The 72,089-nt window shown below is 34.0% G+C and overlaps 3 protein-coding genes across 3 annotated transcripts in view; 2 read left to right on the top strand and 1 right to left on the bottom strand.

The window, feature by feature from the left end:
* The window catches only part of TNFAIP6 (TNF alpha induced protein 6), a 24,715-nt gene extending 21,764 nt beyond the window's left edge, over positions 1 to 2,951 (top strand). The window contains exon 6 of the mRNA XM_044666588.1: positions 2,782 to 2,951. Within this exon, the coding sequence (XP_044522523.1) occupies positions 2,782 to 2,951 (170 nt within the window). The remainder of the gene's footprint in view (positions 1 to 2,781) is intronic.
* An 11,405-nt stretch (positions 2,952 to 14,356) lies between these two features.
* RIF1 (replication timing regulatory factor 1) lies at positions 14,357 to 65,115 on the top strand. The gene is made up of 35 exons (XM_044669879.1): positions 14,357 to 14,460; positions 15,180 to 15,258; positions 18,269 to 18,365; positions 18,891 to 19,021; positions 19,115 to 19,209; positions 22,021 to 22,210; positions 24,227 to 24,319; positions 29,384 to 29,522; positions 30,366 to 30,517; positions 31,254 to 31,374; positions 37,240 to 37,413; positions 37,625 to 37,735; positions 38,538 to 38,600; positions 38,845 to 38,945; positions 40,153 to 40,239; positions 40,997 to 41,070; positions 41,590 to 41,770; positions 43,703 to 43,810; positions 44,096 to 44,245; positions 44,727 to 44,826; positions 46,018 to 46,282; positions 47,482 to 47,524; positions 47,800 to 48,002; positions 49,740 to 49,836; positions 51,517 to 51,639; positions 53,027 to 53,178; positions 53,458 to 53,535; positions 53,644 to 53,698; positions 54,170 to 57,196; positions 59,669 to 59,824; positions 60,009 to 60,086; positions 60,171 to 60,286; positions 62,322 to 62,475; positions 64,112 to 64,220; positions 64,836 to 65,115. The coding sequence occupies exons 1-35, from the start codon at positions 14,357 to 14,359 to the stop codon at positions 65,048 to 65,050; spliced, it is 7,221 nt and encodes a 2,406-aa protein (XP_044525814.1). The 3' UTR covers positions 65,051 to 65,115.
* LOC123242265 (NADH dehydrogenase [ubiquinone] 1 beta subcomplex subunit 9-like) lies at positions 26,879 to 27,501 on the bottom strand. The gene has a single exon (XM_044669880.1). The coding sequence runs from the start codon at positions 27,499 to 27,501 to the stop codon at positions 26,959 to 26,961; it is 543 nt and encodes a 180-aa protein (XP_044525815.1). The 3' UTR covers positions 26,879 to 26,958.
* Positions 65,116 to 72,089: the final 6,974 nt, after the last annotated feature.

The following is a 72,089-nucleotide window of genomic DNA, read 5'->3' as shown; positions in this document are numbered from 1 at the left end:
ATCATAGTTTTAGGACATGGTTCTTTCTGTGGTATCTGTCTCAGTCTCTTAAATTTATCCCATGCATTGGGTCTCCTAGAATGATTTTCCATTACTTTTAGGACTGATTTTCTAGCCTGCTTTAAGAGTCTATAGTTTGGTACTGAATTCAAGTCCATTTCTTGCCAGTCTAGGTGTCATTATTCCCTGTGTTGTTCTTGTTTCTTCCATAGATGATCTTGTACAGACTTCCCAAAGCACAGGGATAACCCCAAATCCACAGGCTCTTCAGTCAGTTGCTAAACTCCAACTCCCCAAAAGCCAACTGCCATTAGAGAGAGTCACTGAGAAAAGCCCTTCTCCAGCATTCCAGGTTTGGAATGTTCGGCTCTACAAGCTTTTGCCTGGTCTGCTTTTGCACTAACTATAATAAATCCTAATCTATAATTTTCCTATAACAGAGTAGAAACTGTGGAAGCTCCCCCCCCCCCCCCCCCCAGCATTTAAAGCCAAAAGACTACCTTAGGATCAATCTCTCAGTTTCTGGCCATCATCCTCAACCTTTCTTGGCTCTTTATGGTGTACCAGGAAATGGGACAAAATCGAATTGTCTTTCTTCTCAGTAGCTCTGAAATTAGAAGAAAAAAAAATTAACGATTTAGCATCTACTTAGGCAAAGCTGAAAGTCTCCAACTGATGTGGAGGTGAGATCCTTAGTCTTCAAAGACTATGCAATTGAACTATGACAATTCAATTGACAAAGCAAGGACCATCACCAAAACAACTCTTAATGACCATATACTGAGTTATAAAGGGCTTGCAAGGGCTTCATTATTGAAGAAAGTGCTATTTAGAGTTTCTTGAGGTATTTGTTCAAGGATTTATGGTATATGAACCAATAAGGCCTGATCACCCTTCCTCAAAGATAGATGAGGTAAAATGATATCCCTATTCATAAGGGTTAAATGTAGGAGTTTGACAAAGTGAGAAGAGCAGTTTAATAAAAACTTTGTTTAATTTAGAAAGAAGTACAGATGGAAAGATAGAAAAGGGAAAAAGAGAGATTAATGATCTTATACCCTATAAATCTACCTAAACTAAGTCTCACTAATAAATAATTCCTAATAACTACCTATAATTTCCTAATACTACCTCTTCTTCTGTCTTCTCAGGACAGGTTCTTCTGCCTGGCACACTAGGTCTACTTTACTCTATATCTATAAAATATTCTCTAACTAACTCCCTAAAACAATAGACAGCCAACTGCCAGCAGCCCCTTGCCTGAGAGCCAGACCTCCTGCTCTCTAGAGATCCCAGAGGCAACCTCCCCTTCCCCCCATCCCTCAGTGGCTGCTTCCTTTATCTGCTCACTGACCAACTGCCATTTTACAACCTTCCTGCCAGAAAGGGGTTCCTACTTCCTCTCCTCAGTGTCCTGGTCTCCTTGGTAACAGGAATCTTCAGCTCTGGCTCACTGCTCACTGAACCTGTCAGTTCTCTGATCCAGTGAGAAACCTTCCTCTCTCCCCTCTTAAGCTAGACAGAGGGAGAGATTAAGAAAAACCCTCTAAGAATTTTGTATAGATGACAGAAGATCACAGAAAGCCTGGCACATGAAAATCAAAAACTTGAAGGATCTGGGAGGTATTTAGCCGAGACTAAAAAAGATTTAGGGGAGACTAATAGTTTTTCGTTAAGTATGTGAAAAATGGCCTCACTGAAGACGAATTAGATTCGTTCTGCTTGAATCCAGAGACCAAAACTTGGAACAAATGTGTGGAAGCCCCTGTAAGGGAGATTTCATCTTTATTTGAGGAAAGAAACAATCAAACAGCCACTCAAGTAGCATGGTTCTCTCTAAGTAGGGCCTTGAAAACTTGTCTGGTAAATTATAGTTGTTGTTCAAGTCTTTTCAGTTGTGTCCTCTTTCTTCTTGACCACATTTGAGGTTTTCTTGGCAAAGATACTGGAATTGTTTGCCATTTTTTTTTTTTAGCTTATTTTACAGATGAGGAAACAGGCAAACAAAGTTAAATGACAGGGTGACACAGCTAGTGTTGGAGGCCAAATCTGAACTCGGGAAGATGGATCTTTCTGACTCCATTCTATCTACTGGGCTACCTAGTTGTCCTAAATTATAAAGGAAAACTTCATTTAAATTTTAATTGAATTTTAAGGTCTCTTCCAACTCCAGTACTCTATGACAGTTATAGGAATTGTCTACAATTTTAAGGCTTTGCTGAAACAAAATTATATCTACCCTACCATGTGCAAGGCACTATGTCAAGTGCTGGAGGCACAGAGGTTAAAAACAAAACAAAATAAAAACCCATCCTTAATCTCAAGGAGTTTAGAACCTGCTGCTGCCCCCAGATCAAGAAGACCTACACAATTAAAACTGAAAAAAAAAATGCACTAAGACTTTTGGGACACCTTGCATTTATTAACTCTTGCTGCAGACAAATAGCAACCTAGTGTTGATTGGAAGAATGACTGCTCAAGCCAACTTGTGCCCTGTCCTCTGAATGCTACTTCCAGCCTAAATCCTTTGTTTGTTTTTGTTTTAACTACTTAGAACAAAAGCTGGACAAGTATAACAGAATAAGGTTTCACTGGAGAGAATTTCCCTGTTTCTCTTAGTAAGGTAGAGAGCCTCTACAACTAAAGAACTGATAGATAAAACACTGATAGATACAGTAGTTTAAACCTCATTTATTAATACTCCTGTTCTTGAAGAAATGTTAAAGCTGAGGAATTTTCAACAGATAATGAGGAAGTAATCTTTGTGATTTCTTGCCATAGGAAATGTCATGACCTTAAAGTTTTTATCTGATGCTTCAGTGACAGCAGGAGGTTTTCAACTCAAGTATGTTACAGTGGATACCACACCCAAAACTGGTGAAGGAAAAAATGCTAGCACAAGTTCTCATGGAAATAAAAACTTTTTAGCTGGAAGATTCAGCCATTTGTAAACCAACACAGCATCATCAAAATAGGATATTGGTGTTTGCATTTTTTACAACTTTCTTTGTATCTTACTTTTAAAAAGAAGTCATTGCTGTCATCCAGAGGGACAGGGGCCAAATGTCTTGTTGATGCTAACCTTTGCACCACTTGGGTGAACAGTGAACTTAGTGGGTGAAGATTAAAATCCAACTAACAAAATAAAAGTGAGAAGAAACACTAAAGAGAAGATAACTTTATCTTTCTGAACCTAATAAAATCAAGATATTTCTTGAATGAACATTATTTGACACCAATTAACTTTTCTGTTTTTCTTCCTCCTCTTCCACATATAATGTGAACTATTATGACTAGCATTACATGTTACTTAGACTCAACATTTTGTAATTTTCTCATTCACTATGTATCCACCCCCTTGGATTCTGATTTATAGCTTTCTCTTTTTTTTTTAACCTTCAATTTCAAAATGTGATTTTACAACCTCAAAGTTTCAATACTTAGGATTCTTTAGAAATCTTAACTAATGTCAAAGAAGTATAATTATTAAATAAGATAATGTATATGAATAAGTATATTCACATATAATGAATAAACTTTGAAAATAAAAGGACTATACAAAGGTAAAGTATCATCATCAGTAAATGTGCACCAACCATAGTTTTCAAATCAGCTACATCCAGGTATATGAAAGCATTAACAAACTATTAAGTATATTTCTATAAATTTTATACATACTATGGATTTGTGTGCAACTTTGAGGTTAGATTTAGATTTTGTTTCCTGATATCCTTTAAGGAAATAATGCTACTTACTGCCTTTTCTACTCCTTCCCATTTAACCAGTAAAACTGATCTAATTTTCTATCACTATAAATATGGAATATGAATGATGAGAATAGAGGAAGGAGCACAGAAATCTTCTAAAAGTGTTTGTAGACCTTGAGAACAATAAGATAACAAGGTTAGTTTTAGATTTTTTGGTCATCAATGATCATTATTATTTTTTAAGTTGCTGAAAAATTATAACAATATTTAATCACATTTGTAACACTTTTTCTAGCATCCTAAATCCTAAGGACACTACTGTCATTAAATATTCATTTAAAGTCTATGTGCTTGGCACTGTATGTACTGTAATCATTTAATTATGAGATGCTTTCTCCCTCTTTACTTTCTGGAACTCATACCTCCTTTTCAAGGTTCAGTCCATGTGCCACTTTCTTCAAGAAACCTTTTTTGATTCCTTCAGTTGTTACTGCCTAGCCCCCAACACCTTGTATTTATTATGTATTTATCTTGTATGTATTTATCTGTGTACATATTTCTCCTCCTAATAGAATGTTGCCTGAAGGGCTCAGACTCTCACTATTTGTATTTTCAGTGCCTGGCACATAATAGGTGCTTAATAAATATTTAGATGAATTTCATTGACTTTAAATTGTTTAATATGTTGTATGTCAATAGTTATGATGCTACAATTATGTGATTAATTTAGCAAAAATTTATTATTTACATTTAATATCAGATTTATGGTTTCGCCCCCCAGATCTCTTCTTTGTTGATAAGCCACTGCCCAATCTATTAAAATTGGTTTGTTTCTCTCTCCATTCAAATTGCAACTCAGGTGCCACTTCTTCCCTGAAGCTTAAACAACTTCCACTTCTCCTCCCATGTGAAAATGAGCTCTCATGGTACTCTGCTTAGACCTCCCTTTTGCATTTTATCTCTTTTAGATCACCATCATTTATGTACATACCCCTGTCCTTCATTAGACTGTAAAATCCTTAAGAGCAGAATTTGTAATATATTTTTGTATCCTAGAACCAAGCACAGTGACTTGCACTAAGTATATATTTGTATATACATATATATATATATATATATTTTTTTTTTTTTTTAACTCTTACCTTCCACCTTAGAATCAATACTATGTATTAGTTCCAAAGTAGAAGAGTGGTAAGAGGTAAGCAATGAGGGTTAAGTGACTTGCCCAGGGTCACACAGCTAGGAAGTATCTGAGATCAGATTTGAACCTAGGACCTCCTGTCTCTAGGCTTGGCTCTCAATCCACTGAGCCACCCAACTGTCCCCTATGTATTCTTAATAAATGTGAACTATGTTTATTCATTCTACTGAAATCTACCCAATAAGTATTTGATTCTCTAGAGTTAATACCTATAATAAGAAAATTGTTTTTAAAAAATTCTTCGGAGAAAAGCACAATCCAAGATAGTGGTCTCATTATCTCTAGTTGTTCCTACCTTTTCTTATTTTGTCTTATAAAACCTTGTGCCCTATTTCTGTTTTCTGGTTTTTCAAATATATAGCCTGAGAGGATTTTTAGAACTATAAACATTTTTTTTGAAAGTCTATATGTAACCCCTGTTCCAAAGTCTATTGATATGGGACTCTATCCTTATTGTTAGAGAGGAAGTCCCTATACTCTGTGAGGGGTGAGAACCAGAGAGCTCCAGCCTTTGCTATTCTCCTTTGAGAATCTTCAAGAGTTAGTCCCCTTTAGGGACTTTACAGGGTCAATCCCCTTTGTGGAACTCTTCAAGAGGGAATCCCATGCTTTTTAGGGCCAGTACCCTTTAAAACTGGTCAGGTTTCAAGTCTTGAACTTTAAGTCACTTGGGTTCTCCTGGCTTACAGCTTCAAGAAGACTGCATATACTCTCTGGGTTCCATTGGCTAGATTCTCATTACAGTAAATTACATTGTAAAGTCCCCTTGCTGGAATAAAGAAAATGAAATTTTCATTCTTCAATTCAAACATCAAATCTTCCCATTTTGCTTTTTTCAAGACTATTCATTCTCCTTAATTTGAATTTTAGATTTTTCCAAAGGAAGCTTTTTGGCTAATCCCAAGTGACTTCTTTGTAATATATCTTTCAGGTGTTTCACTTTAATTTAAAAAAAAAAGGTTCAATCATGTGAAAAATGTTCAAAATCACTCTTGATAAGAGAAATACCACAAATACCACAATTTGTTCAGCCATTCCCCAGTCGAAGGACATTCATTTTCCAATTTTTTGCCACCACAAAGAGCAGGGCTATAAATATTTTTGTACAGGTCTTTTTCCTTATTATCTCTTTGGGATATAATCCAAGCAGTGCTATGGCTGGATCAAAAGGCAGATAGTTTTTTAAAGCCCTTTGCACATAGATCCAAATTGCTATCTAGAATGGTTGGATCAGTTCACAACTCCACCACCAATGCATTAATGTCCCAATTTTGCCACATCCCCTCTAACATTCGTTACTCTCCCTTGACATCATTTTAGCCAATCTGCTAGGTGTGAGGTGATACCTCAGAGTTGTGTTGATTTCTGCAGGGCAGTTTGGACCTGTATCCAAAGGAATACTGTGCATACCCTTTGATCCAGTAACACCGCTACTGAGTCTATCCCAAAGAGATAATAAAAAAGGGGAAAGGATGTAGTTGTTCAAAAATATTTATAGCAGCTCTTTTTTGCAGTAGCAAAGAATTGGAAATTGGGGGGATGTCCATCAGTTGGGGAATGGCTGAACAAATTGTGATATATTTGGTGATGGAATATTATTGTAAGAAATGATAAGCAAGATGATTTCAGAAAAAGCTGTAAAGATCTGCAGGAACGGATGCAAAGTGAAATAGGCAGAACTGGGAAAACATTGTACATAATAACAGCAATATTGTATTATGATTATCTGTGAAAACTTGGTTACTCTCAGCAATGGAATGGTCTGGGACAATCCTGAAAGATTTATGATAGGAAAAGCTCTCCAATTCCAGAGAAAGAACTGCTGGAGTTGTCTTTCACATCAGTGTATTTATCATTTTATTTTGGGGTTTTGGTGATCTATGAATGTGCTCTTACAACAATGATCAACATGGAACTGTGTTTTGCATGACAATAAAAAATTAAAAAAAGAGAAAACATTTCTTGGGGCAGCTATGTGGCTGAGAGTGGATTGAGAGCCAGGCCTAGAAATGGGATGTCTTGAGTTCAAATTTGACCTTAGACACTTTCTAGTTGTGTCACTTAACTGCCATTTCCTAATCTTTACTGCTCTTCTGCCTTGGAATCAAAACACACTATCCCAAGATAGAAAATAAGGGTTAAAAATGAAATAAATTTTTTATGCCTATTTTGCAGAGGTTAGTCCCTTTTGCATCTCATTTTTTTTTTAAGTTTCTAAAATATGTTTGCAGATTTTTTTATTACTGTAAAAATGTGAATGAGTGCCAACCTACAAGAAACCACTGGAAGAGATTCCCAAGGGTCTAAACAACAACAAAAAATTCCTATAGATCCCCTCTAAAAATAAATGTTTATGACGCTATTTGTTAAATTTTTATATAAAATAGGAATTTTCTTATTTATTTTATTTGGTGGAAAACTAATTCTAAATAACTTCACAACAAATCTCATAATACTAGTAGGAAAGTAGTTTTATGTAACAGAATTTAATTGATTCAAGATGTCTTCATGAAAATTTTAAAAAATTGTACTGTATATGTTGACTAATTTCATTGTTTTCTGAAATTCTGACCCCTGCTGTATCAAATGAGTATTATTTCTATTTGGAGTTCTGAAATGAAATTCCTTTTTCTTTCTTCGAAAAACTTCATTTGTTTTAATTACTGATTTTTTTCAAAACACAAATCAAGGGCTGTTTAAAGAGATTGAGGGCCCTGGATTTAACAAAGACACTAGTGAAATATATAATTAACTGGCAGTCATAAAAAAGGAGGTGGTTAGAATTATAGGCTAACAAAAATATTACTACTTGCTAGCATCTGCCAAATAATAATGGCAGAGAAGCCACCAAACAACTATACATCAGAAATCTTCCTTGAAAATATTAAATTTTAGACTCTTGAGAAATAGAGGACAATACTGACCTATTTCATTTAATACAGAAGCTAAATTCTTAGAGTTGTCCCTTCTGTTTTCTGTTGTATATAAAATATAGGAATGGTTTTAAGAATCTAAGCACTGGTTTTACTTGTAGACTTTGTTTTTTCTACTTTGTGGATGGGAATGTTCAATTATTTTTATGTTTGTGAAGTTCAGAATCTAAAAAAAAAGTGAAAAAAAGAAAAAAATCTCAATACAGTATATTGTCAAAGAAGGGAGGTGCTAGGATAGAAAGTAAAGACAAATGCAGTCACTGTAACAAATGTTTTATTTAATTGTTACTCTGTCACAAGGGAAAGCTCAAGAATGGAGAGTGGGTAGAAGTTTTCAGAAATGATTAATATAAAGTCAATGAATCAATAAAATATATTTTTTTAGAGTATTAGAGAACTATAGAGACATTTGGACTTACTAAAAATGGAAATAGCTTTTATTTTTTATTTTTTTTTAAACTTGTAAATGGATCTGTGATCTCAAAAGTCTGGGATTATAAACTCCTCCACCAGCATAAATTGCAATACCTCTGTAACATGTTCATTTTGTGTAATTTTTATTATTCATAGCTTCTCAGATACGTATTTTCATTAGAGGTTGTCTATTTAAAAAAATATATCTATGGAGTACAAATGCACCCTTCAGATTCTCTATTGTCTTTTAGTCACTACCAAATCTCAAATTTTCTTTTCTATTTCTGCACAGCCTCAATAAAGTTTTGTATAATAAGGACAGCTAATATTTATATAATACTTTATAAATATTATCTCATTTTTATCCTTATAACTCTGGGAAGTAGGTGCTATTATTATCTCTATTTTATAGTTGACAAACCTGAGGCAAACATACCTGTCTATTCTATTCTTGTGTTCTTTGCTGTTTGATCATCCAAATCATGTTCCCTAACTGTGGATGTACCCCTAAATTACTGTACTGAGTCCTTCCTCAATATATTTCACTAGGTCACCACATAAGCTCCCATTGCTTTAATTACTATCTCTATGCAGATGATTCCCAAATTTATATAGCCACTTTAAGTCTATCTCCTAAACTCTAATTCCGGTCTCTGTTCATCTTTACATATGATACTCCATCTAACATCTCCATGCCTGGAATGTGCTACCTTTTCATCTGGTGGCAGTTAAGTAACATAGTAGATAAATCAGCTCTGGGTGCTTTACCTATAAAATGGGGATGAAATACTCAAATTCAAATCTTGAATCAGACCGTTACTAGCTGTGACACTTAATCTCTTAGACTCTGTTGCTTCATTTGTAAAATGGGGATAGTAATACAGCATTTACCTCTCAGGGTTGTGAAAATAAAATAAGGTAATATTTGTAAAGTGCTTTGCAAATTTAAAAATAAAAATAATGCCAGCTATTATTTGTTATCCTCTTAGCATTGGGAGCTTCCTTCAAAACTCTACTCAAATGGTAGCTTCTAAGGCCATTGTGATAATTGCAGAGGTTTTAATTTTGTTTCTTCATTGTCATTGCTCTTACCCTTTATGTTTTTGTAGTCTTCATATTGTAGAAGTATACTTTTTTATGTACCTTTTTTAGTTTCCCTAGAAATATTAAGAAATACTATTTCTCAAGGCTAAATTCCTTTCCAGACTTTTCCCTCGGGCAAAAGGGAAGACCAATGTGTCTTCCTCAAAAATGGAGTAAAAGTGATAAATAAACTTAACTCTGGTCCAGATGCCATTGTTGCTTTCCCACTCAGCTAAAATGACTGGTGCCAGGACTCACCTAGGGACAGTATCATCTCTTTTGAATTTCAAGAATAAGCTATTGGACATAGAAATTCTTAAGGGAAGCAGTCTAAAGCAAATGAGTAGTTATCTCTTCTAGAATGTTAAACCAAAAATATTTTTAATATATTATCTTTTTTCTTTGTTTGAGATTGCTATAAATGTTACCCCAAATCTTCTTTGGACAAAGAGTCATGGGAGGGAGGAAAAGAGGAGAATGCCATTTTGGACATCTCTTTCCAAGATAAAAATGCCTTGGATGTAGATTAATGTTAAATAAAAATTTTCTAGTAGAATGAGATCTAAATCACAGAATATATTACTGTATTAATTTTAATTTTTTAGCAGCATGTATTGTTTTTCCTGATTCTGCTTACTTTGCTTTGTATTCTCAATTAATATAGTTAAATAACACAACATCTAAGAATATATATGACATTCTGTAGCCATCATCTCCTACCATCCATCTAATGAAAAGGGAGGGGTGAATTTCATCTTCTGTTCTCTTGGGTCACACATGGGTCATTAGGATTACTTAGAATTCATCTTCCTTGTTTATATTGTACCCCTAGTTCTACTTCAGTCTGTATTAGTTCATAAAATATTTCCCTATTTCTCTGAATTCTTCATATTTGTTTTTTTTTAATAGCACAAAAATATCACATTAAATTCCTATAGCAGAACTTGTTGACCCACTCCCCAGTACATACAGATGACTATTATTACCAATGTTTTTCTACCCTATACTATAGTAGTTCTATGAATATTTTGGTAAATAAGGGGCCATCCCAGAAAGGTTATAAATTTTTCCTATATGTAATTCCAAGTTCCTTTTGTGGGCTTATCTTTTGGAAAATTCTGTGGTAACTAGAAGAGTTGTGGGATGGTACTTAACATAGAGTAGGGTATTAGGTAACAGCAATTTTGAGTCTAGAAGCACCAAAACCAGCTTTGTAATCATGGTATAAAAATAAAACCTAAAAAAAAGAGAATTTTGTTATATGAGAACAAATAACTATCAATTACTATGCTAGTTCACATATGGCTATCTATTTTTAACTATATATATAACTTTTAACTCATTATTTTAGCTAATTAAGTGCTAAGTTCTATTAAATGTGTTCCTTTTAAATTTCAGTGATGTGGGGAAAAGTTTCAGTAGGATTTTTTTTTTTTTTTGAGAGCAGGTTGCATTTAATACAAGCCAAAATTCAATTACTGCAACAAGTGCAAGATAGTTAGGGAGCTTTAGCAAACCATTGTCATCAGTCTGCAGTTGCCTGTCATCCATGTAGATTTGATGTGCTGCTGCTGTGTACCATCAGCAGGATTTTTTAAGAGATATGAGGGGAGATATGAGAATGAGTGAAATAATATGGAAGTTTTGACACATAGCATGGGGAAGTATGAGGAAGTTCATATTTGACTATTCAGCAAAAGAGTACCTTTAAGAGTCCTTTCATGTTATTATCCCTACAAGTTTTCCACAAAAGACTTTAAAACGAGGTCTTTTCAGGCCAGATGGCATATAAACTCAGGTAGAACCCATGATAATATCAAATAATCATTTAATATCTTTCTGAAATTTAAGCTCTTCTAATTAATTTTCTTTACTCAATTAATTTACTAAGAGTAATTTCCTTTTTAAAAACTTCAAATGCAAACATTCATGTTTTTATGTTTCAGAGTTTTTGTTGTTCAGGTGTGTCTGACTCTATGTGACCCCATGGACAAAAAGTTCATGGGGATTTTCTTAGGAAAAATACTGGAATGGTTTGCCCTCTCTTTCTCCAGTGTTTCCCCATTTTACAGATGAGGAACAGAGGCAAATTGGGGTTAAGTAACTTGCCCATGGTCACACAACTAGCAAATATCTGAGGTTATACTTAAGATTTTCCCAACTCTAGGTCCAGTGCTCTGTCCACTGCACCACCTAGCTGATTCTTTAATAAATTTATTTCCCAAGTGCAACTCCATTTTTAAAACCTCCATAACATTCAAGTTTTTATCTTTTGGGGTAGTATTGTTGATTTCTGGTACTACTACAGAGTTCTAATAAGTCCAACTTCCCCTATTCCCTTTAAATACCTCTCTTTCCACTCCCATTTTGACAAGTTCTGAGAGATATAGGGAGTGACAAATTTGGAATTACACATTTGTCCTGACTCCAACTTGCATTTTTTTCAGTGCACCAAATTCTATCCATAAGTGTCCTGTAGCCCTGTTCCTTCTTTTGTTAAGCTGCAAAATGCTGTCTTCTTAAAAGGCTAATTCCTCTTCAGTTTTAACATATTGGGATCAGCAAACAAAAATGAGGTTTCGTATTTTTCTTTTTAGGAGTCTGGGTTATAAGGTTTTAAACATATTAGTGCCTGGATCACAATCATTATTCATTTAATAAGCACCTGTGGCAAATACTGTCCTTCACTGGGGTGGGGTGGAGGGAAGGATGGAATAGTCTTTGTCCTTGAGTCTGCTTTAAAGTCTAATGGGGAGTCAAGAAGTACATAGACAATATAGGTATATTCAAGATTATTATCAAAGTAGATACAAGGTAACTTTGGAGAGAAAGAAAACACCAGCAGTTGAAGCAATGGGAAAAAGTCTTCTGCAGCAAGGTGACATTCAAGTTGCATTTTATAGGTGAGAAAACAAACTCAAAGAGGTGAAAGAAACTTGCTTTTGTTTATTTAAGTAGTTAAGGTCTTCTGATTCTCTAGGCTGTATTCTTTCTACTACACTGGGTTGCTTAAGTCCTGGCATGGCTTGACAACAAGAGCCCATATAGCAAACAGGGATGTCAGTAATGTTATGTTGAATGAATAAAATATTCTGGAAAATCTAAATACTAGAAAAAATAGTACTTACATATATTCTTGGAATTTGCCAATATCTTGAATAAGGTTTTTAAGTACTTAAATGCTATATTTTCAAAAGAAATTTGAAATTCCGTTTGAGGTCACTTATAAACACAGTGATTTTAACAAAATGAATGCTTAAAAAAAACTCTGTGACCTTGAGGGCAGGGACTGTCTTTTGCTTCTTTTGTAGCCTCAGTTCTTAGTACAGGGCCTGACCAAAGATGCTTGATATTTTCTGATTTGAAATTATTTTGATAACTTCTCCCATTAACTGTTTTCCTTTGTAATCTCATCTTATTTCATGCATTTAAAAACATTCTGGGAAGGAGTCCACAGGCTTTACTAGTCTGTCAAAAGAATCAATTATATACAAAAATTAAAAATCATTGTTTTAAAGGGAGCTGGGAGTAGTGGAGAGGGAATTTAGGAAGGCCTAAATCAAAATACCTGCTCTGTCTGAGATATTGTGTCAGTGTGATTTTGAGCTAGTTGTTTAATTTATCAACAGGGCAGGCCACTCTCCAATTCTAGGTAACAGAGCAGATGCTTAGGTGCTTGGATAGATAGATTTTCCTTTCTTGCAATCTGAATAGGAAGGAGGTAAGAAAGGGCATTAGAAAGGAATAAAGGCAGTCAAGAGAAAAGAGGAAAGAAGAATAAAAGAGGAAAGAAAGGAAAAGAAAGATAATTAAAGATTCAGAAGTGAACTGTACATAGTGGTCATTCACTAAGGTATAAGTTGAAGGTCAAATCACATGCCCTTCTCTGGGCCTCTGTTCCTAAGAAAGAAAAGAAGACTACACTAAGTTCTAAGAATGAATGAATAAAAGAGAGAGGGGGGAAGCCTGTTGGCTTGCATCCCACTTTAAGATATAACCCAACTTCACTTTTTCCACCAAGGCAATTTTTAAAAGGAAGCAATTAAAAAAAATTAAAAAATAGCGCCTTATGGGCAAAAGATCAACAGGCAGGCGATCCATATAACCAAGGGGCTGGAGTAGGAGCGGGGGTTGGGTGGGAGCGATCGATGACTTCACTGCTCCTCAGGCTCCAGACCTCGATTGGCTCGGGCATCTGTTTCCCGGACTTTCCTCTCGCAGGAGCTCGGCTCCCGCGCACTCCGCGGCTTCCCCACCTCCTGGACCCTCCCCCTCCCTGTATTCCCTGCCCCCCCATCCGCCGCCATTTTAGGCTGGGCCGGAACCAGCTACTGCGCGCGCGAGGAAGCAGCTAGAGGGCGGGCGCCCCCACTACCGCCGCCTCTGCTAAGCCAGAGCCGGGGGACCGCGCGGGGCGCTCAGGCTTTCGGGGCTTCGGCGGGCGGGGAACGCACGGTTAGCCCGGGCCGTGGCGGGCCGGGGGTAGGCGATCGTCAGAGGCACTGCCCCACCCCCTCCGCTCTTTGCCTAGGCCTGACGCGCCCTCCCTCTGGTCCCTCCTCCCGCCCCTCGCCCGCTGCGGGCGCCTCCCCCTGTTGAAAAGAGCCCGGGAAATTCTCACGTCGTCGGCGCCGGACGCGGGTGGCGGCGGGATAGGCGGCGTCGGGGCTGGCGCGTGTTCAGGAGGCCGGCCAGGTGCGTGGCCGCTTGGCTTGACCCCCCAGTCCTCGCCCTAGGTCGGGACGCGGCAACGCGGCCTGAGGGTGAGTGTAAAAGAGGGGCCCAGTGGGTACACACGTGTGTGTGTCTTTCTGTGGGGAGTGTGCATGCGCGCGTGTCTTGGTCCGCGCGCGGCAGGGCACTGATACTACCGTGGGGGGTTGGGGATAGCCGTGCGCATTTCTGGGGCACTGACTTGGAAAGGGGGAGTAAGTACTCGGTGTCAGAGGTGGGGGGTCGTCTCACAGCCACTGTCTCCTTCCTTATACCCCCGCCCCCAACCCCAAAGTGTAGCCATCATGACCGCTCGGGACTGTAGCCCCCTTACCCCGCTGTTGGAAACGCTGGAGGATCCCGCCACCTCTGTGGGGGAGCAAGTGGATGCCTACCTGACTTTAGCCAGGTAAGTCTTAGTTTGCTTCCAATCTCTCATCTACTTTACCCCCCCCCCCCCCCCAATCTCTACTCCCCCATTCTCCCGGTATCCAATCAGTACTATTTTTACTCCTCCCTCCCATTTCCTCTTAGTGTTGGTTGGGCATGGATTGGTGTGGGGAGAGTGGATTACAAATAAGAGGACGGGTAGTCTGCATCTGTCCACAAGTCAGGATCTTAAGGTCCCGTTTATTCTCATCATAAGGATAGACTGAAGGAGATCCTTTGAAGAATTGGTGAACATTTTTTGTGCAGTTGCCTCTCTTCATTTATTGAAGACAAAAGGGATCTAGTTTTTTTCCAGGAAAAGACTTGCCTAAACATTAATTAAAAGTTAATTTGTTGCCTGGGTGGGCATATATATTTGCAATCATTTGCATAGCTGTGCCATTCTTTTTGAATGTTGCAAACTATTTTTAAAAATTTAGTTGCAAAACTAGAAATTTTTTTGCTTTATTTTGAAATGATGTACACATATTGGTAAAGCACTTCTTTTTAGCAAATAGCTTTATTTTAATTTAATATTTTGGCAAAATTTCCCTAAATGTGTTCTAATATGAGTACTGTGTATTTCAGGCCAAGAGTGTCTTAAGAATGAAAATATAAACCTTATTTTAAGAGAGGAATCAACATTTTTAGTAAGTTTAAAAATGATTAAATTTTTTCCCCCCCGCATATTCTTGGAAGTCGACTGACTGGAGAAGAAGGGAAAGAATTCATTGTAGAAATCAAGAAACAGCTTCCTCGTCTTTATAAAGCATTTAAGGTTTGTAATTCCTGAAGTTCCTTAAAGTGTTCTGCAAATTCTTTGAGCCTTTATTTGCACAACTAGTTTCAAAGTGAAACAATATTAATACTGTTGAGCAGGTTAAGTTAGAAAGTAACAATTTTACTGTATAATTAGCATTTGTATTTAGAATTGAAGGTACCTTAAAGCAACAACCAGTCCAACCTCTTCACTTTATAGATGAATAAACTGAATCCTAGAGAGGTTAAATGACAAGCCTAAAGTCACTTTTGAAAGTAACAGCTGAGAGTAATTGCAAATATCTTTCCACTGCCCAAGTGTGTATATAAAAACAGAAATTAGTATTTCTCTTGCTCATAGAATTGATTTTGGCATTGACAACAGATTCTTGAGGATTGCATTTTAGGACAGTTGAGAAACACCCAAAGCATCCTAGTTGATATCCAATACGTACCTATCAATATAATCAAAGAATTAATGCCTTATTAATTTAGCTTAGTTAGTCATGTCACTTTAATAAATTTTAACATAATTCTAATTATACTTTTACATTTTATATTTGAGCTTCAGTGCCTGGAGATGGTGTTTTAAGCATTGCACAAACATTGACATTTTACATTTGTTTATGTTATAGCCTTTTGCATGTGAATGGGGCAATACTTCATAAATTTGAAATGATAAGTTATGGGAGGGGGGAGATAGAAAAGAGACAAAATCAACATAAAATACCAAGTAGGTAAATACTTAATATGTTTTCTCTTTTGAGGAAACTTCTTGAGAGCAGGGATTAACTATCCTTTTTAACTACTTTCCAAAATATAATAGAGCAATAAGTGAAATAGGCATTTGAGTGCCTACTATATATTTGTTATTCTATATTTTACAAACGTGGAAGTATAAAACTTAGTCCCTCTCTGCCAAGAAATTAATAGTTTGTTTGAGGAGTAGAGTTTTAACATAAAAGTTAAAGAGCTCTTCCAGTAACTAGGAGTTTATTGATCTCAACATCCTAAATGAGTCCAATTTGCTTGATGCTAAGCCCCCTTTTTTCTACTTTATTCCATTATAGGGCTTTGAGGAGTGCTAACACCAGAGGAAGTGGCATTGACTTGCTTTCCTCACAATTATGAGTGCTATGAATAAAGGGACTGTATCTGTCTTGCCCACAGACATTGGAAAAAATTAAGAGTAATCTTTACAACAAGGGGGTTGTAATCCTATAGAATTCCAGAGAAGGGGGGAAAGGAAAAGTTTTTAGGCAAGTCTACAGACAAGTTACTTAATATTTCCCATGCCCCATTGAAAACTATCAATTATGATAAAGAATTTTTAAAAGAGGGAGAAAAACGTTATGCAAAACTAATAAATATAACAAAAATATTTCATGTTCCACAATCATCCTTAATGCTCCCCCAACTTCTGCAACAAAGGAAGAGTATCTTCTCATTTTATCTTTTTGGGACCAAACTTATTTATAAATTTTCAATACTTGGTTTTGATTAATTTTCTTATTTCCATTTAATTATATATTTTTGCTTACTGGCATTTTGGAAATATTTGTATTTATCATGTTCATTTCTTATAGTTTAGTAATATTCTGTTATGTACACATACTACAAATAGTTTAGCCATTCCTCAGTTGGCAACTATCTGTTTGATTTCTTTTAATTTGCTATAACAAAGAGTGCTACTAGAAATATTTCATAAACTTTGTCCTTTTTTGCCATTGAGCTCCTTCAGATATATATCTGGAGGGTACACTAATGGCAGGGGGAGTTGTGATTTGGTGCAACTATAGAGATCATGTGTCACCTGGACCTTGAAGAATAGGTCTAACTTCAAATAGACAAAAGTAGGGAAAGCAGCAAAAGTATTTCAGGAAAGGAGAGAGAATCTTATGTACAAAATGGAAAATGAGCATTGGATATTTGGATGGATAGCACTCAGTCTTGTATAGGAAGAGCAGAAAGCTTGTAATAGGGAATAATGAGAAATTTAAGTAGGTCTGGACAATGGGATTTATGGAGGGATGATCTGAATGTGAAAGACTGATCAATTTAAAAAAAAATTTTTTTTAAACCCTTAACTTCTGTGTATTGGCTCCTAGGTAGAAGAGTGGTAAGGGTGGGCAATGGGAGTCAAGTGACTTGCCCAGGGTCACACAGGTAGGAAGTGTCTGAGGCCGGATTTGAACCTAGGACCTCCTGTGTATAGGCCTGACTCTCAATCCACTGAGCTACCCAGCTGCCCCCAGACTGATCAATTTTGAGGTAGATAGAAGGGAATCTTCAACGTTCTTTAAGCATGGGAGTGATGGGGGAAAATTGGTGCTTTAGCATATTTAGTATTACATGAAGAGAATAATAGGAAATTGATTGTTAATTAGATGGTTATTGTAATTAGACAGTGATGAATTCTTAAACTAGTTTGTGGGAAAGGGAAGGAAGAAATCATGAGGTCTATCAAAGAAAGAATCAGAAAAATTGTGAGTAGTTGTAATATAAAGGCTGAGGAATAGACAAGAATTTTCCTTATTTATCTTCTGTACCTGTACTCATCCTTTATTTTAGCATCTGGAAGAGTTCTCTAAAGCTATCTGCTTGTATGCTTGTTCCAACTTCTTAAGTACTTGCACTTTGACTTTTCCCTTCTCTCTACCCTCACTTTTTATCCTTTCTTCTAGGATTTTCTTCTTTGCTTTCAAACATGTATTAATGTCCTGTATCTAGGCAGGGGAAGACTTTATGAGACAGGTCCTCCTTTCTCTAAGAATGTTCTTCATACCTGCTTCTATCTTAGAGTTCTTCTGTCATTTCCTGTCTTACCTCCTTTCCCCCCACCTGCTCCATATTTTATAGCAATGCTATTATCTCAATTGATGTATTTTGTGAATTGAGTTAAATTATGGTGATCTCTTTTTGTCAATTTATAATTTACTTGTATCTCTTTTAAAAGGCTTTGTTAATTTATTTCAGTTTCAATATATTACAGTTTCTAGTTGATATATTGGTTGTGTTTGTTTTTTCAGACCCACATTTCTAGTCAAAACTCAGAACTGAATAGTGCTACTCTACAAGCTATGGGGTTTTGTTTATATAACCCTCAGATTACCTCAGGATTATCAGGTATAAAATTATTTGTGACTTAATTTTCAGAATTTCATAAGAAAAAAGACTTTTTGCCCCTTTGTTGTACTGTGTTGTCTTTGGGCCTTTGTAATTTGGATCTTTGCTTTTAAGAAGATATAAGTAGTAGCTCTTATTGCTATAAGCATTTTCTTCCTGTGCATGTTGCAGCAAATATTGCCTAAAACCTACATTTTTATATTGTATTTGAACTCTTAATATGCCATAGAAATTATGAATTTTTTTAAAACAAAGTGCCAAAAGTGTTCTCAAATCATTACAATTGAACATTCTAAGACTATATTTAACTGAAATTCAAATCTATCATTGGGGGTGTGTGTGTGTGTGTCTCTCTCTTTTCCTTGTTATTTGATGTGAACTTGGTGTTTGTGGAATATGCCTTGAGTAGCATAAAATATAGCTCGTTTTTTTTTTAATGTTGATAGTATTACAGGGAAAATGAGTTTTATGATTTAAAATGTTCCATAATCTACAAAACCCAAATTTTAAATGCTTATTTCTCAGAAAGAGAAATGGAAGAGCTGCTTTCACAGTTGACTGATATTGCGACAAAGAGTACAGACAAAAACACACGTACTCGAGCACTTTGGGTAATGTCTAAACAGACATTTCCCAGTGAAATTGTTGGCAAAGCAGTAAGTGTAGATTTTTTTTTTGTACCTTCATACCATTTTCTATGCCTATCACAATTAGTTTTGATTATATATGTGTATATATATCTTTTCTAGGTACCCAGTATAATTACCATGTTAGAAGTAGTATTTAATAAGGTGGATGTGCATTCTATGGTGGTTGATTATGAAGCACTAAATGTTATCATACGGTATGTATATTTGAATGTCATGCTTATTGAAAGATTTTTAATACACTTAATGATGTTTGAAGGAGTAGATTATTAATATGCTAGGTATTTCATTGCCCAAATCTCGGTAATTAGTTGAGACGTGCTCTAACATAGCATTTCACATACATTAGGACTCTGAGATTTCTTGATTAGAATATCATAATGGTACAGTAGCATGTGTTGGAAACCCACTGCTTTGCTTTCTGTCAGTTGTATGCAGTATGCTCATTCATCTGGTGGAAAGACTCATTTAAAGAGAGTGATCAAAATAAAATGTTGAACATTTGGTTTCTTACTATTATGTAGGATCATTAAACTTGGAATTAATTGAATGGTAGGATATAGTTCTGTGATACATATAAGGGATTGGTGGCTGTAAAGTTGGGGTCAACCTATACTATATATTCTTTTCTCTGCTGTGAAGCGGTCCATCCTAGGATTATAGTCAGTCATTAATCATTTTTAAGCACCTACTGTGTACTAGGCATTGATCCAATCCTTGAAGATACAAAATGAACCTAAAAACAGTTCTTGTCCTCTAGAAGCTCACACTCTAATGGGGAAACAACAAGCAGACAAGTACAAGCTATGTACAGGATATATTGGAAATAGTTACCAGAAGGAAGGCATTAGAATTAAGAGTGTGAGAGGATTCCTGTAGAAGATGGGATTTTAGGAGAAGGACCACTCCAGACATGGAGGATAGCCAGAGAAAATGCTTATAGCCTTGAGATGAAGTATTTTACTCATGAAACAGAATTCAGTCACTTTATCCAAGAATGTTGGTATAAGAAAGTGTAAGAAGACTTTGGGTGGAGGGAGTGCTTATGAAGGGATTTGAATGCCAGAAGATTTTTTATTTGGAGTTGGAGGTGACTGGGAGCTATCAGCATTCTTTAAAGAGGAGTGACATGATTGGATCTATGCTTTAGGGGAAATGGTAATTAAATGAAGGATAGATTGGAATGGGGAAAGATTTGTGGCAGGCAGACCCATCAGCAGGCTATTGCAATAGTTCAAGTGTAAGGTGATGAAGGTCTGAACCAGCATGAAGGCAGTATTAGAGGAAAGAAGGGGACATATTTGAGAGAGAATACAAAGATGAAATTGATGCAGTAGATTGCATCTGAGAATGAGAGAGAGAGGAGTCAAGAATGATGCCAATGTTTGGAGCCTGGGAGACTTGTGAGGACATTGTTACCCTCAATAGTAATAGAGAAGTTTAGAAGGAAGGAAGGTTTAGGGGGAAAGACTAGTTCAGTTTTGGACATGCTAAGTTTAAGTTATCTATAAGATACCCAGTTTGAGATGAGTAGAAGGCAGTTTTGAGATACAAAGAGGTCAGCAGAGAGGTTGGGGGAAGGATAGATGAGAATCATCAGCACAGAATTGATAAGTCTATGGGAGCTAATAAGATCACTAAGTCAAGAAGTATAGAGGGAGAAGATGACCCAGGAGAGAGCTCTGTGAGATATCTACATGATCTCCATGAAAATCCAGCAAAGGAGAGCAGGTACCTCTCAAATGTTAATAATACAGTGTAAGTAACAGTGTTTTGTTTTTGAAATAATATTGGCTTAAAAGTTTTTTTGACTGCCTTATTTTCAGTATTCAGACTCTTTGTCTTTCTGTACCTCGTGACACTGTTGACCACGTGTTCTTTCTAAATATTTGGTGCTGTTGGGGTTTCCATGATTCTGCTCTCTGCTTTTTTTCCCTTCATTTTTGACTTCTACTTCTTTAGTCTCCTACTGGGTCATCATGGAGTCTTTCTCTTCTCTTCTCCCTTCCTCCCTCTATTTTTTACATCCTGTCCTTTCTTCATTACCTCCCCCTCTCCCCCTTCTCTTTCAGTTTTCTCTACACTGATTCCTAAATGTACACATGTGTATATATATATATATATATGTATATATACATAGATATACATGTGAATATAAATATCAAGAAAGACATCTATAGAGATCCATAAATCATAATTATTCATTTGAAATCTAATATTGCATCTCCATCTTCCTACCTAACACCCTTCTTAAGTCATCAGGCTGGCATTGCTCAAAGACTTTAAATGGTTCCCTGTTGCTTTAGTAAAAGTGCTAAGTAGTTTTTAAGGTCCTTTACAGTCTTTTTAAAAAATTTTATTTAGAATATTTTTTCTTTATAGTTTTTAACCTATTTTCCCAGCCTTATTTCAAATTAATTTCCTTCATTCATTCTACATCCCAGTTAAAACTCCACCATCAGGTATCCTATCCTTAACCACTTCGCCAGATTTTCTGTATTCCTAAAATGTATTCTTCCATCACTTCAACCTTTTAAAATCTATCTTCCAAGACTCAGATTAAGTACTACCTCTTAAAGTCTTACTTGATTCCTGTCCCTCTTTCCTCAGCAGTTAGTATTTTCTCCCTCATAAAATTGTTGTATAATTCTCATATGTGTCTGTTGTAACTTTACCTCATATAGAATATACTAATAAACTCCTTAACAACAACAAAGGACTTCTTTTTTCTTTGCATCTTTAGTACCTAACATAGTTCCCTGCATAAAGTAGGTATTTAATATATATTTGAATGGAGTTGAATTCTAGAGGTAGGTTTTGAAGGTAATGTTACAGGAAACATACAATTTTTTTAGTCATCAATCTATCATGTAATATTAATATTAGCAAGGTAATTTTCTTGAGAAAAAATTTACTAATCACTTGCAAATAAGTTATGAGTTTTGACTTAGATATTTATTGTAATTACAAACACTCTTTTCTTAAGCATAAATTTCTATTCTTTCCAGACTAATAGAACAAGCCCCTATTCAAATGGAAGAAGAAGCAGTGAGGTGGGCAAAGCTGATCATACCTTTAGTGGTACATTCAGCTCAGAAGGTACATTTGCGAGGAGCTACTGCCTTAGAGATGGGAATGCCATTGTTGCTCAAGAAACAGCAAGAAGTAGCAGCTGTTACTGAGCAGCTTATGACGACTGTAAGTGTTAATTTTAAGTTATTTAAGTGAAATCTTTAAGAATTTTTTGAAAACTGGACAAAAAAATTGTAAGGACAGAAATTTGTCTTTACATATTGTATATCCATAGCATGATAATACTCTTAAAACTAAAAATTTTATCAAGATTTCAAAGTTAACCTTCAGCCCTATATTGTTTGAGATACTGCATTAATAATTGTTTTTCCTAATTATAAATTGATGTTTTTATTGAAGTTTGTCTTTGTTTTAACTCTTAACGTCAAAATTAATTTTTGGTAATTTTACTTAGGATATTTTATTTTGTTTTAAAGTGATTTTTTCAGATTTGATTTAATGTTTTAAGTTAATAATTTCAAAATGTTTTGTAATGGGTTATGTATCCAAGAGTCTTGATTGGAAAGGAACTTAAAATGTATGGTTTATTCTAATAATTATACTTAGGAGTAATAGCCTTAAATAGTGTTGTAAGGCTTTCAAAACATTTTATATATGTTACGTCCTTTTGTTGTCATAACCCTGAGAGATAAATGCTATTATAATCCCCTTTTTTAGATGAGGAAATTTAAGACTGAGAGAAGTATCTGTAAATTCAGGTCTTCTGACTCCCAAGTCCAAGGAGTCTTTTATAAATATATACATACATGTGTTGGAGATAAGGTATTTAGTAGAATCTCTGCCCCCATTATATTTATATCTAGGGGGAGAAGATACTACACAAAATAGCTATAGGCTAAATTTTTGAGAAAGGACAGTGCAATGCAAAGATTGCAGTCTTAATCTTCTAACCGAATCAAAATACCATTCTAGTATAACATGTTTCCTAGTAAATGATTGGGAATTTGAATTGACAGGAGAAAAATATTAAAGAGCAGATTCAAGATGCAGTAGGTCAAAGTCTTTTAGCTTTCTGTGGAACCTGCCAGAGTCATTTCATTAGAATAATCTAATAATCTAGGGTCAGCTCTCACTATGATGTAGATTAGTCATTCAAAGTCAAAAACTTACAATTTAATATATCTGTGTTATATTTTTATTTTGTTAAATACTTCCCAATTATAGTTTAATCTGATTTGGGCTGCACTGGAAAGGTATTAGGACTACATTGAATTTGACACCTCGGGGTTAGGTAAATGATGTCTTTTCAACTTAATGTTGACTGTTTAGATGAAAAGACATTGATTGCATCATTGTTATTAATAGTTATTACTGTCATTGCCTGTGGAAATGTCAGAACATTAAACTTTAGTATTTTACATTGGTATTTTTTTAAATTTTTGATGCTTTTTGTCAAAGTCTGCCCTTTCTAAGGGCTGCTGTGAAGGACTTCTCAAGTAAGATTACCTGCTAAAAATTTCATATCAGAATAGTGTGGAATGAGTAATAGGCATGAGTTAAAAAAAAAAAAATCTGAATGCCATAAAGAGAGAGAAAATAAGCCAAGAAGCCTTAGTTATCTTCCTTAGTTCTCCTCTAATTCTCATGAAGGAAAATTGCTATATCACTTTTTTTTTCAAGCCTACCTTATATATATAGGTTTACTAGGTTTCAGCTTATATTAATGGTAACTGTAAAAAGAAAGAAATTTTTTAAAGTTATTAGCATCTCGTACTATTTAAATTTTGGTACATTTGGCCCTGAATTTGGGATGTTTTAAAATAGGAAATAGGGAATATCAGTATGCTGTGAAATAATGAGTGATCTCTGTATGTCACTGTATGTTAACATGGTATAGCTTTGTGCCAGGATTTGATAACATAATTCATTTAGGGAAAGCTTTTCATAATTGAAAATGCATGTAAAATACTTAAACAAATTTATCAGACTGAAATTTTCTCAGTGGGGTATGGCGTTAGATGAATAAATTGACTTATTTTCTAAAGTCCTAGCTATTTTGAAAAGGCTTTTTAAAAATTATTTTGGGAGCAAAATTAATGACTTAGAGCAGAGTTCTTAAGCATTATTTCTTTACAATCCTTTTCACCACCTGTTTTTCACTTAAAAAAATTTTTTTTCCAGAAACTAATTCCAGAACTACAAAAGCTATTCATGAGTAAAAATGAAACATATGTGTTAAAATTGTGGCCTTTATTTGTTAAACTTCTTGGAAAGGTAAGAGTTGCATTTTCCCTGCATAATAATTTCTAAATGTGTTCCTACCCTGAATGGATTCATGACATCTGTTACTGTTTTGTAAAATTTAATTTTTTAATTTTCAACTTAAAAAACACCATGAAAAAGTACAAAAACATAAAAAGGATTACATATGAAACCTTCAGTATTCATTCTGTACAATTTGCTTTTTTTAAAGTACATATTAAACACATTCTTTTCCATAGTTTCCCTGTTTGTCTGCCTTCTTTCAAACTTATAGTCTCTGAATTAAAAAAAAAAAAAAGATTCAGTAGCCTTTTGTATTACTACCTTCTCCCCATTATAAAAAGAGGGGAGGAATCCTTATAAGAATAGTAGTAATGCAAAATAACTCTAGAATGGCTTTATCCAAAAATGTATTCTCTTTCTTTATCATTGATCCATCACTCTGTAAAGAGGTAGGTAACATGCTTCATCATTGGTTCCCTGTAGTTACCTTTGACCATTACTATGACAAGACTTGTTTAAGAATTTCAAAGTTGTTTTTACAATTATATTTCTACTCTTTTTACTTTGCATCAGTTCATAAATACCTCAGTATTTTGTAAGCATGACTTAACATTTTTTGCTCAAGTAATATATTTCTTTACATTTCTATACCGCAGTTTATTTAACCATTCGCCAGTTGATTGTTACCCCCTTAGTTTCTGGTTCTTTTTATATTCTTTTTTTCCTTTTCATTCCCCCTTCAGAGTCTACTTTTTAAAGTTGCTATGTTTTGCTTTTCCTTCTCTTGTATTATACTCCTTAACTTTCCCTTTCTCTATCCCTGATTTTTCCTCTTCAGTTTAAATGTTCCTATGTTTCACACTGTGTGAGCTTGTATTTGCCTGTTTTTCATTCAGTTTAGTGGGCTCCATTTGATCTCTTTATTCTCCCTTATTCTCTCATGTTTCTATTCTTTTCTCACATCTCAATTTATGAGAAATAGAACTATTTCTTTTCACTTTTTTCTAATTTTAACACAGGTGTATTCCGGGAAACCCTCAGGGAGTAGAACGAGTCCAATGCCAGGGCCTCTCTGTCTTATTTCTCTCTCAGTAGAGGACATTGACCTTCTTAATTAGGGGTCGGCAACCTTTTTGGCCATGAGAGCCATAACACGCCACATTTTTTAAAATGTAATTTCGTACGCAGTGCCCACAGTGTGCGCTCCTGTAACAGAGCCTGAAAAAAAAATTGACTTTATGGCTCCTGCAGAAAGAGCCATATCTGGCCCTCAAAAGAGCCAGATATGGCTCGAGAGCCATACGTTGCCAACCCTTGTTCTTAAGGATTACTTGTGTTTCTTCCATCCCTTAGCATAATGCCAAGTACATAGTAAGCACCCTATTATTATGTTAAATCTTTATGGTCAGTCAGCTTCCCTCACTTAGTCTAGTAAATTTATCTTCTAGTTTTCTGTTTACTCTTATGTATTTTATAAACTGAGCTCTGCTATTTTCACCAGAAATGTTTGAAAGTACTATATTCCATCAGAGGTCCCTTTTTCCCCCCTCAATAGGCTTATATTATACTCTTTTTCTCTAAAATGGTTATCCTGTTACTTTTACTTTTTGGAATATCATACAAATTGATCAATTCTTAAGGTGTAGAAGCTGCCAGGTCTTACGTCATCCTGATTCTGGTTTCTTGCTATTTGAAATTACTCTTTTTGCTTGTTTATAAGATTTTATCTTTGACTTAAAAGCTCAGGATTTAGATTATATTCATCCTGAGACTTTGATAGATTCTATTTTTTTTTTTGAATGTTTTTGAGTTTAATGGTAATTTAATTCTTCGATGACAGTTGATCAAGTAATCCTTATGGTCTCATCAGAAATTGCTTTTAGCAAACAAAGCTGATCTTGAACTTGAACATTTAGAACAGATTTCTGAGGGTTCTGTGAGTTTAAGTTAGATGGGAGGGGGTCGTCCTTATTTTCACTAACTTCTAACTGAAATTTTGCCATTTCCTTCAATTATTTAAAATATCTGAGAAAGGGTCCATAGGCTTTCAGGCTGCCAAGGAGGTTGATGAATTCAGCCAATATGCTTTAACAAAGACAATAACCATCCATCCTAAAAGGTCCTAAGCCCATACAAAACATTGCAACTAGAATTCAAAGCATGCCCACTACCATTGGGTTTAACAATTATTTCTTTTGTTCTGGGCCTGTGATTCCATTGGAGCAGGGAACTTCCTTTACTTATTTGCTTAGCCACAGTCACTTAAGTTATGTTAGAGGTAGGGTTTGAACCTAGGTCTTCCTAACTTAATAGTGTGCCTTTTATCCATTATTATCATTGCTTCATTTTTATAGGTAATATAAATTTTCAATAAGTCTAGAGATCATGCCTTTGCCTAACTTCATAGTTCTCTGAAGTTTTTATATATATATATATGTATATATATATATCCCCACCAAATCTTCATTGCTAAAAAGCAGTAAAAATTGGCCTCCAAATTATAAATTATAATCTACTAAATCTAAAACTAATGGTAGATTATTTTTTGCATACAAAGAAAAGGCAATGTTATGGTTTAATGATTTTATTGTGGCACATATATGTCTATCTACATAATTAAATATGTGTACTTAAAGTATGTGCTAATGTTATTCTGAGGGGTGCTCCCGGGGCTTGGTGACAATATGCCACCATAATGGTGGCAAATGACCCTCCTTTCTGGCTGGGGGCAGAGCTTCAGTCTTGGGACCATCAGGTGGAGTTTCCTCAAACAATTGCTGAACCTCACGATCCCAACTTTCCAAGCGTAGTTTCTTCCACTTCTCCCTCTTAGCAAAGTAATCAGGGTACATTGCCTTCTCAGAGGGCTGCCAGTATTCTAAGCACCACTCAGGAACCTTGTAACATTCATATCTTTCAAAGGATGTGCCTCCAAGGGAATCTGGAAAGATATATGGCTGAGGATGCTGGTTAGCCCAAAATTCTTTCTCACCATCCCAAAGCAGTTTGGTGGCCTTCACCATATCTTTTTCATTCTTATGACTCTCAAACTGAGCTCTCAGTAAAGAAGCTCTAAACCGATATTCATCCCTTTTAACTATCCAGGACTCGAGGTGGCGAAGCGCCCGCTTGTAGAGCCGCAGCACCTTTTGCTGATGGGTCAGATAGGCGCCCGGGGCGGACAAGGCCATCTCGCCCCGGTTCACCTTCAGTCCAGCCTGTAGCCGCCTAGATTCTATTTTTGCCTTTCAGTTCTAGTAGATCTGAGAAGTTTTCATTTAGGATTTTTGAAATCCCAAATCTAAGCTTTTTATGATAATGGTTTTCAGGGAATTTTATTCTTAATTTCCCATTGACCAATTTTTCAGGTCAATTTTTTGATATGTTTTTCTTTTTTTCAATCTTGTGGTTTTGTTTGGTATTTTTTATTGTTTCATGGGGTTATTTCTGGTTGTTCTTGATCACTTGCTTATTAATTTCTTCCATCAATTCATATAGTTACCAGTTAATATATTTTGCTAGTGAGTGTTTGAATTTATTGTGGGGTTACTTTTTTCTGGTTAGGATTTTGGATCATCAATGGTTCCATAATTTTTTAGTTGGTGCCTTCCATTTATTTATTTCTAGCTGTAATTCCTACATTGGAATAGCTTTAATCCAGGATCATAGTTTTGGGTGGGCAGATCTCAACTGGTATCTATCTAGATTACTGTATTGTCACATTGCTATATTGACCTCCATCTCCTGAGTTGTGTTTCTGTGATGATAGGATCTTCAGGGTACCCTGGCATCTCAAAACAGAATTTCATGGACCTTGGAGCACCTGATTCTGGATATTTCTAATCTGAGAACTGCTGAGGGGGGAAAAATTGAGTGAATAGATTGGAAGTGGTCACTACTACCCAGATCAGCTTCCCTGTCCTTTTTAAGGTCATAGATGTGCGTTTCCAACTTCCCTGGGTTCTTTCTTAGGGGATTGCTCAGTCATAATGAAGGGCTTCTGTCCTGTTTGTGCATGCCTTTGCTGACTCTTGCTTTTTGGCAGTTTCCCTTCCTGTTGTTTCTGAACATCTGGGCCACTTTTTATGCTGTTCTGGGATAGACGAGATTACTTAACTGTAGTTTCCCATCAGATTTCTTACTCATTATTTGGCCAGGTATCTGAACTCGGGGTTTCACAGTCTAATCACTAGTGTACCTGCATTAGTCATTACTGTTCCTTGTTGCTTCAGTAGACTAGTCCATAGTGTGCAGGTTTCCAACCACTATGGGAATTTCTTGTGGGAGGCCTCTGTTGACCCCAAATGCATAAAACTTACAGGTTAGAGGTATTTCTAGCCCAACTCTATTTTACTGGTAAACTTCTGCCCTTTTTTTGCCATGACTTGCTTTTTTAGTGATCCCCCTTTCCTATTTTTCATGGGCTTCTGGCTGAATTTTTACAATCTTAGGTTAGATGAAGTCTTTTTTAAATTTTTTTTTTTATTTTTTTAAACCCTTAACTTCTGTGTATTGACTCCTAGGTGGAAAAGTGGTAAGGGTGGGCAATGGGGGTCAAGCGACTTGCCCAGGGTCACAAAGCTGGGAAGTGTCTGAGGTCAGATTTGAACCTAGGACCTCCCGTCTCTAGGCCTGACTCTCAATCCACTGAGCCACCCAGCTGCCCCAGATGAAGTCTTTTACTATAATTTTTTAATAGATTTTCTTGATCACTGTTTGAATCTGATGGAATATTTGTCATTTCTTAGAGCAGAGTAATATTCCATTATATTTATGTACCACAATTTATTTTGACACTTCTCAATCAGTGGGCACATACATCACATACATTGTTTCCAATTCTTTGCAACCACAAAAAGTGCTATTGTAAAGATTTTGGTGAATATAAAGAACTTTCTTTTTACTGTTAATTTTTTGGGGGGTATGTCATGTTATACAGTTAATCTAATCCTTTATTTGATTTTCGCATGTTTAAGTCTACATATTGCTATAGGCATACCCTTCCTGCACTTTTTGCAAGTAAATGCAAACAATTTTGAAAACTTTCCTTTTGGCATTTTGTGTTACCTCTAGACTCTTCATCGAAGTGGGAGTTTTATTAACTCACTGTTACAGCTAGAAGAACTTGGATTTCGTAGTGGAGCACCTGTGATAAAGAAAATTGCCTTTATTGCCTGGAAAAGTTTGATAGATAATTTTGCATTAAATCCAGGTAATTAAAAAGTTTTAAAAATATGCATTTTTAAAATTTACTGCTAACTGGAAGAGAACAAATGAAGTCATAGCTGCTAGTCTTAAATTATTTTTAATTTAGGATTTTTGAATGTTGATGTATCCATACAATAATTTAGATGTAGCTCAAGATTTTTCCTCTTAAAACCTTCTAGAAAAATTAGTTGTGTCCCATAATCAGTAGTAATATGCAGCAAGTGATTAGTGAATAGGGAATCAGACAGAGCAAGGTTCCATTTTGAGCCTCAATGTGTCATCATGGCCAAATCACAAATTCTCTGAATCTGAGTTTCTTTGTCTATAAAATGGGCATAAACTGTAGTATTTGTTTAATAGAAAATTATAAAGCTCAGTTTTGTATGTTAAAAGTACATTGCAAATATAATAACAACCTGTATGCTGCTTTATTTTAATGGTATAACATTATTTGAGATGGCTCACATACCATCTGTTAGTGTAACTAAAATGTTCTGGTACTGATTTATAATATAATAGGAGTTTAAAGAAAGAGATTGGGGAAGCGGTGCTACATGACTTTTTATTGGAAATACATAACAGATTAACCTATCAAGTACTGAGTAGAAAAAGTAACACAAATCAGGAATGGTTAGTCAAAGCTAGTCTTGAAAACTGGAAAATAGTCTTCTTAGAAAATTCATCCTCTGAATAATTGAACTGACTATGAGAAGAATGATCTTAAGGAGTTTTTTCTTTGTATAGATAAATCTCATGGATAATTATTGGTGTCTGCCTTTATTTGAACTTCAGTTTACTAAAAAAGCTACTTTAAAACATAAATTCATGTTTTTAATCTGTTCTTAAGATATACTGTGCAGCACAAAGCGACTCAAATTACTAATGCAGCCATTGAGCTCTATTCATGTGAGAACAGAAGCTCTAGCACTGACAAAGCTGGAAGTCTGGTGGTATCTGCTAATGAGGCTTGGACCTCATCTTCCTACAAATTTTGAACAGGTAACAAAACATGGAATGTGGACTGTTATATTTTGACTGCTCTATGCATTCTTGTCGTCAAAAGTTTTAAAATAAGTTGCATATTCTGCTCAAAAAAATAAACCTAGAATTATGATTTTTTAAAACTGATACAGATGCTATCGAATGATGTTTTGTCAGATGACAAACATTTAATGTTTTTTGTCATGAAATGAAATCAGTAACAATTGAAAGATTCTTACTGAGTTTTTTTGATTAATTTAGGACTTTTTATTGTTAGACTACTGTAGATCATCTAGATGTTTGTGGATTCTTAGAGTATAGTTCTTCCCTACACTCCCCCCACCCCCACCCCCTGCCTTTTTTTTTTTTTTTTTAAATTTATAAGAGCTAGGTTATTGGGATTAAGTGACTTGGCCAGAGCCACACAGCTTAAAATAAGTGTTTGAAGCTAGATTTGAACCTAGAATCTCCTGTCTCCAGGCCTGGCTCTATCCACTGAGCTAGCTAGCTAGCTAGCTGCCCCTAGTAGTCTCTTCCTTATCTTGATATTCTACCCTTCTTTTGCTCTTAACTTTCTTACTTGTAATGTTTGACTGAAGGAATTTAATAATCGCTAGCCAATTAGTAGTATATTTCTGTGGGGTGGAAGAGACGGAGATTGGCATATTGGACTATTGAACTCTTGAGCATACCTGAATAAGATTACATCATCGAAGACTTAAATGTACATTGTTTCCTTTTTTACTCTTCATAGGTTTGTGTACCCTTGATTCAAAGTACAATAAGCATAGACTGCCATGCTGTATCCCAAGGAACTCCATCTCGTGGAGCAGCTAATACAAGTTTAACCCCTGTTACTCCTAACCAGAAAGCAGGTACAGATTTTGATTTTTGATTTAAAGCTGTAAACTGATGATAAAAAAAATAGATTTTACCAATTTAAATCCCTTCAAAAGCAAAGCCATTATCTCTATTCATTTTGTTTGGTGTCTTCCTGTTAAATCTTTATCATAAATCCTCATGTTTGAAGATTTCTTTCTGTATGCTTTATTAGTTGGAACTTAAAGTATTGTCCTGAGTTATAGAATCATGTATATGCAGATTTATTTTAATATTGGTTACTAATATGTATTTTACATTTGAGATGAATAGCTTGTACAGAATCCTAGAAAAATTTGCACATGTGAATGCCTTTGGAATAGATACATTATAAATATTTAACTGTCAGCAGTTAGTTACTAATGCAGGAGAAATTTGGTCCTATAATTGTTTTTGACAGCAATTACCTGTAGGCATAAAGGAATATATGAATGAAAGCAGTTAAAAGGAACATTACTATATAGAACAGAAAAAGAATTGTTCAGTCTGTGGCTTTCAAAGCTATTCTGCTTTCTGGCCTTTATACTTTTCTCTTCTGCATTAAAAAGTATTCCTCAGTGATCTCTTTTTCAGTTATTTTATCACCTAAAAACAATTTTGTTTATATATGTGTGTGTGTGTATAAAATTTATTTTTATTATATAAGATATAAAATCTTAAAAGTCAAATTTTTATCAAGTTTTTTTTACTATTGCTTTACTTTTTCCTTTCTATTCAGTGAGTCATCCCTTGAACAGAATAGCAAAAAGAAAGAGAAGGAAAAAGAAAAAGAAGTAGTTCAGCAAAATTTAATACCATGTCAACTGAATATAAAAAGTATGTGCAATATTGCACTCTCATAGGTCCCCATCCCCAACCCCCATTTCTCCACTAAAGAAAGGGAACTGAATTTTTTCATCTCCTGGAAGATTAGGTTCAACATTTGTTTTCAGTGTTAAAACTATGCTGTTACACATTACTAACACAGTAAAATACTATTTATTATTTAACAATTAGAAACAAACATTTTTAGTATTCCTCTTATACAAAGTTAAACAAGTGCTAACCAGAGTTACCAATCCAACAACTACTTACAATTACAAGATTCTATTCATAAACATTTTGTTGCTAGTGGAGGGGGGGGAAAAAGATTAATCTTGCATATTTATAAGAATAGTCACTGTCACTAGATAGTCAATAGTCACTAGCAACTAGAGAGCTAATCATTCTTTGAAAAATTTACTTTTTCTAGTATCAAGTTAAATTTTTAACCTTTTTTTTGCTGTATTCAAACTAGATCTTTGAAATTGGATTTTATTTACTTTATTTTTTTTTTTTAAGTGGTAGAGACAGAATTTTAATGCAGGCCTTCATACTTCAAACTCAAGTTTGTCTGTTATACTATCCTGCCTCCCATGGTGTGTTCTGTGAAATGTGAAAATGCATGAATAACTTCTCTTGCTCATCTGTTCAATCCTGTCCACCCCAAACCTACCCTCCAGCAAGAAGGGAGGGGGGAAGGAATGATGTAAGACTCTCTGACTTTGGGGAAAGCCCAGAGAGATAAGAGCCTTATGGATCCTTCTACCCATGGGGAAAAGTGTGGGCCTCCTTGTGCACTAATGCAAAGTTAGCACTCCACCCAAAGGAGCTAACAAATATGAGGTTGGTGGTGGTAGCAATGTCTACATGGGGGCTTGCATTCTCATAGCCAAATGTGGTTGGCATGAGCAATATTCTTTTTTTTTTTAATTGAAGTTTTTTTCTTTTTTTATACATTTATTAATATTCATTTTTAACCTGATTACATGCTTCATACCCCTACTTTCCCCTTCACCCCCTGCTCTCCCCTCACCCATGGCTGATGCACATTTCCACTGGTTGTAACATGTGTCCTTGTTCAGGGCCCATTTCCATATTGTTGTTAGTTGCATTGGTGTGGTTGTTTCTAGTCCACATCCCCAATCATGTCCACCCCAACCCATGCGTTCAAGCAGTTGTTTTTCTTATATGTTTCCTCTCCTGCAGTCCTTCCTCTGAATGTGGGTAGCGTTCTTTACCATAAATCCCTCAGAACTGTCTTATGTCATTGCATTGCTGCTGGTACAGAAGTCCATTACATTCGATTTTACCACAGTATATCAGTCTCTGTGTACAATGTTCTCCTGGATCTGCTCCTTTCGCTCTGCATCAGTTCCTGGAGGTCTTTCTAGTTCACCTGGAACTCCTCCAGTTTATTATTCCTTTTAGCACAATAGTATTCCATCACCAGCATATACCACAATTTGTTCAGCCATTCCCCAATTGAAGGGCATCTCCTCATTTTCCAGTTTTTTGCCACTACAAAAAGTGCAGCTATAAATATTTTCGTACAAGTCTGTTTATCTATGATCTCTTTGGGGTACAAACCCAACAATGGTATGGCTGGATCAAAGGGCAGGCATTCTTTTATAGCCCTTTGAGCATAGTTCCAAATTGCCAGCCAGAATGGCTGGATCAGTTCACAGCTCCACCAGCAATGCATTAATGTCCCAATTTTGCCACATCCCCTCCAGCATTCATTACTCTCCCCTTCTTTCATTTTAGCCAGTCTGCTAGGTGTGAGGTGATACCTCAGAGTTGTTTTGATTTGCATTTCTCTAATTATTAGAGATTTAGAAGACTTTCTCATGTGCGGATTTTATTTACTTTAAATGGTTTCTTCATTGTCTTATGGTCCTTTTTTATGATTTCATCTGTGTAGGGTAGAAACAGAAGTTATTTTTTTCTTTATTTTGTTTTAATAACAAATTTCCATATAAGATTTCCAAATTTATGATTCATGTTGTCTCCCTCCCCTTCCCAGGGTTGACAAGCAATTTAAGCTAGGTTATACTTGCATTATCAAGTAAAACCTTATGGGTTCTTTTTTATATTGAAAAACAAACTACTGCTATTTTGTCTTCTAGAAGTACTTCTTGATTCATTAACAAGACTTGAGTTCATGAATATGATTTTGTATAATGGGGAAACTGGGGTGATATGAACTTCTTTACTTAAAGGTTTTGATCAGAGAGGACTTTAAGAAGTTGATAATGACTTTGTAAGTGATGCTATAGGGAAGGGAGCCACTGAAGACAGACAGCAATTAGGAGCTAATTACAGTCATTCAAGAGTGCCTGAATGGCATTTTGAATGGGTGAATTAGAAGGAATAATTTAAGAAGTATTGTGGAGGTAGCTAGTAGTAGTTAGATGTGGGAGATGAGGCCTTCAGAAGAATTAGATGAAACTGAGTAACTAGAAGTAGTGGTATTATCATCAGAAATGGGGAAGTTGGGAAAATGGAATAGATTTGGAAGGAAATTCACTTTTGAACATACTGAGTTAATAGCGCAGGCAGAATATACACATTAAACACAGGTATCAGACTGTTAAAGATGGGAAATAGATTGTGTCTAGATTTCTATATTTTTGGTGTCTTTCCTCTGTAGATTTGCAGTTGAATACATGGAAGCTGATGAGCTCAACTAAGGGAGAATTTAAAGGGTGGTACTTTAGGATATACCTACCCTTAAGGTTAAAGACTTACAATCCAATGAAAGGTACTTAGGAGTGGTCAGAAATGTTAAATTTGGAAGTATCTATCTGTGGAAATAATCAAGAGTATCAGATTTTTAGGAGAAAGAACTGAGGGGGAAAAGGATATTGAATTTAGCAGTTAAGGGATTGTCTTGAAGAAGCACTAGCTTTAGTAAAGTCAGAAACCTAATCACAGTTTATGAATGAAGATATAAAAGATGTTTAATGTGGACTTTTTCCAGTCTAGTAGCCAAGGGCAGAGGAGACAAAGGGTTCATGTTTCAGGTCACAGAGCTGAAGGAGAATATTTTTGTTTAATGGTGGAACAAGATCTAAGAGTGATTATAGGCAGTTGGAAAGAAGACAGATAAGGAGTCAAGTGGGAGGGAAATGACCAATGGAACAAACTTCTGTCGGAGATTAGAGAGTAGCAATCAGTGGCAATTGATATGAATAGAAAGATGAACTTTGGTGAAGTGCTTACTTTATGCTATTTAAATGGCGCTGAGGACTGCAATGTGGGGTCAGGATTTTAGGTATGGAGCTTGGTAGCAAGTTCATTTGACAACAGTAATTCCCTGTTCTGTAATAAATCAGGTATATAGGGCTTTACATCTTTATTGAGGAAACAAATTTAACTAGGTCACAAAACTAATAATTGATGGAGCTGAGTCCCAAGCCCAGGTCTTAAATTCTACCTTAATACTCTTAGCAATGCCGTTCCACTTGGTTGTAACAATAAATTCAAAAGAAAAATATGTCCAAGTTGTATTATACAAGAAAAAGTTACTTATTTTAGTATTCTTCTTACACAAAGTTAAACAAGTGCTAATCAGAGTTACCAATCCAATAACTACTTACAATTAAAAAATTCTGTTCATAAAATTTTTGCTTCAGGGGTTGCATATTTATAAGAAAAGTTACTATCAAATAAAGAATGGGGTTTTTAGAGGTAGGTTGGTAATTGGAAATTTAAAAATCTATTGATATTTACTCTTTGGATTATACTAGCATTGGTCTTTATTGGGGTTGTTTTTGTGTATATACTAATTTTCCTTTCATTAAAAGTCATAGTCTAAGGGGACAGTTAGATGGTTCAGTAGATTGAGAATCAGGCTTAGAGATTGGAGTCCTTAAGTTTCAATCACACTTCATAGCTGTGTGACCTTGGGCAAGTCCCTTAATCTCCATAATCTAGCCCTTACTGCTCTTCTGCCTTGGAACCATTGGTATTGTTTCTAAGACAGAAGAAAAGGGTTTTTTGTTGTTTTTTAAGAGAAAAAGAGTCATAGACTCTATTATTATTTCAGTAGACCTCTTAACATACTGTTTTAAAATGCATAGTATATATATATAAAAGTACAGAGGCAGCTAATTATATTGAAATAGTTACCAAAACTAAAAAAAATTTTTTTTTTTTTTTTTTTTTTTTACAGATTCCAGGTTAAGAACTTCTGTAGTAGTTCAAGAACACTTAGATAATTGTGGGCATCTTCCTTATTCTCCCTTTTCCCCACTCAATCTTTAGTTTAATATAAAATAAAAATATTTTTTTTTAAAGTATACAACTTGAACATCAAATAAAATTGACATTTCCACATACACAGTAGAACTGAAAAAATGCTCATATATAAAATTTTAAGCATCTTATATACTGATTTTGTTGTAATTATATAATAAATCCAACCTGTACCTTTCAAAGCTCTTGCTTATCTGTCACTTTTTCTGGCTTTACTTTCAATGATATGCTTTTTCTTTTTCTGCTATTTTATTTACTTTCTTCACCCCATTGAATTTTTTAAAGGAAAAAAAGTAAAACAAAGGCCTTCTAACGTATGCATAGTGAAGCAAAGCAAATTTCCATGTTAGTCTGAAAGGCTATCTCCTATTTACCACTTTTCTGTCCTAATATGGAAAGCTTGCTTAATTATACACTTAGAATAGTCATTGTAACAAAAAGATCGAGAGAGGAAAAAGTCCACTGTGTACAAGAATGTTCACAGTAGTTCTTTCATACACACGTGTGCATGCACACAAACACAAGTCAGAAAATGTAGATGCGACCCTCAATTGAAATGGCAAAACATTGGATTATGTGAATTATATAAATATTAATTTTATGAATTATATTAATATGATGGAATATCATTGTGCTTTTAAGAAATGACAAGTGATATGGTTCTAGAAAAACCTGGGAAGGCATGACTGATTGAAAATGAAATAAACAGAACCAGAAGAACAATTTTAAACTTTGGGCAGTTTTTATTTTAATGTAAACCACTTAAAAGGATTTTTCTGATTTTTTTTTTTTTTTTCCTTAAGGCTCATTCCCATTTGGAACTCCTGTTACACCAAGGATGAACTTGTCTCTTAATACCAGTGGAATGGCAGCCATTCCATCCATTCAACTCTTGGGAATTGAAATGTTACTTCACTTCTTGCTGGGGCCAGATGTTTTGGAATTTGCTAAGAAAAACAAACTTGCATTGAGTTTAGGTATTTTTTTTTATCCTTAAAATATTTTTGAGACTTCTACAAAAATTACAATGTACTTTTTAATATTTACAGTGTAACTTTTAGATATTGCCCACGTGCAAAACTAACAAAAGTCACAAAACATGGATTGATGGTGAAGTTTTGCTTTTTGTTATGCTATTATAGAAAAATTCCTATTTGATATTTCAATTATCTTTTCCCTTCTTTTTAGAGCCTCTTCAGCATCCTTTAATCAGTAGCCCTTCGTTCTTTTGTAAACATGCAAATATACTCATAGCTGCAGTTCAAGATAGCTTTATTGCTGTTGGAAAAGATGCTTCAGGTAAGTATTTAATTAGAAATTATAGTTGGTCATTTATTTATCAAGCATTTAGAGTCCATAGTTACGATTTCAAGATTAAGATAGTGCCTTCTGTTCCTTTGTTTGGCAGTTTTGTTTAATAATGATCTTAAGTATTTTTCAGGTAAAGTTTTTAAATTAAACTATTTGGTTTAGTTAGCATCAATGGCTATTTTATTTTACTTTTTATTTTTCTTAAACCCTTACCTTCTGCCTCAAAAGACCGAAGAATGATAAGGGCTAAGCAATGAGGGTCAAGTGACTTGCCCAGGGTCACGCAACTGGGAAGTGTCTGAGGCCTGATTTGAACCTAGGACCTCCTGTCTCTAGGCCTGGCTCTCAATCCACTTAGCTACCCAGCTGCCCCCGTCAATGGCTATTTTATTTTATTTTTCATTATTTTAATTTGTGTTTCTCTTAACACTAACATTTTGGATCCTCTTTTGTGCTATAATTTGGAATTTGTAATTCTTTTGAAAATTGTTCATATCTTTATTTTTTATAAATTCAATTAATTTAGAATATTTTTCCATGGTTATATGATTCAAGTTCTTTACCTCCCCCCTCCTACCTCCCCCTCTCCGAGAGCCAATGAGCAATTCTACTGGGTTTTACATGTATCAATCGGTTGCTTTTTTAAAAGATACTGTCCTCTACTTTAGGTTCCTAAAGGATATTTCATGTATTAAAAGTCTGCCTTTAAGAAAAGAATATTTTTTTGAGAGAGTATTGTGTTGTATTTAGGACTTCCATTTTTTTCTTTTAAATTATTCTTGTTTTGTAGATGCTGTGATCTATGCCATATGGAAAGATATTATTTGCTTTGTGAAGTCAGTTATCGAATCAGGTAATTATAAAGCTAACAGGCATGGCTAAACTGATATTTTTCTATTTATTTCCTTCACCTTGCAATGAGAAATCAAAACTTTAAAGCTCATCTGCTACTTAGACTTTTAAATGTATCTTTTGATATGTTAACTTTAATGTTGAATTAATACACTTATTAAACTAAGTAAAGAACTTTTTTAGCTACCTGAAAACTTGCTTTCCATTAAGTGAATTTTTAACGTTTGTGATTTCTGAACTATTAGGTAACAAAAAAGAAAGACAGGGTTCAGAAGTATTGACCCTTTTGCTGCAGTCTTTGAAAAGCATAGTAACAGCCAGTGCATTTCCTGTGTCAAAAACATTGGTAAGTTTTTTAAATAATTTTTTTGTTTGGTTTTGAAGCAAAGAAAAAACCACAAGGCTGAACCAATGGATCAATTGCTTATTGGATAAAAGTTCACGAGAAATATTTTTATATATTGGCAAAAAATCCAGCTTTGCTATTAAAACTTTTGACTCTAATTTATATGCTGTTTTAATAGAACTCTTCCATTCCATGCCATCCTGTCTCATAAGGTAACTTCTGTCTTCTACATTAGTGACAGGAATAGGGCCTTCTAATCCCTTATTTCATTCCCCCTTGTATATTCCCTTTACATTCTTTGTTTTAACCTATCCTCTCATCTTTTAGTCTCAGAATGATTTTGCTGTCTCTTTGCCAAAGCAAGTTTTTCTTCTATTTCCTTTCATCTCACCCAGGAACTTGCATCTTTGATTATCTCCATTCCCTTGACCACCCCCTTCCTAACCTACCTAGAAATGATGCTTTAGAAATTTTTAATCTACTCACTTGACTTCTTTACATCTACAAATTTATAATTATTATGGTTATCTGTTCTATCAGGTAGTCTTTCTCATGTAGTTGTAAATTTTCTAAATTATTTTTTCAGATTTGAACCCTTAGCCCTTTGTGCCTTATTACATACTTAGGAAACTTTTTTTTAAAACAGAATAGTGAAGATTACTTGGGGAAAATAAAAATTTTTGTCAGTGGATTAGATTTTAAATAAATTAACTTGGCAGATCAAAATAATGGTGTTGAAAAGTCACATACAGATGAATCCTTTCTTCAAAATCACAGGGGAAAGTGATACTAGAAATAAATGAATTATTTTAGTTTCCTCCATGACTGTGTGTTATGTGCTTTCATCTAGAACTCCTAATGAATTTGCTTTATATATGCTATAATGTATGAAGAGCATTGAATACATTCAGAAACTTAAGCCATGTTTCCAACTCTCCCTTTAGCAAATCATTTGCCCTCTATTCATTTATAAAATTAATATCTGCTTAGCGTACCTTTCTTTCAGAGTTACTGTAAAAATACAAACTCTTTAAATTATTAAATCTACATCTTCCTAATATCCTATAAAAATAACTCATTTGTTTTTGGTCAGATGTGACATTTGTAGTTAGTGTCTTTGTAGAACCTTGACCTGTATTTCATTTTTGCCACTTTAGGGTGTTCTTTTGGAATAATTTTTCTTCCCATTTTAAAAAAATTTTTGTAGGTCCTCATAGAAATTACAATTAAAGGACTACCTCAGAAAGTATTAGGTTCTCCAGCATATCAAGTTGCTAACATGGATCTTCTTAATGCAAGTATCTTAAATATAATAATTGTGTGTGTGCACGTGTGTGACCATATCAGTCAGAGAAACTGGATCTGTCATAGAGTTATCTCCATGACATTTGCCTCAGTACTATCCAGGAATTGTCATGCTGCTTGATTGTTAGTAATTGCTTGGTTTGCACTTTACTAATGTATGAATCCCTGTGGAAGAAAAAAAAAAGCCTTTTACTTCATTCTGCCTGACAATTTTAATATATAGCTAATAATGCAGCTTATAATGAAAATGGACTTTGTTAAAGACATTTCTGGGTAATAAAGCTAATGACATGTTTAGATAACTTTTTCATAAAACTACCATAATTTGAAAAACATTTAATTTTTAATGATCAAAATAAATTACCAGGTTATGGCAAGTCTGGCTTTAATAATTTGGAAAATGCAACCGTGTTGGGCGCAGATTTCTATGTAAAAGATGAAGAGCCATCTTTTCACTAAAGAATGAAAAAGCAAATGTTACAGGGCCAGCACATAAGGTTGGGTTTTTGTTTTTTAATCATCCTTTTATTTGTCCCATATCAGGTGGTATTTTAATTTGTCATTGCCAAGAGGCATCACTTAAATTTATTTGTATCATACTTAAGACTGACCTTTGCCAGGTTTTATTTGGAAGTATGATCCCCAAATTGAATGATATTAGTAAAAGTGGGCTACTTGATTAATAACTTGACAAAAATGTTTAGATTTATAATGCAAAACTAATATTTTTCTCCTTTTCTATACAGGGAACTCCAGCTTTGTTCTTAATTCAATTAATTTTTAGTAGTAACCTCTTGGAATGTGGTGTGGCTGATGAAAGGTGAACTTTCCTAATCACAATTCAACTAAAGCCTTTGCCAACTAAAGCCTAGGAAGGGCAGTTTGTTTAATTATTATTGAAAGGGGGCAGCTAGAGATGGTTCAGTGTATAGAGAGCCAGGCCTGGAGATAGGAGGTCCTGGCCTTAAAAGTGGCTTCAGATACTTCCTAGCTGTGTGACCCTTGCCAAGTCACTTGACTCTTAATTGCTCAGCTCTTACTGTGCTTTTGCCTTAAAACAAATACATAATATTGATTCTTAGACAGAAGGTAAGGGTTTTTTAAAAAAATTATAATTGAAAGGATGTTAGGAAATTGGGACCACGTTTTTAAATAGGGATTTTAAAAATCAAAAACATTAAAAGTTGAGATAATGCAACAAAGATTGAGTGCAAATCTCTTTACCTCTTGTTTGTTCCTAGTTTTAGCATGCTATTGGCAATTAAAATTTGTATAAAACCTTAACGTATGCCAGAAGTTTGTTCAATAGAATATTTTTCTTTTTCTTTTTTTTTTTTAGATTCTTTCAAAACCTGGAAACACTTGTAGGTTGTGTTCTTACTGGCCCAACTTCTCCATTAGCTTTCAGTGACTCTGTTTTAAATGTTATTAATCAAAATGCAAAGCACCTTGATAATAAAGAACATCTGTGGCGAATGTGGAGCATCCTAGTCAATCCATTAACTGAACTGATTAACCAGGTAAACTATTCTAAAGTTTTTCCAAGCAGAATTTTTCCATTCCTTCTTATGCTTATTCCATTCTGCAGACATTGTGGTATTTGCAAAATCTGTGCTAAGCTCTGGAAAAGACATACAGAATCAATTAGCAAACATTTATTAAATACCAGCTAAATACAAGGCTCTGGGATTAGGAAGACACAGTCCCTTACCTCCAAGAACTTCCATTCTCTTTAGAGAAATATATCATACACAGACACAAATATGTACAGAATAAATACAAAGTGTTTTGGAATGAAGGAATGCTGTTTGCTATTGGAGAGATAAGGAAAGGCCTCTGGTGGCTTTTGAGGTGATCTTTAAAGGAAACCTGCAATTTTAAGAGGCAGATAGCAGGCGAGAATGCATTACAGCTATACAAAGCAGAGGGGCAAGATGGAATGTTGTGTATGTGAATAGTAAAAGAGAACATGAAGTCTAATAAAGCTGGATAGATACCTTGCTATCAGATTTTATAGGTACTAGGAGCCATGGAAATTTGTTGGGGTGAGAAGGGACATGGTTAAACCTATGCTTTATGAATTTTACTTACTTTTGTAGCTGTGTGGAAGATTGGAGAGTAGAGAGACTTAAGGCAGGAAATGCAATTAGAAGGCTTATTAAAGTAGTCCAGGGAAGAGGTAATGAGGGCATGGATTGGAGTGGTAGCCAGCTGACTAGAGAGGAGATGGGATATAAAAAATATCACACTAGAATCTGTAAAACTTGTCAGTTAATGAATAACGTTAGAGACAGTGTAAAAGCATTCTAAATGAGAGTCAAGGGGGACAACTTGTTCCTCAATTTGATGCGTGATCTGGGTATTGTTCACAGTGGGAAAAGGACTTAATTACTTGTGCTTTAAAAGATAGAATTCAGCAGGTAAAATTGAGACAGTAAAACATTCCCTACAAAGGATATCAATAAAGGAATGGCAATAGATAAAAACAAGGGATATTAGTGATATGGAGTGATCCAGTATGGCTCGACTATAGAGTATATGGAAAAGAATGTAAAAAATGAGACTACCAGAATGGTTTTGAATAACAGATAATGCATTTAGGGCTTTATTTGAGAGACAGTAGGACATAATGAATGGTCTTTTTCTCCCAAGTAGTGAGTAACATGTTTTGTCATTGGTGCTCTAAGAGTAGTGGTTAGTCATTGCATTGATAAAGAGTTCTGAAATCTAAAAGATGTGAGTCAGTCAAACAGAAATTGCCTGTGAATGAATGTTTTTAGACGCTGACAGTGTAGACAAGTACAAAATCGTCTCCACTCACTCCCAGTGAATTTAGTCTAATAGTGAACACATTCCAAAATTGATAAATGCCTATGTTTTCATGAACCTTGTTAATCAGAGAAATCATGACTTTTCTCTCTTGAGATATAGTCTGACCATATATCAAAGGTTATGTTGATAGGATTTTCTAAGTGTTAGAAGTTTGGAATCATAGTTCAACAGGATTCTATAACTTGTCAGCCTGCTGTTCTTCCTGTATCCTTTTCCCCTTCCTCATATCTCCTAGATTATCTTTGAAAACATCAAACTATAACTTTAGTTTGAATACCATTTTTATCTTGCATTTTTTCAAACCAATGAAGGTAAGATTTAAAGTATTATGCTATATTTTACCCTTTATATGATTCTTTGAATAGCTTTGTGCCACAGACAATATACTTTTTAAGTCTCCCAGGAGAACAAAAGTTATTTTATATTGAAAAGTATTGCTTTCTACAAAGAAGACTATTGTATACGGGGTTTATGCTCATTAACAGTTTTTCTGTTTTTTTCTTAAGAACATAAAATAAGTTTCTTTCATTTTAAACTCCTTTTCTAGTGCTTATAAAAATGCCCAATTGGCTGTTTATTTTAGCAGCCTGAATAGCATTTTCCTCTTGTATTTTATCCAGACGAATGAAGTAAATCAGGGAGATGCGTTGGAACACAATTTCAGTGCTGTCTATAGTGCATTGATGCTACCAATAATCCATATCTTTCCATCACAAGAGTTTCCATTGGTAAGTTTATGGATAATGGGTTGGGGTAAAGGTAGCATTTTTCTAAATGATAGGCTGAAATCTTGATTTGCCATTGTGATACAGTTAGTCCTTTATTTCTGATATTTACTTCCTTTCTTTTTAATAGACTAGACTTACTTGTTTCTTAGAAGGAATTGTTGAAACTGAGATTTGCTCCTGTCTTACTCTTTAGGTAGCAGAGATGACTGATTTATACAGTTAAATGGAATTGGCAGTGATTTAGGTTTCCATTTATTCTGTTTTTCTACATGATTTTTTTTAAAGCCCACTATGAAATCATTACTTCGAACTTGGTCAGAATTGTATCGAACATTCGCCCGTTGTGCAGCTTTGGTAGCAACAGCAGAAGAAAATTTGTGCTGTGATGAACTTTGCCTTAAAATGATGTCTGGTTTAGATGACAACACCTTTGCAGTAAGTTTTAATTACTAAATTCTTTTAAAAGTATATTTAGCTAATATTAATTGTTCTTAGTGAAAACAAATTAGGTGAATTAATAGAAATCTTACAAGTAGGAGATTGAGCATGAATTATGTGAAACAGTTATAGAATAGTTTATCATAATTAGGAGATTAGTTAGGAATTGGGTGAAAGGTGAGACTCACTTGAGAAGATTCACCTTGCATTAAGTAATGGAAAGAAAAGCCAGACAAAGATAATTTTTTCCATGGAGTCAAGTCAAACAGCAACTTGATTGACCTAGAGACAGGTGAATTAATTACTCCTAGGATAGGAGACTCATTAGGTTTTGAGGATACAAAAATAAATCATTGGGGAACATAGGCAAAGACAGACATATGGTACTTATCACCTTTGGCAACCTTACCTGCTTTTTCGGTAATCTAAAGTACTATGCTGACTAATGACTTAATATTTGTAATTTTTTTTCCCTTAGAACTTGTCCTTTTTGGATAGGATTGCTCATGTTACTATAGTAATGGTTGAATGCATCAATTTTTCACCATATAGTACTAAACATCAACCCCAAATTAAATGTGAGTATTAGTAGATTTATTCTCTTCAGTATTCTTTTAATTGAACACAAGCATGTTTTCCTAATCATCACAATAAACTAAATTTTGTTTTGTTTTCCTAATTGTCAATGAAATTTTCGTTGAAAATATTTTACATGATTAACTCAGCTTTAAAATTTTAAAATCTGAAAAATAAGGGATTAAACTAGATAATTTAAATCTGTTGTTGTTTCATAGACCAAGCATCTATTCAAAATACTACTGACCCAAACATTGCCTTTGATATTGTACCTCAGGACTAGAGATAGCTCTAGTTTTCATTTAAAAAGACCTTTGCTTCTTATCTTATATAAATTTTCGAATGTTTTATAACTTTGACTTGTTACTTTTTTGTGCCGGTAAATTATGTATCAGAATTGTGTAGAGATAATACTTGTCACAGCTTAGTTGTTAATTATTCTACAGCAAGTATTAGTTCCACTGATTCATTTACCATTTCAGATATATATTTACCTTGTGATAGTTATCATTAAATCTCCACAACTGGATGCTAATTAAGTTCAACAAAGGCAAGGACTGTCTTATGCCTATTTTAAACCCCATTCCTTTTCACATAGTAGGCATTCAATAGGCTATAATGTAATGTATATTATAAAGAGTAATTTCATGCTTTTTATTTGGAGAATGCCACTTATCCTCTCTATTTCCTAGGTTGTTGTAAAGATCAAAAAATATCTTTTTTTTTTTTTTAAACCCTTACCTTCCATCTTAGAACCAACACTGAATTGGTTCCTAGGCAGAAGAGTGGAAAGGCTAGGCCATCGGAGTTAAGTAACTTGCCCAGGGTCAAAGAGCTATGGAGTGTCTGAGACTTGGACCTCCTATCTCTAGGCCTGGCTTTCCACTGAGTCATCATGTAGCTGCCCCTGAAAATAGAGCCTTTTTAATAGTAAAATTTATATATGAACCTTTTTAAAAGTTGGGAAGTGTTTGTATTCATTTCATCTTCTTTATGTACCTTAAATTATAAATTAAATGTGTTCTTTGTTTATATATGTAAACTTATATAATTTAGGGAAACATTTAGACAGGTATAACATTCTTAAACTTATTTAAACTATTATTTATCTTGGAGCTAAGATATTAAGTATTCTGTGAAAGAATGAGTCTTGAAATAACTTCTTTCTTTAACCAAACCACTTTTACTTTCAGTACCACAGACACCTACAGATTGGTCCAAGAAAAAAAAAGAACCTTTAGGGAAGTTGGCTTCTTTATTTAAGCTTATCCTGAAGATGTTGGGTGCTTTTCATAATGTCAACTTCAAAGACCTTCATTCAGAGACCCTACTCTCTGTGGGTAGTTCAATTATCAGCATTATTTCTAATATTCTTGGTCATGTGTCTTTGCCTTCGGTGATACAAACAATCTTTGCAACTTTAACAAAGCCTTTGGCATTGTTATGTGAAAACTCTAAGTAAGTATGTTAACTTGTTGGAAAAATTTGGAGAGAATTACATTTGTAAATTTCTGTTAATGGAAAGTAAATATTAAAATTTTGTGTAAGAATTATTTTAATAAACCTTAAGTGGGGGGGAACCCATCAACTATTTTGAAAATTAGACAAAATGTTGAAACTATTTTTCCAATTCAGTATTTGTTGCTTGTTGCTTTACACATATATGAAGGGAGGTAGTAATTACTGTATATAATAGCTAATGACTTGCAAAAGTATTTTGTGTATGATAGCATTTGCCATACATATCCTATATGCCCGTTTGCCTTAGAGCAAGGTGTTTTTACTACAGTAACAACCTCCTTTATAAATTAAAAATGTGGCATCTGAGTAACTAATGTAATAGCAATGTAGAATGTGGTATATTGGGAAGATTGCTAGATCTGAAGCATAGTACCTGGGTTTGAGTACTGTTTCTGTTCTTCTTCTGTGACCTTGAGGAGGTCAATACACTTTGCTGTGCTTCAGTTTCTGAATCTTTAAAATGGGGTGTTTGAATTATATGATCTCTGAGATATTTTATTTCTAAAACTTGTTATTATTTTACCTTATAATGATAGTGTTGTAGAATCCTGTTTCTAAACTCTGAGGACCTTAGTTCAATTCCCACCCTAACTGATTGTTACTATTGGTGTAACTTTTAGCAAGGCTGAGTTTTTATTCACAAAGTGAAGCGATTAGACCAGATTGCCTCTGAGATGCCTTCTAGTAGTTCTAGATCTTTGATCCTATGACACATGCCCAGTTTGTACATTACCTAGCAATGCAAAGAGTTGTTTTCCAGATTTGAAAATGGATTGGGAGAGACTTAAAAAAGAACAAATACTTGGCCTAAAATAAATTTGATTATATCTTAGCATTTCTTTACAGTAGTTTTTTAGATCTGTGATTTATTTATGAATATTTTTTGCTTTAAGCAAATTTTAGATAAAGAGTAACAAAACCATTGGCTGTTTTATGAAGTCTTTTAATGCATTTCTCCATTAATTCATTTCTGTTCTTATTAAATTTACTTAAGTGTTAAATATATATATGGATTTAGAAATAGTAAAGTATGAAGTATTTTACCAACTATTTAGTTAGATTATAACTTCACATGTAATTACAGCCTGAATTGCCAGATAATAATAGTTTCTTCCATCTTAATTTTTTTCCCCTAGGCTGAGAGATGTGCCTAAAGTATATAACTGTCTCAACAACAAGGTAAAAATTTATGACAAATTCATCATTTTTCCCCCTCTTCCAATCACTTATAAATCCCTCACAATTTAGATTTAATATTTGAATCTTCCCAATCTTCTAATAAGTTCAGGTTGCTTTTTTACTATACTTTGAAACCATATATCTTGACTGTTTATATAATTTTTGAAATCAAATAGTAATGGCTTATGTTCTAGAATTAGTATCTAAATTGATTGGGGGTTTTGTTTTATTTTAACTTAAAAAATAATATTTCTAAATTTTATGCTTTTTCCTAGTTAGAAAAGCTCTTGGGAGAGATTCTTAGATGTCTTCAGTTTCGCTACAGTGGCACTTATAACAGTGAGCTTTTAGAACAACTCTCCCCATTATTGTGCATAATATTTCTGCACAAAAATAAACAGATCCGCAAACAGAGTGTTCAGTTCTGGAATGACACATTTGCTAAAGAGACTGTTCTGGAGTATCCTGAAGAGCTAAAGTAAGATGAACATTTTATTTCTACAGTAATGTGCATAGATTGAAGTTTTAAATGAACACTTTAATTAGGTAGATATACATGAAACTATCCAGTAACAGGGACTTCTTAATTCTGTGATGTATTTACCCCATAGGCTTCATTATTGTTATCTGCAGTCCTTGGGGATTGACTCCTGCTGTAGAGATAACTCAGCCTGTTTTTAAGGGTACAGGAAAATTGACCCTTAAAGTGGTTCAGGGTGTTAAATTTAATAAATCTTAGTATTTTATAGTTTTGTCTACTCTTATTCTGCTGGCTGGTAGCAACCTTCTTTACCCCTACTTCTCATTTGGGGTTCTTCATCTTAATGACCCAATTCAGATAATCAAGCTTAAAACAGGATAATAGTTTAGAAAATAGAAGCTGCCAGGAATCCTGTATAGAGAATAGTCCTGAAAAGCAGAAAGACCTGGCCAGGTCAAATCAGAGGTATCAAAACAGCAACTGTGTTTGTGACTGGAACTAAATTAAAATGGAAGGAAATAGTTAATAAAATATATATAACATTACATTTAAAAAAAAACTTAAGTGGCCTATAGAGATTCTTAGTGGCCCATTTTCTATTTGGGCTTGACAATATTGCTTTGGTAATTCTACTATAGCAAAAACTTACTAGTTGCAAAAAAAGACGTGAACTGTATTCGTTGGAGTTTCCTCACCTCAAGTTCCCTAATAGCCAAGGTAGCATAGGAATACATACTTTGACCTCAAATGAGCATAGTAGTTAACAGTATAAAAAGAGCAAATACAAACCAAAGTGAAGGCAGCATTGGTAAATACAAACCCCTGTAAGTATTAGGGTCATAGACCTGAGGCTGGAGTTTTTAAAATTCAGAGGCAACTTAGCCTATTCTCAAACAAAAGAGGAAGAAGGATCAATGGTGAAGATCCTTTTCATACCTCCACAAATCAGGGCAAGACCCAAGTTTTGTAAGAAACTGATGGATACAAGTTCTGTATGTGCTTCTAGTACTGATTTTGTACTGCCCTCCACAAATACCTGAGCCAGATAAATCTTCAGCAGGTGGGTAGTAGTGTAGTACGAATTGTCACTGTTCGTTCTTATGACTTTGAAGTAGATTTAAAAGACTGAATCCAGGTTTACTGTCTGTCTGGGCTTTATTAACACTTAGAATAATTTTTGTGCCCCCGCACTTGATAACTTCATACCTCCATGTTTGAGATTCCATTAAGAGGATTCAGCTCCCTAGAGAGTAACTAAATAGCCTCTTTTGTTTTGGCATCCATCATATAAGTTAAGTGAAAATAATGATTTTAACAGAGGGAAAGAATAGTAACTGAGACAGAAGATTCCTTAGCTAAAAGATTCAGAAAGGGGAAGCTGAGTTTGTGGCTAAAAATGTTTTCCTAGACTTTTTCAATACTTCCCTTCTAACTCCATTTATTCCCACCGACGTGAAATTATTTTGATGGTGCTTTTCAGCTTATATATAGTAAACTACATAAAAGATTATTTTTGTTTACTTTAGCGTCAAGCTATATTAACAGATAATTAAATTCCCTATATAGTAAATTTAATTTTTGTGGTATAGCTATAATTTGGTAAAAGGTCCTTAACTTTTGGGGGGGAGGAAGCAAGAAACGTATTTATCTTAAGTTTCTTATATGTACTCGGGACTCAACAATGCTTATCAATTCTACCCTTCTCTTCCCCACTGCCCCCTTTTCTTTTTGAAGGACTGTATTGAAACAAGCCAAACAGAAGTGTTTACTTTTGTTACCTGGTTTGGAAGTTGAACCAATAGAAGAATCTGGTGGCCTCTATTCAGAGGGAGTAAGTACCATTAAAAAAATTTTTTTTCTAATATATTTTTTAAAGAATTCAGCAGGATGAGGGCCTGTACCCAAATTTAGCCTGAACCAAATTTGAATGAATAAGACAATAAAAAAAAGTATAACAGATAATGTTGATTTGTGGTTTTCTAAGTCATGGTTACAGAAATATTTGCTATTTGAGTTTGTCACCATTCATGTAGGAAAGCTCTTTTTAAAAAAATTCTGTGCTTTTGCAAAAGTGGAAGAGAATAGTTATGGGTGAATTATAATAGCTAGATAAGCAACAACTTAATCATCTTCCAACAGAGAAAAAAATACTTCTGATTCACTTATCACTTGCCAGAATTGTGATTATTTACACATTAAAGGAGCAAAAAAACCTTTTACTTCTCTAAATTAACTTAAAACCTAAATATAATTTCTAGTGATAAAAATTCCCAATTCTGTTGAAACTGTATTTTATTATGTTCTGTAAAATTTGTAGTGATAGGAATAGAGGATCTATTCCAAGAGTCAAGTTTAGAATGAACTATTTAAGACTTAGTTCAAAATAATAAATAGAAATAAAAATAGAAGTAAAATTTATTTGTTCTCTTTTTATGAAATTGACAAATCTTTATTTCTAGTAAGGTAAGAGTTCTTTACCTGGGGTCTGTGAGAGCATTTTTTTCCCAAAAAATAATTATAGAAATCAATACATAAATAAAACTATAATATAATTGATTTCTTTTTTAATCTTACGTATTTTATTGTGTACATTTAAAAACATTGGCAAAGCACTAACTAAAAACTTTTTGTACCAAGGAAATTTAGACATTATTTCTTAGCATTATACGAATTTTTCTTTTGTTTGTTTCAAGGTTTGTCTTTTTTTTTTTAAAACATCTTCTCTCTTAGAAACAATGCTGTGTATTGGTTCCAAGGCAGAAGAGTTGTAAGCACTAGGCAATGGGGGTTAGGTGACTTGCCCAGGGTTACATAGCTAGGAAGTCTCTGCCAAAGCCAAATTTGAACCCAGGACCTCCTATCTCTAGACCTGGTTCTCAATCCACTGAACAACCCAGCTGCCCTCAACCTTAGTCTTTCAATGGTACTTGGTACAATGGTGCTTTATGAAATGTTGTTCCAACCAACACAATATTTGAGTTTCAGTAATAAGACAGGGATTTACAAGGGGAAATTAATAAAGACCAAAAAGCATCTTTCTAATAGATTTGATACTGATATGGTGGTTTTGCATTTTATTCAGTGAAGATGGATGGGGTTTTTGTGCCTATATTTGGGAATTTTAGAATTATAGAAAAGAGGTTCTTAACCTGGGGCCAGTGGTATAGGGGAGGAGTCTCTGAACTTCAGTGAGAAAAAAGATAAATCTTATTTGAAAATATCATACTGTGTATTTTGTATATTTTAGAACAGTCTGAATCTGTACGTTTTACTAAATTCTCAAAGGGATCCATGACACAAAAAAATTTAAGAAACCACTATTCTAAGAGATTTAATTGAAAATCAGATTGACTTAAGATTGTCACCATGGATGTAGGACATGGTATTGAAATAATTTAAATTTAAATAGTAAAATAATTAAAAACAGGATATAGAACTATGTAAATAGTATTATTAGGCAAAATTAACACGTTCATAATTTCTTCAAATGTGGATCTTCTTGTAAAAACAGACAGAAAATTCACAATTGGATGCAAAGATAAGTGGTATAGAAATACAGTCTCTTGGAAAACAAGATTCTTTATCATTACGTGTGAGGAATTTGAAAGGAAAAGATCTAAAATCACCATCTAAGGTAAGGAAGGTCCTTTAAAGTGGACTTAATAGACCCCTTTAAAAGGTGGGCATACATTTAATGAACAATAGCCAAGAATGTTGTTAGGAAGAAATTTTGAGAGGGAATTCGATAGGCTTGAAAATGGCAGTTGTAATGGCAAGAGATTGATTAGGGAAGACTACAGAAGTTGAGATGGGAAAAAAATGGGAGGAGCAGAATTCTTCATTGTTAATTTAGTACTTGTTAGCCAGCTAATATTGAAGATGTTTTAGTTCATTTGTTTTCAGTTGTGTCTGACTCTTCCTGACCCCATTTGGGGTTTTTCTTGGCAAAAATTATGGAGTGGTTTGACATATCCTTCTTAGACTCATTTTATAGGTGAGAGAAATGAGACAGAGTTAAATGATTTGTTAGCGTGACACAGCTTGTGCCTAAATTCAGATTTGAACTCAGGGCTTCTTGACTGGCAGACCTGTCCTGTGCATTGTGCCACCTAACCAGCTGCCTCAAAGTTGTTTCAGTAATTATTTTTATTATTTGTAATATACGAGGGGAAGACTATCTAGAATTAACATTTTTTCATTACACATTTTGAGAACTAAATTTTAGTTGTCACAATAAGTACTTTTTTTTAAAAAGATAAAAAAAATAAGCAAGTAAATATCAGTTTCTTTTCCTTTGGTTGTCTTTAAGAAGCTGTTTATCTTCTTTTTATATAACAACTTTGAGATTTATAGACCAAAGAATGCTTAATCTAGGTCAAAGCAGCTTTACTGGGGGAAAAAAATGTAAAATAGAGGACTGAAAGTTGAAAATAATTAAAGTAAAACAATTGAAGAAAAAGTATAAGATTAGAATTTGAGCTTCTCCTGGGACTCTAGGCCTGAGCTATTTTTACTGGGAAGAACTTGCATTATTTCTTCTAGCCTATTTTGGTTACAATGATGGCATTCCTGAGCTTTTTGGGCTCCTGTTGCTATTGTCAAAGCAGAGGGCAAAGTGTCTGTACTTTGGAAAACCTCATTACTATTATTTAAAATTTCCCACCAGCTACAGCAACTTGTCCTTTCTCTTACCAGTTTTCCTAGTTGGTGCCATAATTCTTGGCTTATTTGATAAAAAGATAACTCTTTGAACAATTTGATTTCTTTAAATAGTGTTGAGAAATGTCTTTACCCATCTGGTGTAGGTAACTAGATTTCAAATTGTATCTTATTGTGGTCTAAAATAAACCTTCCTTTAAAGAAAGCAGCAAAATAGTAAGATACTCTACCATTAAAAATGTTTAATTTCTAAATTTGCATTACATTTCTAATAGGAAAAACATAAGTAGTGAATGATCTTGAAATATGCAAATTCTTAAAACCTAAAAATTAAAATATACTGTTTTTAATTTTTTTTATAGTTAAAACTAGAATTTTTATCTCCAAAACTAAAAAAGAATGACATTTTGGAAGATTGTTCATCTGTTGATTTTGTGTTTATACCTCCTAATGAGAAAGAAACAAAGGAAAGAATTCTAACTGAACATCAGAAAGAAGTACTTAGAACAAAAAGGTTTGTATGCCTAATTAACATTATTGGCAATATAAAATGAATTTTCTCTATTGATTTTATGTAGTAAATTTGAAGCCTATTTTTTGTTAAAACTAAACTCATACTAAAACTAACCCAAAGCTATACTTCAGTTGTCATTATGATACATAATAATGTAATCAAATTCTGATGTTATTAACTTGTACGAAAATTTGTTCTTTTGATGTTTCTTTGGAAACTTTAGAATGTACTATTAATTGGAGCATTCTTTAATTAATTATAAAATGATTTACTTTACAGAAGTGATATTCCTACCCTCTATAATAATCTGGATATATCACAAGATTCTTTTTCTTACCATACTCAAGAAGAAACTATGTAAGTAAACAAAGTTCTAATAAACCTTCCATCAAAAACTTTCTAATTTCTGAAGTAAACAAAACAAATGCCCAACAAAAATCTAATTTTCATATTTATTTATTATAGGGAAAATCCAAGTTTAACTGAGGAACCCAAGGAAAATTCAAAGGTTATCCCAAAGGTATGATTATTTTTGAAATGTCAGAAGTTCTCCACTAATGTGTACATCTTGTTATTTCTTTTATTCCAAGACCTAGTATAATCTTTAATGATATTCTAGGAACATAAGGTTGTGATTCTAAGTATTATTAGGTCAAAATTCATGTACTACTTAAAATGATTTCTTTCTGTAATTCATAGAGTAGAAGTAAAATAACAATAGTAACATTGTTGCTGTATGTTAGCAATTAGTTTAGTTAGCATAACTAGTTATGGAATATCTTTGTTATCCCTGTGGAAAGCAAGTAGGCAAATATTTTCCACTATTTTATAAATAAGGAATTTTAGTAGAGGGAAGACTTGGCAACTGTAATTAAATTAATAAGTGATAATTACTTTTTAGCATGTAATTTAAGAGTTTTCTGTATAAATTAAAGTTATTGGCAAGACCATAATTTTCATAAGATACTTTAAATTTTTGCTTTCTGTATAGGAGGAAGAATCAAATGCTAATACAAAGAATAATGCTGAAGATATCAAAGTAGATAGTAGTATTGAGAAGCATCCTGAAAAACCCTCTGTTCCAAAACATAAGATGCAAAGTTGCCATGAGAATAACAATTCAGAATTAAATATAAAAAAACACATTGAAAAAAATACTTCTAAAATTGTTTCAAAAGAGCCTTCAGGAGAAAACACATGTATCAGTGAAAATACCTTGAATGCCAGTAGTGGCTCAGTTTCTAGTGGACCTATAAGCCGAAGACAGTCTTTTATTACTTTGGAAAAATTTGATACATCAGAAAATAGACCCTTTAGTCCTTCTATCTTGAATACTGTATCAGGAGCTGTTACAGTGTCAGAGAACCAAGGAAATATGGATATAGCAAGTACCTCAGTGAAAATAAAGACCAAAGAAATAAATATTTCAAAACCTGATAGAGATAAAATGGTTAGTGGAACCAAAAAAATGGTTCGAAGGCCATATAAAACAGAACACACAGGAAGTAAAAGACCTAAGCTGTTAAGATCAGAACAAGAAAAAAATGTGCAAGAATCTGGTGGTTCTATAATACCTGTAGAAAATAAGTTGACTGATTTGCTTGATCATACAGAGTGTATATCGGATACCCAGGACACTCTTCCTCAAGCTAAAGTATTGGAATGTGATGAAATAAAGTGTAAACATCCAGTAGAAAATCTTGTAAAGGTAGAAAATATTACTGAAAAAAATGATGTAGGAAATAATTTGGAATCCAAAGAAAACACACCCCCAGAAGTAATAATCCCAACTGAACAAATACCTAATGATGATAGTCATATACAGGTATTATCTAATCAAAAAACACTTAGAAGGTCTTTAAGACGACGCTCAGATACAGAAGGTACTCCAGATAGACAAGATAAAGAAAACAGTCAACAAAAAAAGGAAAGGCGAAAGGAAGAGGAGAAGTGTGTTCAGAAGAAGTTATCACAAATAAAAGATGATGTATCACAAAAGCAGAAACCAGTTTCTGAAAAAAATGCAGGTGAACAAGAACATTTAAGTAAAAAAGCAAACAATGTACTTGAGAAGACTTCAGAGCAAACTAACGTTGAAATTACCAAATTAAAACCTGAATTTGAGAGTAGGTCAATTGATGATTTTCAGGATTGTAGTTCAGATAAATCCTCACAAAAACCATCAAGAGGACGAACAAGATATCAGACAAGGAGAGCATCCCAAGGTTTACTTTCTAGTATTGAAAACTCTGAATCTGATAGTTCAGAGACTAAAGAAGAAATTTCTAACAAAAAAAGATCTGGAAAATGGAAAAATAAAGGAAGTAGTCTTGAAAATGAAAGCCTTAAGGGAAAAATAGGAAGTAAGGATTGTGTTGACTCTGAAACTAAAACTGAAGGAAAAAATGGAGGAGAAACAAATTCTGAATTGGACATGGAAATAGCATTGTCGTCTCAAATTTTTGATGTGAAGGATGAACATAACTCTTCTATTATTAATGATTCTATAATATCTGCAGACCCATCAGAAGTTTCTAGTGATACAGAGAACACAAATGAGGAGAAAAGTAAAACTAACACATTGACAGAGGACGCTGTTACAAACTACTCTGTGCCAGAATTAATTTTAAGGACTAGAAATGTAAATAAAAAACTACATAAACAAGATTCTATGGACAATATTGCTGTTTCTCCAGGGGGAGATGTTTCAGATACATCTGATACCTCTTTGCTTTCTGAAAACCACCCCCTACAGGCAACTGAATGTCTTCACAAAAGAAGTAGGAGGGTAAGAAGATCAAAAAGCTGTGATTGTTGTGGAGAAAAGTCAAAACTTCAGGAAAAATTCTTTACTTCATTAAAAAACACAGATAATTATGATGTAAAAATTAATGAACCACAAAAACTAGAATTGCAGGCTACTGAGTGTACTTTGGAAACTTCTTATGTTAGCACAGACATAGAGGTAACACCTTTAAAGGAATCTTTTATTGTAGTTGAACCATTACTTCACAGTAAAGAGACTGAAGCTGTGAGTGTTTCAATGACTGCACCAGAAAATGAATTGAAAGAAAATTCCAGTCTTGGGGATTGTTCTCCCCTTGAAAAAATAAACTTTCAAAACAAAACTTGCGTTATTATTGATAATAAAACAGACTTTTTAGGACAGGAACCTTCTGATAAAGGTGATAAAATAAATGATCCTAGTTTACCAATTAATAATTCTCAGGATTCTTTGGAACAGAAACCTTTTCTAGAGATGAACCAAGGCCAACCAATAACTTCATTAAAAGAGGAAATAAGTCAGTCTGTAGAACTTAGGAATGCTGATGATGGAAATAGTACATTTGATGTAAAGACAAAATCTGATCCTGAAGCAGACATTTCAGAAACAGAGATAAAGTGTGAAATTGTTACAGCTGAGATAGATAAGATTAAGTCAAGTGCTGAGGTAGATGTCCCTGAGGTAGGGATGCAGATTGACACATCTGGGGAAAGTGACATGGCAGAAAGGGAAACAACTGAGCCTAAGACTGAAGTAGATAATGCCGATACTAAAACACTCTCTGATACTAAGGCTGAGATGGGTAGTGCGCAGGCCAAAGCACTTGAGGCAAGTGCTGAAACTGATGTGTTAGAATCACCTGAGGAAATAAATACTATAAAAGTGAAAGCAGAATCTGACACATCAGAAAAGGTAAAAGTGGACACTAATGACACTGAAGAAACTAAGTTAGGTCAAGATGTGGTGGATGAAATTAATATAAAGAAAATTCAGGATACCTCAGAGAAAGTGGAAGAACCAGCAAAAACACTTGTAAATGTTTCTGAACTGATAATAGAAAATAATGTTTCTCCTCAAAAATTAAGGGGAACAGACACTCAGACTGAAAATGAAAGCCCAAGTGGAGTGCGTACACGTTGTATATGGTCTCCTTTGGCTTCTCCATCTACCAGCATTTTGAAGAGAGGAATAAAAAGGCAACAAGAAGATGAGGCCCCATCACCTCTTAATAAGGTAAGCTTAGAAAATGGACTTTTCCTCTGCATATGTGTGTATGAAGGTATATAATTTATCTCTGTATCCCTCCTAACATGCGTATGATTCTATGATTTTTGCCCATAAGGAACATCAATTACCTAGTTTAATCTCATCCTAAATGCACTGCTCCAGATTGTAGGGACAAAATGAAGAACAGTAATCTAATATAGTTGCAGCTAAAAAGCAACTTCTAATTCAAATAGGACAGACGAAATTCCATTACAGCTCATTTGTTAATGTTTTAGAGCTTAGTGCAGCATATAGTAGAACAAACATTAGTTCTGAAGCCAGAAGAGTAGCATTTTAAGTCTTAATTTTGCCAGTTATTACATTGTGACCTTGGACAAGTCATTTCTGAGCCTTCATATGTTAAAAAGTAGAGGATTGTACTACTATATAAGTTTGTGCCCTTCCAGGTCTAAATCTTCTTTCTTTGATCTTTTAGCCTGCTGCCATAGGCAAAAAGTAAAGAGCCAGAAAATTCCAAGATTTTTTAAAGTTTGGTGTTCTGGATGTACATTTCAATGGCTGCCTATTGAGAGTTTCCATAGCCTGATTTAATAAATCACCATTTTAACTTCCATATAACCCATTGTCCTGTTGCAGTGACTAGTTCACAACTAATTACGTTTCCTTGAATCACTAATTGTATAGCCAATCATCAGTTAAATTTGTAAAATTTCATGTTCATATTTTAACTTGCTTAGAAAAGTTTTATAATTCTCATTTACTTAGGTTTCTTTGAGTAGATTAATCAAGCTTTCCCCTGAAGGGCTTTGAGTTATAGGTAATTTGTGTTACCTTCAGTTTTATAGTTTGTTTTCTTGAAGTCTTCTGCATTTACCTGCCTTTCCGCATGAACTATAAAAAGGATTTTTAAAGGCAATTAGATTATACAGAGCTGGACTTTCTGTTCGAATGTGGCTTCAGATACTTAGTAGCACTTGTGTGCCTCTGGGAAAATCTTTTTTCCTGAGCAGAGAAATTCCTCACTATATTGAAATTTTTGGTGGACAGAACAAAAGTGAAGACATTGTAAAGGATAGCTAATAAAGGCAAGATTAAAAAAAAAGGGTTGTCCCTGACATATTGAAACTTGGCAACATATAAAATCAGTTTTAAAAATCTTATTTGTAGTTTCTTTTCAACATATATTCTCTTTAGTGCATTTTTTAAAAAGTATTTCAGAAGCTTTTTCTAGACATCACTGTTTATTGCTTGTATATCTCAAAAAACCAACCCAAAATAAAACCCATTATTACCTCTGCATACAGTTACAGAATGAACTAAAGATAACACAAGGGAGCATATTTGATATGACTTGGTGAGTTGAGAAATAGACTACATAAGTTACAGACTACATTAATATGTTAAGAAGGTAAACTTCTAAAGAAACCCTAAAACTAGCAAGGAAAACTATGGCAGAAAAAGCATTTAGGAGGGGAAAAAATAGCACAAGCAGTATAGTCAGAAGTTTACTAAAGGTATGTGATTAGAAAGTAGAGGTAGCTATGACTAGATGTCAAAAATACTTCAGGGACTATAATCTTACTAGAAAAAATTACAACATTTGAGATTTTGTTAAGGCTATCCTTGTGTTTACTGTCTCCCTAAAGCTAAGAACAGTTGGATAATCAGCTATAAGGGGAATGGAGGACACTGAGAGTATGCTGGAGGGGGCTGCTCCATCCCCCCTCTCTCCACTGTGCATGAGTATAATTTTCATATGTTCTGCCCCTCTGCCCAACAGCCAAATGTGAGCACTTCTTCACTTTGCTGTCCAGGGTAATGCAAAGGGCTCATAGGTGGCTTGAAGGTGCAGGTTGGGCATGCTATCTCAAAAAGGTTCACCAATGCTATCCTACGGCATGACAACTATCAGAGTAAGTCTCACTGCAATCAATTAAAAAACATTATTTAGATCAGGAATGTTGGTATGAATTAGACTCTAATATGAAACTTTGGAACTATTGTCAGTTAAGTAGCTAAGGCCAAAAATTTCCCAATGTGCAGCTAAATATCAACTGGCTTTATAATTTATTTCACATTAAAACTTGAGCAAGTAAAGCCTCCTTGTGTGGAATTCTACAAGAGAAAATGATGAAATTTCCAAAAGAAAGACTGAAATATATGGTCGTAGGCAGCCTTTTTTGTGGTTTGGCCACTATAGTTTCTAATTTTATCACCACTAAATTGTTTGATTTCAGAGATATAGGGAAAATAGTCAGACACAGACCTAGTAGCTAAAATATGAAATGAACTTTTGGTTTTAGCATGTCTTTCTAAATAGTGTGAATATTATTTCTTAACCACTAATATTTATTAGTACTAGTACTGGAAGCAACTCATTTATTGACCTTTAAGTGGGAGAAAAAGATTACAAAATCAATTTCAATAACATTACTAGGTTAATTAGAATGCATTTTATCAGACAACTGTTTCTTTTAGGTTCGGAGAGTTTCCTTTGCAGATCCAATTTACCAGGAAGGACTGGCAGATGACATTGATAGGAGAAGTCCAGTTGTTAGATCACATTCTTCTCATTCTTCAAATAATTCTTCAGTAGCTAAAAGTCTTAAAAGTTCTCCTACTGCACAGTCCAAGGTAAGCCACCAGTTTTTAAAAAATCAGTGATAACCTAACTTTTAAATAGATTGTCATATCATCTAAATTTTTATAAGAGCATTGAACTTTTTATAAAGTACCTATTTTAAACTTTACAAATTGAATTATTCCATAGTTATTTAGGGTTCTGAGTGAGTTTTTTTTTTCCTTTTTTTCTATCTAGCATAATACCACTCCAACCAAAGGATTTCTGTCCCCAGGATCACGTAGCCCTAAATTTAAGAGCTCAAAGAAGTGTTTAGTAAGACTAATTTAGTTTTTGTGTAACTTTAATGTTTGTTTTCAGTAATGTAATCCTTATTTAACAATTTATCTAATTGTTCAGATTGCCGAAATGACCAAAGAATCCCCTCAATGTTCCAGTGAAAGTATATATCCAGCCTTGGTGAGCTGTGGAGCACCGGTTGACATTATTTTACCTCAGATTACTTCAAATATGTGGTAAGTGGCCTCAGCTGTAAAATCAAATCACCAGTAGTAAAAAAAAAAAAAAAAACAACAAAAAACATAGATTCAAAATATAGACCAGATAATTACACACTAAGGGAAATATGGCTTGATATAAAGATCTGGATATTTTAAGAAACTCATGGGTCAGTCAGTATGAATTAACAGAAAACCAAAAACCTAATTCTGTGTATGGACTAGTGTTTGGAAATAATGTTCATTTTGTTGTTGTTTCAGTCATGCCGAACTCTGTGTCCCTATTTAGGGTTTTCTTGGCAAAGATACTAAGAGTGGTTTGCTATTTCCTTCAGCTCATTTTATAGATGAGGACATTGAGGCAAACAGGATTAATTGACTTGCTTAGGATCACATAGCAAATAAGTGTCTGAGGCCAGATTTGTACTTAAGATGAGTCTTCCTGACCTTAGACCTAGCATCCAATCCATTGCACCACCTAGCTGCTCATAGTGCTTATTTTAGATCCTAACAATTCAAGGAATGAGGGTAACTAAAAGAGTTTGAAGGAATATTTTTAAACTAAAGGAGAGATGTCTTACGATGGATATATAAAGGCAATTTTCAGATATTTGAAGGGTTGTTATGGAAATGGAAAACTACATGGCGAAAGGAAGGAAGAAAGGAAGAAAAAAGAAAAGAAAGCACTGGGTTAGAAATTACTGGGTTAGATACTATTTTAATATAAGAAATCACCAATGATTAGCTTCTTCCAAAATGAAATAGATTATCTTGGTGAACCAAGGCTTCTTGATTCAGTAATTTGAATAAAGAATTTTATATGTATTCCAAGAATTTTAGAATTAGACTTGATCAGTTTCTCTTGTCCACTTCAATACCTACATACCTAAAAGACCTCCTCAAATGACTGATTATGTGACAAATCGGCCCAGAGGAAAGTAAACAAGAGTTATGCTGGCCAAGTCAAATTCATTTGAATATACTCTGCAGCACCCTGAAGCCCCAGTAGAAGCTAGACTTGGGAAGGGGTTTGTCGTCATACTGTGTGACTTTATGGCAACTTTCAAGATGCCTTGATAGTTTTACTTACTATTGTATAGGAGAAGTCTTAACTGTATATTGTGCTCGGGATGCTTCCTTATGGGGAATTCCAATGATGCGGTAGGTGAAGCAAAGTATTGTCCTTACCTTTTGTACATTCACAGTTTGGAATCTTTGGACATCATAATTGGTTGAAGAAGATTGGGCCATGGGGAGAGAATTCTGACTCATTCTGATGCTGATTTCATTTTGAAAAAAAAACTGCTGAGATAATAATTTTTCATAGGTGTTACGAGTTTTGAGCATGCCAAAGGAAGTGAATAGTTTAACATTCACTTGGGACCTTTTGTTTGTAGAATATCTTGCATCTTTTGTATATTTGAAACATTTGACAACAATGAAGACAGGTAAAGATGAAAAGTAGTTGTTTCTTTGATTCTCTGCTAGAACTGTCCCATCTTCTTTGTGTTCATCATGGAGTTTGGGGTTTTGAATCAGGATGTTAGGCAAAGGTAGAGGGTAAATAGAAAGGAGCCAGAGCTGCAAAGTAGCTTAGTTTCTGTGACATTTTACTCTTAGGTTTTTGTGACACACTTTTGTGTCCCAGGATACCTGCTATGAAATCATATGTTTTATGAATCATAGAGTTAAAATCTTATTATTCCTCATAGTACTACTGTTTAGATTGCTATCCCCTCCTGCTACCTATCCCCCACCCCCAATCCCCCAAAAGATGCCTGAATAAGACAGTGGCATTGTTTAGTAGTAAAGGATAATGAATAGTGATGAGGAAGAAAAAATTACAGGGCACAGCTTGCCACTTGAATAGGTAAATAGCTTGACATTAGTGAATTAAAACATGTGATTGTAATATGAAGAGAAAACAAACTTAACAATGTTTGACGTAAAGTGGGAAAAGCAATTTGGAGAATATTGGGATGGAAAGTAAAAATTTAATGTAAAACTGCATTTTATAAGGTGACTTTTTCCCTTCTGACTTTCTACTCTTCAGGGCAAGAGGCCTGGGACAGCTCATTAGAGCGAAGAATATTAAGACGATTGGTGATCTAAGCACTCTTACTGCAACTGAAATAAAAACACTTCCTATTCGTTCTCCAAAAGTTTCCAATGTTAAAAAGGCTCTCAGAGTATATCATGAACAGCAGGTAAAAATAATTTTTCTAAATTAACCGTACTGATCATTTATAATAAAGTGCCCAAGGGAAGTCATTATACAAAGACTTTAGACTTTTAATACTTAATTTAAAAGTATATTTGTAATACTTTCTTCTCTCTGAGAAAAATGGTTACATGTTTGTAATGCTTGCCCTATTATTAAGAAAATATTTCTTTTTGTGTGGGCAGGATGGAGGTGGGGTCTAAATTTATTACAATATTGAAGGCTAATGAGAACACAAATGTCCTTTTCCTCAGAAAGCTTTTAATAGCAATTTCTATTTTTAAAACAATAGATCTTATATGAGGAGACCACACTCTTCACTGTGGAGGGAAACTTGTCTATATGGAATACTCTTAGCAGATTAACATTTATGGTATTTTACATAAGATTTTTTTTTCCTATTCCATCTATACTCATATATATGCTCACTTTGAGGATTGGAATATTTGATTTAAACTTGACTTTTGACCAGTTTTCTAGTGTTCTTCTCATTTCCTCATGACTTGTATTTATTTTATCCTATAATATTTCCAAGTCTTTAACCCCATTTTCCATTACTTTTATAAGACTTTTTATTTTAAAAAAATCCAAATTTAATACTCTCCAAAATGAACATTTCCACGCAGAAAAGGGAGATATGTTAAACCACAGAGGCCATTTTCTCCTAAGTATATAATAAATTCAGCTTGCTTCTTTCAAAGCTATCCTGTTTTTTGTTTCTCTTTGTTTCCTTCTAAGTTTCCTACTTTTCTGTGCATTTTTAAATGCTTTTTTCTTGGCAACATTTTTGCTTGCTTTCCCCACCAATGAATGAAAGAAAACAATTCTTATTAAAAGTAAGCACAGCCAAGCAAAATCAATTCATATATTTGCCTTGTCTCAAACCGTTTTTCTCAGTCTGGATCCTGATACCATCACCTCTTTCTAGAAGTGGTTTGTATGCTTCATCTGGTATTCATTTCAGTCATTCTTTCAAAGCTGGTTTTCTTTAAGATATCTAATCAATTCATTTTTCTCCTCATCATCTAAACCCCCTTCTAGTGGAATAAAAGACATACATAGCCAAGTAAAACAAATCTCTATGTTGATCATGTTCATAAATGTGTCTTATCATGTATCTTGAACCCACCTCTTCTTTTCAGAAGTAGGTAATACTCTATCATTTGTGTGGTCCAACATGGCATTGAGAACTCTTAAGTCTTTTAGGGTTGTTGGTCATTACAGTACCCACATCACCATGCTTACTTTGCTGATATGGACCTGTTCCCTTTGGATGTCTTTGCACTTAGTAACATTGTACTTTGTTGCTGTTACTTTAGTTCATTTTTTAGCTAAGAAAGTTAGGTTGAAAAATGCCTTTTGAAGGAGGCAGCTGGGTGGCTCTGTGGATTGAGAGGCCTGGAGATGGGAGCTCCTGGGTTCAAATTTGGACTCTGACATTTCCTAGCTGTGTGACGCTGGGCAAGTCACTTAATCCCCATTGCCTACCCCTTACTACTATTCTGCCTTGGAATCAAAGACAGAAGATAAGGGTTTTTTTTAAAATGCCTTTCATGTTTTATCACTTCAAATTTTCGTTTTTAAAAGTCAAATTTAATTTTTTTTAAATTTCCTATATCAAGATGAAGTCTCGAGGACTAGAAGAAATTACCCTTTTTGAGGTTTCAGAGAAATCATTAAATGGAATGGAAAATAAACCAATTATTCCTGATGAAGAAACATTTGTTTCAGGTATAGTTCTCATTTATAAGTGTTATTTCTATAGTTATAATTCAGAATAAACCCTTAGCTTGGCTTTTTTTGTTGCCTCCCTATATCCAAACAAGTAACATACTGGGCCTGTTATCCAAGTCTAAATGAAAAGCAACACTGATGTCCCTTGACTCTTATTATAGATATATTATGAAATGGAATGGAACAGAAGTAACATGAACAATATTTTTGAATGGCATTAATTTGTATGCTGGTGAGCTGAGGTTTTTCACTTTTAAAAATGGGAGTAATGATGTATTGTTCACCTGACTTAATTGTTTTGCGGTACTAGATGATAAATGTAAAAATACCTTTCCAAATTACAAATTTAAACCATGATTGGAGATATCAAAAAATTGAGAGCTTTCAAAATTTGATATTCCTTTTGATTAGCTCATTGTGGTTCTAAGATTTTGTTTTTATATAACTAAGATAGTATTTGTATATGGGTCTTTTTCTGGTATGGTAGAACTTATTGCTAATAGATAAAACTAATTATTAACATTTTACAGATCACTAAGTACTCAGGAAATCATATGATACTTTGCTTAACTGTATACCAAACTAATTGTTCTATTTTGTTTTCTCTTATAGATCTAATTGAGCCAGTTGCCTCAGATAGTCATCAGGCCAGAAATCTTATGGCTCAAATCAGTGCTCTTGCCCTTCAACTAGATTCAGAAGACCTGCATAATTATTCAGGAAGTCAACTTTTTGAAATGCAAGAGAAACTTGGTAGCATGACTAACTGCATAATGAAAAATCTCCAATCTCGATGGAGGTCACCACCCCACGAAAGCACTACTTAGGATTTTCCTTAGAATAACATAGAAGTTCTTTAACATCACAGTTTTTGTTAACTGAAGATGGCCACTCCGAAACATTCCAAAAACAAAATTTTAGAATTTAAGAGACTGGATATTTGCAGGGTAGACCTTTTTAACCGTGAGAAATATATCATGATGTACATTGAATTTTAAAAAAATTTTGTGGGATAGCATTTTTCCATGTGAAGTGTTTGTTCATTTGCTGCTATGCATCATCTTTCAAGTATTTAAAGCAAGATTTTTACTAAAACATGAGGAAAGACTGAAATCAAATGTTCCTAAACTGAAACATTTTTTAAAATTCCTTTAAAACTTTATGTAAAATGACATTTTAAGTAAGTGAAATTGAAAATGTTTTATTTGAAAGCCAGATTACTTGCAGAGCTATTAGTAGTGTTTGATATTCTATTCCCATTTGGATTTGTTGTGCCTAAGAGCTAAGCAAATCATTTTTGATGAAGCATCTCAAATGAGATGCAGCAGAATCAAAGGTTTTTTGGTTTGTTTTTTTTCCCACAGTGAAGTTAACCTGCTTTTGCATGATTTTATGGACAAGTCCCATGAAAGGTGAAATGTTAAAAAATGATTATAACCACCATCATTTTGGCATCCTCATATTAATGTAATTTCCTAGGCCCTTTTCATTTGCTTGGCAAAGGAAAGTGCAGAAGTATTTTCCCAAGGGGACTTGTTTCTTTGCGTCATAAACACAGTTAAGTGCATAACCATTTGTATATTTTGTATAGATTATAGATGTTTGATTTTTAATTTATAAATTTCAACTGATTAATTGCATGGTTTATATAGCTTCTCATAAAGACCTTTTTGGGTAAGAGTTCTTGGTTTTACAATCTAGAAATCCACTTTGTATATATTATGTACTGTATTACCAGTATGGAGGGTCTTCATGAGATCACTTTATTTGTACATAAAGAAGCCTACAAAGGCCTACAACAGTGAGCTCTGTGATCAGTCATTGAAATCTTAGCAGAAAAGAGAGAGTACATTATTATTCAGAAGATACCAAGATCATAAAATTACTGAAATACTAAATGATTTTGGTTTTCAATTCCCTTTATGTTTTGTGTGTATATATATATATATGAAAGGATTCAATCAAAGGAAGACCACTTGAAAGTTTGCCAGTTTTATTGATGCTTTATGAAAGTACATTCTGTTTAGACAGTTTTAGCTCAGTTTAACTAGCAAAAAACCCAGAGGTTTGATTCTATTTGGGGGCCCACACTTGACTATATGTTCCTTTTATGGCTACTTGACTTCAGAAAATTTGAACAAAAAAAAAAACAAACATTAAATTGTGCCAAATAATATTGTCATTAGTTATGCCTGGTCTCCCACTCCATACTTTACATTTAGTTTCACTTACATGACTTAAACAACAGGTGAGTTCTACTATTTTTTTATTCTTTGTTTAGCAGAACCTTGTCTTCAGTACAAAAGACACACCTTCTTAAATAGGTTTTGATCATTTAGCTCAATGCTAATGATACTAGTCATCTATTCAGTTCTTGTCTGCACCTTTAAGGTTCCATTGGCCACAGGGTGAATAATATCTTTCTTAAACCTTTGTGCTAATGGCCTCAGGGAAAACAGTTAGAATGTAGGCAAATCAGTATGACTATCCTAACCATTTAGGGAAAATAATAAGCCTTCTGTCCTAATAAAAATGAGGTCACTGGTATTGTTTTTGTTGGAAATACTAAAATAATTATATGTATTACAGTTCAAAGAAAGTCAGATTAGTGTTATCTGGGTATTTTAAACATAGTTTTATGACAGGGTTAACATCTGTCATTTTCAAATGATTGACATGTTTCTTGCCTAAGAACTTTTTTTTTTTTTTTTCAAAAACATTCTTAAGAATAGTAAAAAGAATAAAAATTGGTCACTACTTTTCATTGGATCAAGAACAAGAGATGGGAATGGCAGGAAAAAAACATTAGGTTTTCAGATACTCAAAATAAGTGACTATTTATTAACATTCATTTTAATACACTTCATCAAATTCACAAAATCAAAGCTCAAGTTGCATTAGAATAAAAGCACATAGATTCACCTATATAAATTTGCAGATAATTTCTCACTTTCATTTTATATTCTGAAATATATAGTGAGATTTTTTTGCATGTTTTATTTTATTTTATTTTTTTAATTTTGCACAGTAATTCTGAGAGTTTCATTCACCACTCCTTTGGTTAAACTTAATTTTTTTTCTGTCATCTTTATCCACATGCCTTATCTTCTATTTCTAGATAAGGAAAACTTCATTAGGATTCAATGAAAATGAACAAAAAGACTGAAATATGCATTCTTGGTAGAAAAAGTGATTCTGTAACTTCAAGGAACCCTTGTAATCAAACTAGGCTTATACAGTTAACCTAAGGTTAGAAAGTAAATGACCCTTGGGAAAGAGGTAAAAAAAAAGTTGTAATTAGTGATACTTGTATCTCCTCTCCAAAAAGAGTTCTTGTGGGTTAGGCATGCCCTGTTTTGACATCTTTTCCATTCTAAAATCTGCTTTTACACTTTGTTTTGCTAGAGTAGGCTGAAGTTTACCTCTGTTCTATCTGCACTATTATAAAAAAAAAATTATACTGAGGTTTTACTGTAGTTTTTTAGTTCTCTAACTTAGTCTATGGGATTCAGATTCTTTATTAGAGCTTTATTAAAATTTGTCAATAATGTTTGGATTTCTGGGATTCAATAACTTGATCCTAACTACAAATAACAGAGCAAGAATTGGTTTCATTAATAGGAAAGAACCATTGGATAACAATGTTGGGGGGGAGGGTAGGGAGGGGGTACGGCCTTAAATCTGAATAAAAACATCTTAAGTTTAAGTCTTTGGCAATGGATTATTTTCCATCTAGAGATTAATAAATTACTAAGTGTTTTGTTAGACATTAAGTATTTAAATATAGTTACTATCTCCTACCTATTTATATGTAATATCAGGGGAGGTGATGGGGTGGATGGAGATCAAGGATCTAGTTTTTGAATGCCAAGTGATTTAGCATTAGAAAAAGTAAATGGAAATTAAGGGATATAATATGGTTGAAGGCATTAATGAGTTCTCTTGTTATCTATTTCTATATTTTGGTCAACTTTGTAATTCATTTGGAAGGAGCTCAGCTTTATCTTGTTCTTGAATTGATTTTGATTATTGTTTTTGATAAGAGTGTGTCAGGAAGCCATAAACTTATTAACAAAATGTTGGTAGTTATGACTGGTTTTGGCTTTTTAATTTACACTTTGAGAAACTTTTTTCTTTTGGGGGGGGGGTCTCCAGGAGTGGGTTCTCCAGCCTCTTGGAGCTATTTTGCACTTTATAGAGTAGATAAATTCATCCTTTTCATACTGAGCATCAGGTTCATTTGATTATCAGAATTTTAGAATGAGCCTGAAAACAAAATCTGGAAAGGTGAAATGTCAAGAATAGAACTTTTAATTAATGAAATTAAGTAGATTTTTGATTTTGACCTACAAAAATCTTTTAAGCTGTGAAATATTTCATTGTAGTAGCTAAAAGAGCTCTTAGAAGGTAGTTGCATTGGGAGTATACTTTCCAAAGCTTTTGATAAATCTCTCAACTGATATAAGATTTATCTTGAGAGTTTTCAAATAAAAAAATACTTAGGAAATGTGATCTATCTGTCTCTGTCTGTCTGTCTGTCTGTCTGTCTATCTATCTATCTATCTATCTATCTATCTATCTATCTATCTATCTATCTATCTATCTATCGCTATCNATCTATCTATCTATCTATCTATCTATCTATCTATCTATCTATCTATCGCTATCTGAAGGGCAAGATTTTGCAAAAAGCCTGACAGAGCTGTCTTCAGTAAAACCAGAGTTCATGTTGTGCCTCTGATGCTTAACTGTGACTCCAGGGTAAGCAATTTAACTTTTGTATTCTCCTAGGCAAAATTTTGTAAAGACTTGTCCCACAGCTTTAGGAGAAGGAGTTTTTTTTACTATAATGCCTTATACTTTATGAAATCACAAATAGGAGGTCTAGCATTAAAAAATATATAACCTAGATATAAGAAGGCAAATGTTAAATTTCCAGATGGACCGGGCAATTCTGAGTGAAGTAAGTTTGCTGTAGTAATCTTTAATTTCCCACTAAATGCTATCCTGAATAAAAGATGTTTCATATTCAATTATTAATCTAGAGATGATTTTGTATTTAGATTTGGAAACGTTTGGTTTTCTAATACTTCCTCTCTTTGGCTAAAGAAAACAAGGTAGAAAATAATATTAACTATGCTATTCATGTAGCAATAAATATGTGCTTTGAAAAGGTAACCTGACATCTTTTTTAAACCATATCTAAATGAAGTATTTATCACCTTCCCCATGTGAACAATATTCTCCAACATCCCTTCAGGTTCTAACATTCTTGATTACATGCTGTTTGCAAACTGCTGTGCTAAACACATTTTCCCTGTAAAGCTTTATCAAATTAGAGTTAGGATTTTGGGGGCTTTTTATAGTTGGTAACGAAATGAAGCAAAAATGGATATTTCAGCAAGGTATCATGGGTAAGTCTAAAAATCAGTACATAAGAGTGTTAATCTATAAGATTTTTCTTTATGATATATGTCACTACTATTTCCCATCATCAGCCTCCCAACCAGGCTATAAATATAAAGTACAAACATTCAAGGGTGTCAAACCTGTTTGTTTCCTGAAAATTGCCACCAGATGTACAAATTGTTAAAAGAATGATGACCTGATGGTGATGAGATTTCTGTGTATTTGCAATTAGCTTCACTATTATAGGTCACCAGAAGAAAAACAAAGTCTGTGTATTCTTAATTGCACAAGAAACCTTTTGCTACCCTCAAATTATGATATAATTTTGGGCCACTTTAAGCTTAAAGATTTCACAATAGCCAATTTAGAAGATGGGGAAGAGAATTAGAACTGAATAATCCTACCAAGCAGTCTGGGTATCGTTATGTCCCTTACTGGCAAAAAGTCTTCTAATACTTGAGTTGATACCATAGCTTCAGAGCATTATGAGGAATGATTTCTCAGTTTAGAAATTATTAACAATGAATCATCAAAAAATATACATGTTCAGACTTTGGTGTTTTAGAGTGCAGGGAACTATGAGATGTTTTAGAATGTTTTACATCAAAAATGATTGGAATTGTTTTGCCACTTAAGGACTCAGCTTCAGTTGTCTGAAGATTTTATGCTCCATATTTTATTCTTGAAGAATCGAAGATAAGGTGTTAATGGAATAAGTGAAAGAAACTTTGGATTTCTGTAAAGGGTACAAGGGATATGCTTAAAATTAGTATTAGGTTCATAAAAACTATTGACTTTGGTTTCAGACTTAGGTGGACAGAAGAAATAGCTTATATCTTAATTTATGATTTGCAAAGCTTGTTTCTTATAAACTTGTCAGATAGCATAAGATTTGTCCCTGTGTTAATTAAGTGGGATAAATCTGATCTATATTTGTCTAAAGAAATTACCTCTGGTAGAAACCTGGCTTTGAGGAAGTTTTTTGTTTTTTTGTTTTTATCATTGTATTTGGATTATCTGTGTCTAGTTAGTGTGGGCATAGTGGTGCTATTGACATTTTCTTTTTTTATTTAGACAAAATCTCAATTCTTACATCTCACTGTCCTTACCAATTACATAAGCCTGATTTTCTAATGACATACTTGAGCTGTTCGTGTTGTAATAAAGATATTTTCTTTGGTGTTTGCCACACATCAACTTGAAGTATTTAATTTCCTATTGCTCTGTTTCTCTCCTATAATGCATGAGCATTAAATTATACCTGTGAATTAAGTAGGTTGGGGCTTGGGGATTTCAGGAGAATATTGATTCCATCGTAATTCCATCTATTTTAACATTCTACCTCTCCTGGTGGAAGTACTTCTCCACCAAAGATGCACTTAGCAGAATACTGACTGGCAAAGCCTAGTCACAAAGATTTAAAACAGTTCAGGGGCCCTCCCAATAGTATTGTTGTGCCTATCACTTGAACTCATTTTTCTAAGATAGTTTAATTTTACATTACCAGGAAATATATATGTATATATATATATAAATATATATTTGATAAATGCAATGGATAAGTCTTACATGTTCTGAAGTAATTAAGTCATAGAAATATATTGTCAGCTGCATAAATGGAGAGGAAACTTCTACCGGCAATCTACAAATCAACTCTTGTGGACTTTGGAATGCATTATGTATGCTTTTGTGGTAGCAAGTTTACTTTTCTCCTTATTTTTTCTTAGACTAACATTGAATTCTCTTGAGTTCATGATGTGTCAGTGACTTAGCTAAGTGAGGAGGAGGGAGGAGGAGAAAGCCCACAGAAGAAGCCATCTTGGAACAATTTATTTCAAGGAATATTAAGAATTGACTGTAGAAAATAGTTTTTGACTTAAATGTGATATTGAATGGGAAAGTATTGCTAAACTATTTTTTATTAATTGCACTTTTCTCTGAAATAAAAGTATAATGTAAATAATTTTAACCTTTTGTACATGTGTGTATGAGTGGTTTGGTTTTTTGGTGAAAATGAAGTCTTGGAATATTCAAATACCATTTAAAAACTAGAAAACAGTCTGGCAGAAGTTAGACTTAGACAAGCACTTGAACTCCAAATAGATAACCAAAAGGTGATAAAAATATTGGAGGATAAATTAATTACCTTTTACAAAATTATGGCTATGTGGAGAATTCTCTCCTAAATTATGTATTTGTAAGTCAATGAAAATTATCAAATGTTTTATTAACATTTTCTGGATAGGTAACAATAAAAAGTTTAGAAATGAAAAATTTCTGAAAATTTCCCTAATTACCTAATACTCAAAATATATTAGTCGTTGTTATAAATAAGAGCTACCAACCACATTTTTAAAATGCTAGTAAAGAACCTTTATGTTTTAAAATATTTATACTATCTCTTTGTGATGGCCATGAATTGGAAGTTGAGGGGATGCCTGTTAATTGGGGAATGAC

Source organism: Gracilinanus agilis, chromosome 3 (genome assembly GCF_016433145.1).
Source record: "Gracilinanus agilis isolate LMUSP501 chromosome 3, AgileGrace, whole genome shotgun sequence".
In the NCBI taxonomy this organism is placed as follows: Eukaryota; Metazoa; Chordata; class Mammalia; order Didelphimorphia; family Didelphidae; genus Gracilinanus; species Gracilinanus agilis.
This window is presented reverse-complemented; position numbering and strand designations above follow the sequence as displayed.

Bases quoted from the DNA above. Each gene is read 5' to 3' on its own strand.
- RIF1 (XM_044669879.1), top strand. From the start codon at position 14,357: ATGACCGCTCGGGACTGTAGCCCCCTTACCCCGCTGTTGGAAACGCTG. The intron at 41,771-43,702 runs GTAAACTATTCT...TATTTTATCCAG, and splicing joins TAACTGAACTGATTAACCAG to ACGAATGAAGTAAATCAGGG. The intron at 43,811-44,095 runs GTAAGTTTATGG...TTTTTTTTAAAG, and splicing joins CATCACAAGAGTTTCCATTG to CCCACTATGAAATCATTACT.
- LOC123242265 (XM_044669880.1), bottom strand. From the start codon at position 27,501: ATGGCCTTGTCCGCCCCGGGCGCCTATCTGACCCATCAGCAAAAGGTG.